General features: G+C 36.1%; 1 protein-coding gene across 1 annotated transcript; it reads right to left on the bottom strand.

Moving 5' to 3' along the window:
- Positions 1-29,966: 29,966 nt before the first annotated feature.
- adra2c (adrenoceptor alpha 2C) lies at positions 29,967-32,679 on the bottom strand. The gene has a single exon (XM_056470916.1). The coding sequence runs from the start codon at positions 32,378-32,380 to the stop codon at positions 31,082-31,084; it is 1,299 nt and encodes a 432-aa protein (XP_056326891.1). The 5' UTR covers positions 32,381-32,679; the 3' UTR covers positions 29,967-31,081.
- Positions 32,680-72,089: the final 39,410 nt, after the last annotated feature.

The following is a 72,089-nucleotide window of genomic DNA, read 5'->3' as shown; positions in this document are numbered from 1 at the left end:
ACAAAAACCTCCAATATATCAAAGAGGCCAAGAGACTATGTCCACGTCAAGCCAGATGGTCACTTTTCTTCTCACGTTTTGATTTCTCCATTTCCTATCGTCCAGGACCCAAGAATCTAAGAGCAGACGCTCTCTCTCGTTTACACGAGCATCACGATCATGAAGAACTCCCAACGAAGATTCTTCCCGAACACATCTCCATTTGTCCGATCACCTGGAACGCTCCTCCAGTCGTTGCCACTCCGGAAGCCCCTGCTCCGCCGGGATGCCCTCCTCATCGGCAGTTCATACCACCTGAACACCGGGTAGATCTGATCCACTCCTTACATACCTCGCTAGGCACTGGACATCCAGGGATCAACAATACTCTCTCGCTAGTATCCCAACGATTCTGGTGGCCAAACATGGCAAGGGATGTGAGGCAATATGTTCAGGGCTGTAAGGACTGTGCCCAATCCAAGAGCCCACGTCATCTACCCGCTGGAAAGCTCCATCCCTTGCCGATTCCGAACCGTCCCTGGTCACACCTAGGAGTGGACTTTATCACTGACCTCCCTTCGTCAGAAGGTAATACCTGTATTCTAGTCATCGTAGATAGATTCTCAAAGTTGTCAAACTAATCCCTCTGAAAGGTCTTCCCACAGCCTTTGAAACAGCCGACAATATCTTTAATCAAGTCTTCAGGTCCTTTGGTATTCCAGAAGATATTGTGTCGGACAGAGGTCCACAGTTCATCTCACGTCTATGGAAAGCCTTCTTCAAGCTCCTAGGTGTGGCCGTCAGCCTCTCTTCTGGATATCATCCCCAAACCAACGGGCAGACAGAGAGGAAGATTCAGGAGGTGGGACGGTTCCTGAGGACCTTCTGCAGTGGTCACCAGAGCTCCTGGAGCCAGTATTTGGGCTGGGCAGAATATGCCCAAAATTCACTGCGGCAACCCTCCACCGGACTCACGCCATTCCAGTGCGTCCTGGGCTTCCAACCACCGCTCTTTCCCTGGGATGGCGAACCATCTGATGTCCCCGCAGTGGATCACTGGTTCCGGGAGAGCGAGAGAGTCTGGGACGAGGCTCATCAACATCTGCAGAGGGCAGTCCGTCGAAGCAAGGTAACCGCCGATAGAAGAAGGTCTGAAGAACCCAGATACACACCCGGACAAAAGGTGTGGCTATCCACCCGGGACATACGCATGCGACTGCCCTCTCGCAAGTTAAGTCCCCGATTTGTTGGTCCCTTCACCATCGTGGAACAGGTTAACCCCGTCACCTACAAACTACAATTACCCTCTCACTACCGTATTCACCCTACATTCCACGTATCACTCCTGAAACCCTATCACGATCCTGTTCTTCCCTCCACAGAGCCTGACCACGAAGAGGAACCCCCTCCTCCACTGCTCCTAGAAGAAGGAGCCGTCTACGCAGTGAAGGAGATCTTGCGTTCCCGACGTCGTGGTGGCCAGTTGGAGTACCTGGTGGACTGGGAAGGGTACGGCCCCGAAGAAAGGACATGGGTTCCCAGAGCTGATATTCTCGATCCTAGTCTCATGGTGGAGTTTCATGAGAGCCACCCTGAGTTCCCAGCGCCTAGAGGCAGAGGGAGACCACCACGGCGTCGGAGGTGTCGGCCCTCAGGAGCGGGCCCTGGGGAGGGGGGGTACTGTCACGGATTGGTCAGGCTCTCACGATCCCCACTCACGAAGATCACCATCACCTGACTTCTAATGAGCACACAGCTGCATCACATTCACGAGCACCAGATAAAAGCACAGCACTCCAGTCGCTCATTGTCCGGGCTCGTCTCGACGAAAGCGGACAACTGAGCGACCACTCAGCGTAGTCATCCTCAGCTAAAACAAACGATTTACTTACCTGTTCTCTTTGTATTCCTCCTAGTCTTCCTGGTCCTCCCGAATCGTCCTGTCTTCCAGTCCTTCCAAGTCTGTGTCATCCTCTGTCAGCTGTATCTGGTGTGTGCTGTCCATCCTCGTGTATTCCTATTACCCAGCCACGGAGGAAAAGACCCCAACATCATTCCTGATCCTCCTGGCTATCCTTCATGTGCTCCTTGTTGTCATTTAATAAACACCCTAACGTTTCCTTACCTCTGTCTCCTGTCCGCTTCATAACAACTGTATGGAAAATGCATATAAAAAAGAAAGTAATGATTTCTAAATGTATTTACAATAGAACACCACGTTATTGAATGTGTTTCTCATGACTTTTATTATTTTAATAAATAAACACATATTCCAATTTTGGTTCTTGAAACACATTTCAAAAAAGTTGGAACAATAAAGCATTTACCACTTTGTAACATTGCCATTGCTTTTTACAACACGTTTATGGCCTGTTTCCACTGAGTGGTACGGTATGGTTTGGTACGCTTTTATGGCTGTTTTTACTGTCAAATGACCCGTTTCCACTAAGTGGTACAGTACGATACTGTAGAAACCGCCGCTTTTAAATACACAGCCGAGACATTACATCATAATAATATATACATATAATAACAAGCCGTTGTCGACCCAAGCTGAAAACAAACCTCGTCGTTGTCTTGATGTACAGCCAAAAAGCCAAGAAGAACAAAATCTGCCGTGTACTGTTTTTGTTTTATGAGGCCGTCTAAAAGTGTGAGCGGGTTCACTTTCTCCAGAGAGCTCGCGTGCAATCACCGCGCGTCTATATTTGAAATAACAAACTTCTTGAGCTGATGATAATAACATACGCATGATTATTGAAGTACTTCTGACACCAGATCCTTTCAGAAATGGACAAACGCAAGTGTGAAGTGCGAAAAAACAAAGGAGAAGCCGGAAAAACAAAGAAGCGAATGATTCTTTCAGCAATCTAAAACATGAGCAAATTGTTTAACTATTATCATCAACTTTTGGACTATTTTGAACTCAGAATGACGGAATTACTTTCTAACAGGAGGTTACATGTGCTGGTGAAGATTAAAGATACAGATGAGAGCTTTGCTCTGTGTGTGTATTATATGTTGCGTGTTTTTGAAGCCATATAAACACTAAATGTATGCTGTGTGTAGTTTTTCTGTAATTGGTAACATATCGGAGACTGTAAGGGACTGTATGTAATTTATAATTGCAGACTTTACTCTAGGCTATTTTTATCACTGATCTGCAGTTATAATCAAATTATGGTCATAGGTTAGTCATGAATAAGTATTTATGTGTATAAAGCCTCTGTTTTGTACCATTGGTGCCCTTTTGGCAGTGGAAACGCAAGCCTGAGAAAGGTGACCCATACCGAACCATACTGTACCAGTCAGTGGAAACGGGCCATTAGAGACTGAAGACACCAAGTGAAATGTTTTAGGTGAAATTTTCTCCCATTCTTCCTACAAACAAGTCTTAAGGTGGGCAACAGTACGGAGTCTTCGTTGTTGCATTTTGCGCTTCAAAATGCGCCACACATTCTCTATTGGAGACTGGTTAGGACTGCAGGCAGGCCAGTCACTCCTGACTCCTGAAATTTGAATGACAGGAAAGGATATTTATATGTATATTTGCAAATGAAATATGTAGTGTTCCTATTGTCTGCAATGAAATACAAGTCGGAGTAAATTTGGAAATCACTAGTTTCTTTTTTTATTTGTGTTTTCCATACTGTCCCAACTTTTTCTGATTTGGGGTTGTGTTATTGTAATATAAACAAATTACCTAATATTGTAGTTTTCTACAATTATAGGGTATATTTTATTACAAAACACCACCGTTTACTCTAGTAAAAGCTAAAGTATACTACATAACTTATCAGTTCACTGTACACTGTAAAAAAATCTGTTATTTAATTTTTTTTTTCCGGCAGCTGGGGTGCCGAAAAAAAACTTAAAATAACGGGCGTTAAATTACAGAAATTTACCATAAAATAACAGACATTAATTGACAGAAAATTACAGGAAATTTAAATTTAAGCAAATTTCTGTAATTTAACATTTATTATTTTACACTAAATTTCTGCAATTTAATGTTGTTATTTCATGTTTTTATTCAGCACCCCAGCTGCCGGAAAAAAAAGTAAATTAACAGATTTTTTTTTACAGTGTAGTTAATATTACAGTTTGCTGTAGCATTTATTAACAAAGAGTTGTATATACTATATAAATATTATTATATTATGGTTCAAAAACAAAAAAGTATTCACTATAGTATTTTTTCATGTTGGATGTCACGGTACATAAGAAAACAATGTCTTTCCACCCATTGTTTGGAGCAAGCTGACAAAAATCTGAGCCATAACATTTGCAATCTCATGCAGCTATATTCAACCACCCGTGGGCAAATCTTTGTGTACAGCTGAAAGCATTTACTGAAGACTCTCTCTGGCTTTGTTTTTACAAGGACACTAATTTACCACCTCCCTTCCTTGCCTCTTCAGTCCGCTCACTCTCGCACACCTCCCTCTTCAGCATGGCCAGCGTCTTGTTCCAAGCCTCTCCTGATCTGACACTTCCTCCTCTTCAGTCATGGAATGAGGTCTTTAAATAACCCTTTCCATTCAGACTTGGCACATACATGTTCTCATATATGTCAGACTGTGTAAACAGAGCTGCTGTTAATATGTGTGCTTGCCCTAGGCGCTGTGATTACAAATATTCAGCTTTGTTGTTCCTGTGATTATTGAAGAAATTAGTATGGAGTGTGCTTGGCATCTGTTTTGTCTCATCTGACTGCCTATGGAAGCAATTGTGGCTTTTTTTTGTTCTTTTGAGTAGCCAACACACTTCTAAGGTTTTCAGGCATTCCCATGGAAGTCTGCATTATAGATATAAACACCTATTTTACAAAAAACATGTTTTGTGAATACTTGAGACGTCTTTCGGTGCTCTAGAACTGCCAGTTTCAGACTGTTGAATGATATTTTCCCAAGCATTGATTGGCGTGATAATGCATTCACAATGGTATGAACCGTTATGTAATGTATATTATACATTTTTAAGTATTAATATTTAAGATATAGATAAGAGATCAGAGAAAGCTATTTCTTACTATTAAAGGGCTGACCACCCCCCTCCCCCATACATCTTGTTTTGATGTCCTTCAAGCAATAATCCCCCCACCCCCTCCCCTGTAATTTGCACCCTGCATGTAGTTAGTAGTTAGGTTTAGGCATTAGCTACACTGAAGAAAATGGTTCATTTGATTTACTAAAATGTTTTAAGGTAAGTGGTTGCAAACAATTAATATGGGCTGAATTTAAACAAACAAATTAAGTTGAACACTACTAAATTTAATTTGTTTGTTTAAAATCAGCCCATATTAATTGTTCGCAACTACTTAACTTTAAAAAATGTTAAATCCAATGGGTATTTTTTTCAGTTCAGGATTAGGGATGTACAATAAAATCCTGCAGAATATGTTCTTTCTAAGTGTAACACCATGGAGTCGGGTGACAGCAGAGTGAGGATCCACGTGCAGCTTTATTTAAAAATGTCAGACAGGCAATGATAAATCACCAGAGCAAACAGGTACATACAGGGAAATCCAGAAGTGTAGTCGAGCTCACAGGCAATTAGGTCAATACAGGCGGCAAACGATGAAAACCAGAAAACAAGGCAAGGGTCAAGGAACAATGAATGACTAGACACAGGAAACGCTTAGAAATGTTACAGGGATAAACCAACAAGACTCAGCAATGTGTGTGTGTGAGATAGGTGAATATATAGTCTATGCAATCAGTGTATGGTTTGTTTTCAACTGTGTGTGTGCAATCAGGGAGAGAACAGGAACTGGTGTGTGTGTGATATGCATGATGGGATTTGAAGTTAAGTTCCCTGACAGATTTGTTATTCTCCAGTGATCTGCAACTGCTAGATTGCTGGTGATTGTGACAATAAGTACTAATAAACAGCTAATATAATTATGATGATGTGGGAATAATCCGCTATAATTATTAGTGAGAATTGTAACTTAAACTAAAGTGTTACCACAGATTCAAGTTCTTCAAATTTTTATATGCACACATTACTTATGCACACATTAATTTTTAACTGCAAAATCATCTTATGGCATAAGTAAAATGTAATAAAAGTTCTTATGGTTTTATTTGCAAAGTATCTAAGTTTTGCTTCCGTATCCATTCTGTGCCCCATGGCGTTTTGCATGATTTATGGGCATTAGTTCTGAGAGACTTTAAACTATTAACTATTGGAAAGAAATGTTTGCTTTTGCATCTGTCACTCATGAGAGTCTCTGAATATTAAATTTCAGTCTTAAAACAATTTTCCCCCCCAGAAACAAACTGAAATCTGAACTGATACACATTTCTAATGTCTTTTTGATGATCTGATCAACATCACTGCACAGAATTTATGTAGTTTTGTTTTTCATGTTTTTTTTAACATTTATTAAATTTTGTAATTTTTCAATATTTTCTACAATTTTAAATAACTGCTTTCTTATTATATGTCATTTCAAATGAAATTATTACTCCAGTTATTATTGCTTTTATTACTATTACCATTAATAATAATATTAATAATGTTAATAATGATCATATTAATTAATATTAGAGTGATTTCTGAAGGATCAGGAGACTTTGAAGACTGGAGTAATGAAGCTCAAGTTCATCATTAAAATCATTGGAATAAATTATTAAATTAAAGTATAAACTACTTTTGAACAGTTATTTTGTAGTGCAATAACATTTCCAAATTTTTACTGTATTTTTGATTAAATAAATGCAGCCTTGGTGAGTAGGATAAGCTTCGTTTAAAACATTTAAAAATCCTACGGACCCCAAACTTTTGACCAGTAGTGTATTTCTTTCCTCTTCAATAAAAGAGATTTGGGTGTAATTCTTGATGCAGCAGCAGACTGTTTTCAGTGACGGTGGTTTTCGAATGCACTCCTGAGTTCATGTGGCTTTATGTAAAGGGATAGTTCATCCAAAAATTAACATTTCCTCACAATTTACTCACACTCAAGTGATTTTAAATTCTGAAATTATATTCTGACATCTGTAATAGGAACAAAAATACTATCGTTGTCAATGGATAAAGTCGAAGAAACTCCAACAGGTTTGGAACAAGTGGTAAATAATGACAGAATTTAACATTTCTGATGATCTATCCCTTTGACTCTACAGTATGACGATTTCTTATGCAGTACCATCTGAGGCCTCAAATGTTAATATGAATTGTTGTTGTGAGAATGCAGTATTTCTTATTGTTGGACAAAAATACAGAGTCACGCTTTATTTTAAGCTACAATTTCCACTATTAACAAACCATTAACTAAGACTTCTGCTTTAATAAACTCTATTTTGCTACTTTTTAATAGTTATTAAGGTAACAATTGGGTTTATTGAGCAGGATTAAGGATGTATAATAAGATCATGCAGAATATGTACTTTATAAGTACAAATAAAAAGCCATTATTTCAATAGTCAGGTAATAAAGCGCTAGTTAATTGTGAAAATGGGTCCTTAAGTAAAAGTGTTACCTAATACTGTTAATGCTAAGTGACTGCTTAATTTTATGCAGTTTGTTTTTAGCCCACACTACAACAGAATGACGTTTTTAAATACTTGCCAGAATGTCTTCAAAAAGCTATTTTCAGAGAATAGAAATGCCAAAACATTGAGAATCTGCTACATTTTCAATGTAGCACATGTTGGAGGCACACAATCAAACCATTTAAAACCCATACCGTATGTTGCTCCCGTTTTTTTTTTAGCTGCTGCTTACAACTTCACAGTCTCTCACACACCTGATATTCTGTTACTCAAAGGTGTTGCTTAACACATTGTGGTATCCCCTTACAAAACACCAAACGTCATGCAGATGTTTTTTTTTTCTGTTTCTCATAGATTGTACTCTGAAAAATCAGATTACATCTTCCTCAGACTGTCTCAGATGACTTCAGTAGCTTGCATAACAAGCTCTCAGATTTGATTAGACCGAATCTAATGCCATCTTCTCAGATTGTCTGTCCAGTGAATGGTCTGCATATGGGACTGAAAACCTCAATACAGTGCTCTTTTTGCTTGGACCTTTGCCCTGTTCCCTGTTTTTCCAGCTCCTCTGGGAATAGCGGAAGTCATTAGTCCACTTTATTTGAATACATGAAATTGATGGGGAAGGATATCATGTTTTGGGGGCGTAATGTCAAATAGGAAATTAAATATGAGCATTTATACAACCTACATGATGAATATCTGTGACAATGAGTGCCTGCGACCAAAGTAATTGATGGTCACAGTATCTTTCCTCTGACGCAGACTTTACTTATGGCACAATGCTAAAAAGTCACTTTATTTATGACTGTGTCTGTGCACTGAAAGTGGCCGGGGCTGATTTAACACAGAAATCCCAAGAAAAGTGCTTGAGTAAATCAAATGTGCCCATTACTGCTGTATGTCGACCTTGTCGTTTGAACTAAGGGATTATGGTTAGCTTTTGCTTTATCTGGTATTCTTCTGCAATGATTATGGCTACAGAGGGAATGTGCTGAGAGATGAGAAAAGATATTTCACATCACACTGAGACTGTGAGGCATATGGGAAAATATAGTTCTATTTTCTAACTTGTTAAACTTAACTCCTGGTATGAGACTGAAGCAATATAATAGAGATTTTGAACGGTGACTGTTTCAAAGCATGTATCTTAATGAGGGAATAGCTGAGTAGATAGATAGATAGATACATGTTTGATATATTTTAACTACACTGTAAAACAAAGCTAGGGTGCTGAAAAAAAACTTAAAATAATGGCCCTTAAACAACAGACATTTACTGTAAAATGAAGGCTGTTAAATAACAGAAATTTACTGTAAAATAATGGCCGTTAAATAGCAGAAATTTACTGTTAAATAACGGCTATTAAATTACAGAAATTTACTGTAAAATAATGGCCGTTAAATAACAGAAATTTACTGTAAAATAATGGCCGTTAAATAGCAGAAATTTTCTGTAAAATAATGGCCGTTAAATAACAGAAATTTACTGTAAAATAACAGACATGAAATAACAGAAATTTACATTAAAATAATGGCCGTTAAATAACAGAAATTTACTGTAAAATAACGGCTGTTAAATAACAGAAATTTACTGTAAAATAATGGCCGTTAAATAACAGAAATTTACTGTAAAATAACGGACATGAAATAACAGAAATTTACTGTAAAATAATGGCCATTAAATAACAGAAATTTACTGTAAAATAACGGCTGTTAAATAACAGAAATTTACTGTAAAATAATGGCCGTTAAATAACAGAAATTTACTGTAAAATAACGGCCATTAAATAACAGAAATTTACAGTAAAATAAAAGACATTAAATAACAAAAATTTACTGTAAAATAACGGCCATTAAATAACAGAAATTTAAAGTAAAATAAAAGACATTAAATAACAGAAATTTACTATAAAATAATGGCCGTTAAATAGCAGAAATTTACTGTAAAATAACAGACATTAAATAACAAAAAATTACTGTAAAATAATGGCCGTTAAATAACAGAAATTTACTGTAAAATAATTGCCGTTCAATAAAAGAAATTTACTGTAAAAAACGGCAGTTAATTAACAGAAATTTACTGTAAAATAATGGCTGTTAAATAACAAAAATTTACTGTAAAATAACGGACATTAAATATAAGAAATTTAGAGTAAAAAATGGCCTTAAAATAACAGACATTTGCTGTAAAATAATGGACAATAAATAACAGAAATTTACAGTAAAATAACACATTAAATAACAGACATTTATTGCAAAATAATGGCCGTTAAATAACAGAAACTTACTGTAAAATAACAGACATTAAATAACAGAAATTTACTGTAAAATAACGACTGTTAAATAACAGAAATTTAATGTAAAATAACGGACATTAAATAACAGAAATTTAATGTAAAATAACCGACATTAAATAACAGAAATTTACTGTAAAATAATGGCTGTTAAATAACAGAAATTTTCTGCTGAATAGAAGTTTAAGTTTTTACCAGCACTCCAGCTGCCGGAAAAAAAAAATGGATTTCTTTTACAATGTAGTAGCTAGATTGTTGTAGCATGTAGCAAATATTTTGCTAACATTGTTGCTATTTTTATAACATTTAACAAGATGCTAACATATTGTTAGCATGACAATAACATGTTTAACAAGTGACCTAATGAGGGAAACTGGATTCAGCTGGAGTAACTGTATCCACTGATAAAAACTGATGTACATAGTTATAGATAGATAGACAGACAGACAGACAGATAGAAAGATAGATAGATAGATAGATAGATAGATAAATAGATAGATAGATAGATAGATAGATAGATAGATAGATAGATAGATAGATAGATAGATAGATAGATAGATAGATAGATAGATAGATAGATAGATAGATAGATAGATAGATAGATAGATAGATAAGATAGCCCTTGTGAATTTTTTTTCTTACCATGTTCTCACCCTGTTATCTACTTGTTTATTTTATTTTTGCCTTTTGTTTTACCTGCTTTCTGGAACCGTTCTACGCCGGACTGGAACCCCATCGTCGTGGTCAACTCCTTTCTGCATCTCAAATCCACTGACGTACTGTACATGGCCAGCTACTGGGCAAACCTTTAACAGCAGAAAAAACGTCTACATGGAGGTAGGCGGTCAGATCAGGGGTGCCCAAACTCAGTCCTGGAGCAGCTAATCAAGCTCCTTCTAGGTATACAGAAACTTTCATGCAGGTGTGCTGAAGCAAGTTTACAGCTAAACAATGCAGTTTAGGCACCCTTGGGTCAGATGGTAGCGCGAAAAAAAACCAGAAGCCATCTGCAGAATCATACCACCCCGTATCGTTCATTTTAATGAGGAAATGCAGCCATAGGTATCTCTGGCTACGTAATTCACACTCTCCAAAAATGTATACGGGGGTACGTTTTTACAATGAGCCTGCGTTGCAACGATAGATAGATAGCATATTACTAAATAGTTTCACCATTTTGTCTGGTTGAAAGTTCTAGAATATTTTTACAAATTGATAACATGCTAAGCATATCATGTTTAGCACATTGTTAGTATATTTTAACTAAAATGTTGTAGCATGTTGCTTACATTTTGCTAACATTTTTGCTAATATTGTTATTATCATTTTTATAAGATGTTTTAACAAGATGCTAAGATATTGTTAGTATGCTCATAATGTGTTTAACAAGTATCTAAATGGATTTGTTAATTAAACCAGAAATGTAAAGTTTTTTTTAAATCACTAGCATAAATTCGGTTTAAAAACTCATTCAAGGTGAAACATTTAATGACATACAGTATACAGCATGAAACACTTGAGATCAGAACTAATCAGAACAAAATGTGACAGGTGAACCTGTGATTATTGCTTGGATTTATCGGTTTTGCTCTCTCTCTTAGCCCCCCCCCCCTCTCTCTCTCTCTCTGTATCTCTCTCTCTCTCTCTCTCTCTCTCTCTCTCTCTCTCTCTCTCTCTCTATATATATATATATATATATATATATATATATATATATATATATATATATGTTCTGTGATGGATCTTAATAGAGAACAGTGGGAGCAATGGCTAAAAATCACACCAGAAATGACGGATGTCTTCTTTGCAGGGTGTGTACGTGTGCACCTTCAGGGATATCTATCATGGATATGATCCCTGAGGCGAGACAGAAATAAAACCGTAGTTGTAAAACATTCCCTTTATTTTGTAGCCACCAACTGCGCAGTGTCACACCATGACATGCATGCGAATCGTGACTAGCACGCATATAAAGACAACCAATTTCCTCAACATTTTAAGCCATTTAGCCTTAATTTAAAATCTTTAATAATCAGTCCTCTTTTTTTTCTCTCTCTCCTCTTTTCATCTGCCGTTCTTTGAGTCATTGAACATGCAGAGAGAGTTCCAGCAATTTAAAACTCAAGCAGCATGTTATGAAGCACTAGAAGTTAACACCCACTCTTACTTCTTACACAATCACCAACAGCGATTTTCTCTCCTGTAGTGTTCGTGAGGCAGTTTCCTGAGAGCTTTTGGGCTTCACGTTGACATGTTACACAGATCAGAGAATCCCACGGCTTACTAATGAGGGCTAAAAATTAGCAGGAGGAGAGGAACGGGTTCAGATTGGACACTGTCATACAGTATGTGCTGAGAGAGAAGACAGACTAAGCTTTTCTCAGTTACAAAGCCTGCTTGAGCTTTCAGAAGATGTTAAGTGCTAGAAAGATTTCTCATGGATGAGCTTGCTAAGATTCTCAGAAAGAATTTTATTTATTTATTTGCTTATTATTTTATTGGTAGTAGTTGCATTATGTAAACAGTGTGTTTTTGGGTTTATTTGGGTGTAATTGAAGCACTGTCAGTTAGGGCTGGGCGATTTGGCCTTAAATCAAAGTCTCGATTAATTGAACATTTTAACTCGATTACAATTAATGAACGATTATTTTATTTATTTATTTATATTTTTATTATTTTATTTTATTTATTTATTAGATTTTTTTGCCCTAATAGTTCACAAACAAGTTTGGTACAGTAAAAATGCCCACTTTGAATGAAGGGTGCATTACTTGATTTAATTGTTTATTGAACATCAACACTGAATAACTGAAAATAAAACACACGTTGCCTAAAACAAACAGTGACTTTTTTTCTTATAAAATTAAAATAAATAGCTTGCACTTTTAGAAACAAAATCAAATATTTTTCATGTTTTTCATATTAAAAGTAGAAAATAAGCTGTGTCTTTTCTAAATACAATAACTCTTGTATATCCTGTACATAACAAATATAGAAATTTTTTTAAGATGCATTTTTTTGCATCTTCTGTAAACAAATAATTTAATGTAATGGAAAATATAACGTCTCAAAGCGTCTCTGGCGACTGGGACTGAACCAGGCTATCCGTGTGGTCTTAAGTCTTAAAATGTCCTAAATTTAAAAAACAAGTTTTAGTTAAATTAAATTCACTGAAATATTGTGTTGTAGGTCTTAAATATTTTTTTTAAAAGGTCTTAATTTTCCTCTGCCCAAGTAAAGCTACACAATCAGGCCGACATCCATCCAATTAGGCGGACTGGCCATAGGGAGCACCGGGACATTTCCCAGTGGCCTGACGGTCAATCTGACCTGCCACCGTGAGTCTGCCCCCAACCATAAAATAAACATTTTGCACTTTAATAAATAATGAAAAGAAAAAAAAAACTGCATTAGAAATAACCAGTTGTTTCATTGATTCAGGGAAAATTTAAATGAGAAATGATGTTAAGTAAAGAAGATACCATTTCATTTGTAGATTTATACTTGACTTAATCTTGCTGAGTTTTTATGTAAACAGTTTTTATTATATAAAATTTGCACAATATTAAACTCAATTGAAATATTTTCTTACTGACTTCAAAGGCAGATTCTGTGGTTGTGATTTAATGTATTTTCACATTCATCAGAATTTCAGTTTTATTCTGGATATTTTTTATTTCATATTGTTTATCCAATTCATTTCATTCATTCATTCATTCATTTTCTTTTCGGCTCAGTCCCTTTATTAATCTGGGGTCGCCACAACGAAGTGAACCGCCAACTTATCCAGCACATGTTTTACGCAGCGGATGCCCTTCCAGCTGCAACCCATCTCTGGGAAACATCCATACACACTCACTCTCACTCAAACACTACGGACAATTTAGCCTTCCCAATTCACCCGTACTGCATGTCTTTGGGCTGTGGGGGAAACCGGAGAACTCAGAGGAAACCCACGCGAACGCAGGGAGAACATGCAAACTCCACACAGAAACTCCAACTGACTCAGCCGAGGCTCGAACCAGCTACCTTCTTGCTGTGAGGTCCAATTCATTTATTCTTAGATTTTGATTCGAGTGATGTGTATAGGATTGTTTGCGATTACTCCAGAGTGTTATAAAGTCCAAAATGTATTGATAAAAAAGTTGTAGTAGTTTCTAATATTAACAACATGATTTTATTTACCCAAATATTCAAAAACCTTTTAAAAAATGGCTGTGAATTTAACGTTAAAGAAAGTTGTAAAATGCTATAATAGAAATCTGTTACCTGGTTAACAGTAATTATATACCGTCAATAACCGTTCACTTTTTATGTTTTTCTTGACATTACAATGGTTCATTTTAGTTTTTTTCATCATTAGTTACAATACTAAGCATAAATGAGTACACCACTTTTTAAAAAATTTATATTTCAATCAATTTCTCAGTGAATATAGCCAATATATTTTGGTGCATTTATGCAAAATATATTTTTATTCAATATAAGAGTTTAGTCAACTAACATCTTTAGGAATAGAAGGATAAAACAGTTATTACAAAAAATTATAATAATTACAAACTAAAATGCATTTTAACTAAATATGTTTTATGTTTCTCTTGATGTTTCCTGTTTATTTAAATTTATTTCATTTTTTACCCTAAATATTGCACTAATTGATTGATCACAAATATTTTTTATAACTCTTTGAAACTGCCCCTTTTAGGCTTTGATCCAAATTGCGCCGTTTTGCTGACTGTCACTTTAAATGCAAATGAGATTGTGCTCTTAGCTCTTTTAAAACGAGGGCGGAGCTATAAACACCTACACATCAGCATGACAGCAGATTCAAAACAGGACTAACTTTATGTCTGTAAAAAGCTGAAAATGTGAAAAAAATTGTCTTAGAAGAACGCAATCTGTGGAGACTCAGGAGCTCATTTGTGCATCCAGATGACTGCTTCTCACTCAGAGCTGTTTTTGCTACTGAGGGAGAAATCATCACTCATGGGCAGGGCTTTCCAATCTGATGACATGTACAAAGTGTTTTTTTATCGAGAGTGATTATGATATATAGAATTAATAATTTTTTACCATTAGAGGCTGGCCAACACAATCTCATGACAATTCGTAACTTTTTGATTTAGTGGCTAATTCGTATGAACTCGTACGATCTAATTCGTACATTTTCGTATGATTTGCTCATCCCCTAATGACGGTTGGGCTTAGGGGTGGGGTTAGGTGCCACGCCTCCTTTTTAAAATCGTACAATTTCGTACGACTAAACTGAATTAGCCACTAAACTGACAAAACGTAAAATACTTACGTTTTCTCGTGAGATCAGGCTGGGCTGGCTATATTCACGCACTGTTGTCACACAGTTTTGCTTAAAGCCCTTTTAAAAGTGAATTTATCATAATAGGTCCACTTTAAAAAAATTAAAAAACATGTCGTTTTTGAATTGTCCACCATTACCTTGACTGTCAATCAATCAGGAAGCTTTTTTCCTTTGACATTTGGAGGAGAAAGAATATGAATAACATTTCATGAAAATACTGTGGGGGGAAAAACACCAGGACTGGTCTTTTTTTCAAATTTTTCTCATATATATTTTAATTTTAAAGCCAGTTGTGTTCTTTGCAGGAACTTTGTGAGCCCTTAAGTAGAAAATGGCAGGGCGATTTCTCTTTTTTTATCCCAATGTCTCAGCAGAATCTCCTCTCCTTTCTTCCTGCAGAGTTGAACTCGGCTAATCAAGTATTCATATAGAATTGAAAATTCCATCAGGTGTTTTGGAACACAGTTAAAACTAAACTCAGGATGGCAGGTTTCTAGGAGCATCAATGTTTTATATTCATCGTACTGCAAATGCACTTTCAAATGCGCCACAAGTGTATGCATGAATGTCTATGCTGAACTCTAGATATTGCCATGTCTTGGATCCTTTTGCAAAGGTTTCTGCTTTCTTTTCAAAGCACTTTTCTGTATTCTGCTTTAGGAGATTGAGATAATACATTAGTGCACCTGCGGTCGAAAAAATAGTTTAAAGTAGTCATCAAGTCTGTCATTATGTCTGCTGAGCCTTTGAGTGCCGCGGAGTGTGAAAGGATGAGTAACTGTTTTTTTTTTTTTCTTTTCTTTTTTTTCCTGTAATCTCTCATGCTCTGAGGTGTTTATGGTAATATTTGGACTGAAAATGGCTTTTTTTAATGACTCACGCTCAAGCACACCTGTGAAGCTCCTGCTCAGAGACACATGAACACAAGCTTTATGGCGTCTATTGTATTTTAGGCTTGATAGGCTGTTTGAAAAAAAGGGGGGAAAATTCACATGGGCCCCCACTTATTCCACACCATGTTCTCTATTTGATTTGATGTGGGTACAAGCTGAAATTATTAACAGGGGCTATAAAAAGCCAAAGCAAGTTGTCTACTAAACAAAAACCAACTGAATCACACTGGAATTGGAGGTGAATAATAAATAACAGCAGTAATCTTGCTCATACTTTTGGCATAAATATTAAACTTTGCCATCTAATGCATCCCACACTATCCACCGAGATGAATGATACTGTATGTCAGCATACCCAGGAAAGATGTTTCTTTTTTACTTATGGTGGATTACATAATGGGTTAAACTAAAAGTTTAAAAAATAATTTTAGTACAAATAAGAACAATTAAAAGTAATAATACTGTTGTTTTATTCTTCAAGGATGAGTTTGTGTATAAGACAGTGTGAACCCAGTGCTGGGTTGCAGCTTGAAGGGCATCCACCGCATGAAAACATATGACAGAGTAATTATGTGTATCTGTCTGCGGACTGCAAGACAGGGAGGTGACATGAAGGGGCGTAATTTGTAGTAAGTTAGAGGGGCGTAACTTGCAGTTATCGAGATCTCATTGAACCATGCCTAATGTCACAACGAGATGTTGTTGTCAAGATGGCGAAAATACTTTCCAGAAAACATATTCACCAAATGTTTTAACCCAGGCTCATTCTGATTACCTACCCCTACATACATTTCCAGTGAAAGCAAAATACTTCCCAGGAGCTACTTTTTTTGCAGTTTTTTTTTTCGTGAATCCGCCAGAGGTCACTGTGAACGCTTTTTCAGATCTCAAATTTCTTTCGTGCGTGCCATTCGCGCCTTCTCTTTTCACATAAATCCGCTTCTCTTCTCATATAAGGTCGCTGTTGACTAACTGACTAACTGACCGACTGACCAATCCCCCCCCCCCTTGTCTAAACCTAACCAATAGTATTTTAAAAAGCACCTAATGACCCGCCCACCACCCTCCCTAAACTCAACCGCAGTGTTTTAAAAAGCAATCCAGAAAAATAAAAGCCTTCGCCTGATTTTTACCACATTTTCAGATTTTACCACATTCTCACCCTCTTATTTACTTGTTTTGTTTAATTTTTTGGCTTCTGTTTTTGTCTTATCTGCTTTCTGGAATCGTTCTTTACCGGTCTTTAACCCAGTTGTCATGGTCAACTCTGCTCTGCATCTCAAGTCTGCCGACATATGTGTCGAGCTACCGGACAAACTGGTAACAGCGGAAAAGCCATCCACACGGAGGTAAGCAGTCAGCTGGTAAGCGAGAAAAGGAATGACATCATACCACCTCATATCGTTCAGTTTAAAGACGAAATGTAGCCATACGTAGCTCTGACTACATAATTCGCGATCTCCAGAAACATATATAGGGCTACGTTTTCAGAATGAGCCTATGTTGAATGTTTTCACGAGTTTTCTCCAAATGTATCCACAACCAATTAATTTGATATATTATTATATTCATTTATATAGCAACTCCACCATGCAACTTGCTGACTTCTTCATCCGTTTTGTCACGACATGTTAGCCTACTCAGCGTCGCCCCCTGTAGTCACAAATAGCAGTACAATTGCGAGCCCGTCAAGTATGAAAGCCTCCGCAACTCATGGCTGCACATTAAAAACTGTGATGGTTGGGTTTAGGGTTGTGGAAGGTGTAGACATTAATAACTGTGATGGTTGGGTTTAGGGTTAGGGAAGGTGTAGACCTTAATAACTGTGATGGTTGGGTTTAGGGTTGGGGAAGGTGTAGACGATTAACTGTGATGGTTGGGTTAAAGGTTGGGGAAGGTGTAGAAGTTGATAACTGTGATGATTGGGTAAGGCCTGGGGAAGGTGTAGACGTTAATAACTGTGATGGGTGAGTTTAGGGTTGGGGAAGGTGTAGACACTAATAACTGTGATGGTTGGGGTTAGGGTTGGGGAAGGTGTAGATGTTAATAACTGTGATGGTTGGGTTTAGCGTTTGGGGAAGGTGTAGACGTTTAACTGTGATGGTTGGGGTTAGGGTTGGGGAAGGTGTAGAAGTTAATAAATGTGATGGTTGGGTTTAGGGTTGGGGACGGTGTAGACATTAATAACGATGATGGTTGGGTTAAGGGTTGGGGAAGGTGTAGATGTTAATAACTGTGATGGTTGGGTTTAGCGTTTGGGGAAGGTGTAGACGATTAACTGTGATGGTTGGGTTAAAGGTTGGGGAAGGTGTAGAAGTTGATAACTGTGATGATTGGGTAAGGCCTGGGGAAGGTGTAGACGTTAATAACTGTGATGGGTGAGTTTAGGGTTGGGGAAGGTGTAGACACTAATAACTGTGATGGTTGGGTTAAGGGTTGGGGAAGGTGTAGATGTTAATAACTGTGATGGTTGGGTTTAGCGTTTGGGGAAGGTGTAGACGATTAACTGTGATGGTTGGGTTAAAGGTTGGGGAAGGTGTAGAAGTTGATAACTGTGATGATTGGGTAAGGCCTGGGGAAGGTGTAGACGTTAATAACTGTGATGGGTGAGTTTAGGGTTGGGGAAGGTGTAGACACTAATAACTGTGATGGTTGGGGTTAGGGTTGGGGAAGGTGTAGATGTTAATAACTGTGATGGTTGGGTTTAGCGTTTGGGGAAGGTGTAGACGTTTAACTGTGATGGTTGGGGTTAGGGTTGGGGAAGGTGTAGAAGTTAATAACTGTGATGGTTGGGTTTAGGGTTGGGGACGGTGTAGACATTAATAACGATGATGGTTGGGTTAAGGGTTGGGGAAGGTGTAGATGTTAATAACTGTGATGGTTGGGTTTAGCGTTTGGGGAAGGTGTAGACGATTAACTGTGATGGTTGGGTTAAAGGTTGGGGAAGGTGTAGAAGTTGATAACTGTGATGATTGGGTAAGGCCTGGGGAAGGTGTAGACGTTAATAACTGTGATGGGTGAGTTTAGGGTTGGGGAAGGTGTAGACACTAATAACTGTGATGGTTGGGGTTAGGGTTGGGGAAGGTGTAGATGTTAATAACTGTGATGGTTGGGTTTAGCGTTTGGGGAAGGTGTAGACGTTTAACTGTGATGGTTGGGGTTAGGGTTGGGGAAGGTGTAGAAGTTAATAACTGTGATGGTTGGGTTTAGGGTTGGGGACGGTGTAGACATTAATAACGATGATGGTTGGGTTAAGGGTTGGGGAAGGTGTAGACGTTAATAACTGTGATGGTTGGGTTTAGGTGTGGAGTAGGTGTAGACATTAATAACTCATGTACACTGTCATCTTTCTCTAATTAAGAAATAATCATAAAAACTGGTTATTGGAGTGATTTCAGGAGGATCATGTGACACTGAAGATTTAAACAATGACTGCTGAAAATTTAAATTTGCCATCGCATGATCAAATTAAATTTTTAAATGTTTTAAATTAGAAAGCAGCCACTTTAAATGGGAGGAAAAACAATTGCGATATTTCTGTACTTTTAAACTAAACAAATGTAGCGTTGGTGAGTAAAAATCTCTTGGTCACACTTTATTTTAAGGTACAATTCTCACTATTAACACCATTAACTATGACTTTTGCCTCAATAAACTCTTAATTTATTAAGGTAGTAGTTGGGTTTAGGTATTGGGGGTATTAGTATATATAAGGACTAATATACAGCCAATGTGTTAATAATAGGCATACTAGTAAGCCACAAGCTATTATTTAAGAATTGGTCTTTAAACTAAAGTGTTTCCAATGTCTTGAACCCAGACTTTTAAACATACTCTATTCTTGCATTTAAAATGGATTTGAATCATGTCAAGGAACCAGAAAAGCAAATCACCACCCGAAAACTGCATAAACATCACACTAAGAACCACCACAGAGCACCACAGACAAGCAAATGCTGTTTTTTTTTATTCAAAAACTATTTGAAAATCAATTCTATTTTCCACAATGCATTTTACTCAATATTCAGTACAAAATGTTTCCCAAATCAACATGTTTGTGTTTTGTTGGAATTGAGAGCATTATTTGTAAGTGACTGTGTATGGGTTCTCAACAGTCTGTAATGACTGTTCATTTTAGAGAGCCTAATCTCTGAAAATCTCATGCCATGAGTCACAGGGTATTTAGGCTTTTGCTTTGCTTTTGAATCCAACGAATCCGTCAAGTTTGGTGACAATGAAATTTATCAAACTGGTCTCTATAGCAACAATCAGACTGAGCTCGCTTGTCATTTTCCGTAGCTGACATGATGTCATGCCTGATTTGATTTAATAACATTACAGTAACTCCACACATACGTTTATGCATTTGCCAGATGCTTTTATTCAAAGAGACACATTACAGTCAACCATATGTATTTCTCCGATCATTAATTCCATGTGAATCAAGCCCATGACCTTGGAGTTACTACAGAGATGATTTACAGTTTGAGCTACAGAAAGGCTCAATGTTAATGTGAAACGACGTTCTACACACCCAGAAAGAGAAATGAAAACACCTATGGTAAAGGTGAGCAAAAAAGTCAGTGGGAAAATATATATTTATTATTTAACATATTAATAAATATTCCATTGACCTTTTACATTGTTTGTACATCTAGGTGACTAGTAATGGATTTTTTTAAACCATGACCTGTTTCAAAGGGCTATACGGACACGGAAACAAGCCAAACTCACTCAGTCATGTATCGCAATGTGCAAGTGGCTTTAAGAAAATAGAAAAAAAACACTGAAACTGCCTATGAGCGTAATAATTCAGAAATTCGACAGAAAGTCTTATGAATCAGCCTGGAAGAGGAAAAATGTTAGAATAGTTTGAGTGGGGAAAAATCTAAAAAGAATTGGTCAACTGAATAATTGTTTAAATTAGAAAGAAAGTCTCCAAAACTACAATCATCACTTTTTTCTTTTCTTTAAAAAAAAAATAAAAATTTAAGTATATTATTTAACCCATTAAAAGGTTGGTTCACCCCCATAAAATGAACTTTTATTGACGATTTATTCATCCCTGAGTGGTTATAAACCTTGTTCTTTATTCTGTTAAACACAAAAGAAGATATTTAGAAAAATGCTTAAAACCTGTAACCATTGACATCCATAGACTATCATATGCATATCATGTATCATTTTCAAGTTTGAACTTGAAAGAAAAATGTGGTGATTGTTGATTTAGGGGTTAAATCAGGAGCCAAAATTTTTGACGGTCTTCTTTACTTCAAAATAAGTGCCAGGGAAATGTAAGCTACAATGTAGCTTTTTTTAGCTTTTTTATCTTGCTGCCACCCCAAGACAGTCCTGTACCTTTCCATGAGTGTATTTAACAGAATGTACAGTTGAAGTCAGAACTATTAGCCCCCCTGTATATTTCCCCCAATTTCTGTTGAACCAAAATACCATTTTTTCAACACATTTCCAAACATAATAGGTTTATTAACTCATTTCTAATAACTGATTTATTTTATCTTTGCCATGACAGTAAATAATATTTGACTAGATATTTTTCAAGATATTGAGCTTAAAATGGTTTAACTAGGTTAATAAGGCAAGTTAGGGTATTTAGGCAAGGCACTGTAAAGGATGGTTTTTCTGTAGACTATCAAAAAATATATAGCTTAAGGGGCCTAATAATTTAGACCTTAAAATGATTTTTAAAAATTAAAACTATTAAAACAAAATAAAATAAACAAGACTTTCTCCAGAAGAAAAAAATATAGGTAATTCTGTGAAAAGTTCCTTGCCCAGTAAAACATAATTTGGGAAATATTTTTAAAAAGAAAAAAAAAATCACACCGCTAATAATTTTGTGCATATATTTAATTACTTACATTTGTGAAAATTACGTGGCAAATATAGGATCACTACGTCACTAAGCGGGAACATTAAATGAAAAACAGGAAACCGTGAAATGGCAGCACTAGAAGTAGAAAGCAGCCTGTTCCTCAGGGAGGTCAGTTTAAGCTGAAAGGCCATAAATGCTCAAGCATCCTTTACTTAACCTGACATGAAGATGCGTATCGCTGAACTTCCAGCAGATTGAACCTCGCAGAATGAGTCCAACAAGAAAAAAACACCATGAAAAGGTCAATTAAAGATAATTTTAAAGATAATGCATTGTAGGAACTGCAGTTTTGCAATATACAGCCAAAATAGCATATTGTAAATGACTCAACAAGTAACGAATGACTGATTTTAAAAAGGCTGACTGTTGCATTTCAGCCTTTTTTATTTATGTTATCAAATTTGATTTATATTTCAATAAACAAATAAATACTGCAGAACCTGTTGTCCACTCTGCCATGTTAAAGGTTTACGGCCTGCCAAACTTAGAAACTCGGATATCTGAATTTATAAATATGGGTCGTTCATATCCAATTTCTGACTTGTAAACTCAAACTAAAGATCATTCATACAGCACATAAAGGCAGCGTAAGTGCAAACTCCTATACAGCTGAAGAAATATTAGCCCTCCAGTGAATTCTTTTTTCTTCTTTAAATATTTCCCAAATTACATTTAAAAGAGCAAAGAATTTTTCACAGTATTTCCTATAATATTTTTTTTTCTGGAAAAAAATGTGTTGTTTGTTTTATTTCAGCTAGAATAAAAGCAGTAAAAAAATTTTTTAAACCATTTTAAGGTCAATATTATTAGCCCCTTTAAGCAATATTTTTTTTCAATTGTCTACAGAACAAACCACTGTTATAAAATGACTTGCCTAATAACCCCAACTTGCCTAGTTAACCTTTAAATTGCGCTTTAAGCTGAATACTAGTAGCTTGAAAAATATGTAGAAAATATTATGTACTGTCATCCTGAGGTGCATTTCCCAAACAACAACGCAACTCGCGGCTGAACTATCATAGTAAGATGCATCGTTTGGGAAAAGACTGATGTAGTGATGAGCGTTTCCCAAAACCGTAGTTGGTTTGTTGCAAATCCATCGTTTGAACTACGTTAGTTATAATGTAAAACGTCCATAATGACACTCTAAATGGGGTGGAGTAACAAGTTCTTTAGAGAAAAACCCTATTTTTTTGTGCAAATGATATTGTTTTACACGCACATGCATTTAAAAAAAAATTCAATATAGTAACGATATAATACCGATGGATTTGGGAAACGCCAAATCAACTAACTATGTTTGTAACGACGGAACTTGCGACCTTTTTTGGCTAACGATTGTTTTCCAAAAACTCACCCCTGGCAAAGATAAAATAAATTAGTTAATAAAACTGACTGAACTATCATAGTACTATGCATCAATTAGGTAAATTAATGGTTTATGGCGTATGGTTTCCCAAAACCATAATTGCTTTGTTCCAGATTCATCATTTGAACCAGTTTAGTTATAGTGAAAAACGTCCATAATGATGCTCTTAACGGGGTGGAGTAACATCTTCTGTAGAGAAAAACCCAATAATTGTTTTGCAAATTATGTTGTTCAACATACACACACATTAAAAAAAAACAATGTTAGTTTTTATAGAAAACTCATTTTCCACTCGTTTTCCATATGAATTGAAATATATGTAAACCATACCTGTCAACGTTGGCATGTGAAAAGAGGAGAGCCCTCCCCCTCTACACAAATTTTTTTTAACAGCCAGTAATATGGTTTTTAAATTTTTATTATTTACAAATGATTAAATAAATAGTATACATGAAAAAGCTGCAAATAAATTAGCAAACAGTTTAACCTATTAAAAATAATAGCTATTATAAAGAAATTGAATTGTTATCAAATCTCATTAACATTTTCTTCACTGTATAATTTAAACATTCTGATTAAAGAGCAGCGAATGAATCCTCATTTAGATTTTTCCTTTTATTGCATTAAATATCAGTGGTGTCACTTTAAAAATGGACAGATCCATAATGAAAGCATACCATTCAAACTTTTTATGCTCATTTAAGACAAAATTTGTTGTGTTTAAAAGAAAACCCACTAAGATTGACATGTTTAGATGTTGTTGTTATTATTATTATCATTATTATTATTATTATTAATATTATGTGTATATGTCTGTTCAAACACGCACCCAAAACATAGTGTCCACTTTCGCTCCACATCAAATCGTGTGTAAAGAATTCGTTTGGAAAACAGCATGTATTTATCAATATGGAGTGTGTCTGACAGTCAAGCACTGCTACATGAACTGACTGTTTTGAGGATTGCATAGGAGGGGCAAAGGCGCCTGCAATGGAAAGGAAGGGAATCCAGTAATTTTTATATTTATTTCCAAGTGTTTTCATGCCTAAATAAAATAAGAGCACAGAACAGATTCACATTTAAGAGCAAGAGGGGGGGGGTCCCCTGGTGGTTCGGTGGTAAGAAGTGTGTATAGGGAGGATCGTCTCTTTATTATTTATCGTTTATTGTCACCCTTCATAGAAAGATTGAAAAAATAGTAGAAATATGTGAAAATACCTTTACGGGATGATAGCGGGTAAGAATTGTATAATACGGTAGAATCCTGGGAAAAACGGGAGGGTTGACAGGTATGATGTAAACGGCACATATAGGGCCTGTGTTTCCTTTACAAATATTATTGAGAATATTCCATATTCTATTCTAAAACATAAAACCACTTAGCTAACACGTATAATCTCTCTCTTCTAATCTCATATATAAATCAAATAAATGCTTAATGGTTGTAATTTACAGTAGGCTATTTATTAAGAAATTAGAAAAAATCCTACTTAATAATAATAATAATTATTATTATTATTTATTATTATTATTATTTTTATTATTATTATTATTATTATGTATATATTTATATTTTCAGTATATATAAATTTCTTAATAAATAACCTATAATTTAAAGCCGTTGCTATATATTTTGTTTTCATAAGCTTTAGAGGCGTAACATAAATTCCGCTTTTTAATAACAGGTCATCTATAGCTTTTGTCATGAGCCATGGCTGTGTTTAAAATGGCATAAATGTTTTCAAAGTGCACTACAAAGGATTGCAATTGTCTATATAAAGATTGCTAAAACTGAACTGTAAAAATATTTTGAAATCAAATTACACAAATTTTTAAATCATTCCAAGATGAATGGTTGGAACGTTAGAAAGTAATAGGGCTGAGGGGGGATAACTGGGAATAGAACACAACCAGGAACTACGCTTCTAACTACAGCTTAAGAGGAGTAGTTGTAAACGTACAAGTTTGCGATGCAGTTTGCGAATGTTCATTGTAACGATGGATTTGGGAAACACCAAATCAACAAACTACTTTGTAACGACAAACGATGGTTTTCGGAAACGGCAAATGGTATTTGGGAAATGCCAAATATACAAATTAGGTTTGTAACAACGGAACTTGCGAGCTTAGTTGGCTAACAATGGTTTTCGGAAATGCACCACTGGCAAAGATAAAATTAATTAGTTATTAAAACTGTTATGTTTAGAAATGTATTGAAAAAATAATTCTTTACGTCAAACAGAAATTGGGGAAAAAATTAACAGGGTGGATAATAATTCATGAGGGCTAATAATTCTCACTTCAACTGTACAGTACATATGAATTTCTCAAACAAAACCCATCAGTACCTAATCTAGATAATTCAGCCTCACATGAAAAGATCCAATGTGCAGTCAAAGTAGTTAAATTGAATGATGAAAAAGGATGATTGAAGTCACCCCGCAGTGAACGAGTCTGTACAGAGTTAATAATTTCAGATCCTCTGACATATGGCACTTCTAATTGGCAGGCAAGAAGGCAGAAGCACTTGGGGCTTCATGTACTCGTTCTCAGCACAGCCACCGGTAAAAGCGGAATCAAATCAGCCACATCGGTCGAAGGCTTTCCCCTCTGATCCTCCAGGAGCATGAGCTGAACTAACAGTAGCACGGCACCAAAGGCAAAGCAGTGATTTATTACATGTTCTGTTCTAGCCATTTAGTTTTTTTTTTTCATTTTGAAAGCAATAGATTCAATACATAATGCATTGGAAAAAGCTGGAAATTATTTTTTTGGATCTAAACTAATTTCAGCCACATAACATTAAGCAACGCATTTGACGCTGGATGTGTTAGTAATCGGTTTGTGGTGGAACATGATGCTTTTTCCTTCTGGCACGCCGAGTTTGAATCAATTACGAGCATTTTCATGAAAGCTTGTTAAGGCGTCAAGGTAATTTAATCTGTTCAGTATGATGGCGAAACAAATTGGCCAACTTTGCTTTGAGATTCGTTTTTATCTACCCCGGCTTTCAAAAAAAAAAATGAAGCATTTCACAGACTTGCAGCCTAAAATATGAAACTTGACAGTTCCATCACTGAAACTTCCTTCCAAGTGGGGTGAATAACGAGTGAATGTATGACATTTTGAATTTGTAAGTATGTCAAACTCAATTTATTTTTTCACATAGCTTTGGTTCAAGTGGCACCCATCATCCAGCTGGATAAAAAAAAATGTAGGAGACTGTTTCAATTGCGGCACTTATTCTCTGACTGACAGAGAAGTTTCTCGCCCTTCTTTTCTCTTGGGCTCGCTCTGAGGTGATGTTAAATCTCACAAAACTTCGATGTGGGTGAAGATAGATTCCTTCTTTCATTGCGTTTACAAGAATCTTTGAATGATTTGAATAGAAGCTCCATTTATACTCTTCAGTTCTGAACCGGCTCTCTGAAGATGAGTGTTTTCATTTCTCCTTTTCACGTTCAATCAGCTTTAGATTCTCACTCACACTTTGTAATGGAATTGGATTGCGTATATATTCCGAGAATATGAAAGCACAAGCGTAACACTTTGAAAACCTTTAATAATAAATATAGGGATGAGGTGTTTTTGTTCGCGAGGGCTTGGTGGTTAGACAATAGTTTAGGAAAATAAACAATTCAAAAGTGCATTCAGTGCTATACAATACAGTCGTCTTCCTTTGGGGCTTATATGTAACCTAGTTTAAAAACAATATTTACAAGCCAGGCCCCTCTATTTTGTTTTGTTCTCTTTTATTTGAATATTATACAAGCAGCCACTGTGAATTCAAAGCTGTGACTTTAAATTATTGAATTTTCTTTGATTATATAGTCTCTATAAACATGATGATCTGAAATATATATTGTTCTCCAACATAATTTCTGACTAATCATGTTGTTGACATACAATTCTCAGCATATATGAGTACCCACATCCCAAATTTATCTTTGAAATTCATATTTTTAATAGGAAGGTATACAATATTATGTTTGTGCATATACATTAGATTAGTCAGTACTGAAGCCAAATCTGGAGCTTATCTAACAAAATGACTTACGTTAACGGTCCAAAAACAGGTACACCCAAATTTATATGTTATAGAAAAATATTAAATACTAATTTTAAAAAGAGGGAAAATCAAGAGAAGCAAAAAAATTAATTTAAAAATGTAGTTGAAATTTTGTAAGTTGCAAATATTTAGCTCAAATTTAATTGTATTATCTTTAAATTTCTAAATATGTTTGGTGACTATAATATTATTTTAATAAATATATCTGTTTAATAAATCTGTTTTGTTTAACTGAACCAAACTACATTGCCTTTATTCAATGAGTAATTGATAAAAATATTCATTTTTCAAAATGGGGTGTAGGGGAACGCGGGAGAGAGTTAACCATGGCATGCTTCCAAGGTTTTCACCACAGTGTTAGCGAACGTCTTCCTGCCAATTATTGAAAAAGTTAATTTGGAATTTGGATGAAAAAAAAAGGAGAAACCATTTTTGCAGCATAAAATTATTTTTTATTATAGTCAATATATAAATATTTAAAAAAAATTTAATCTGTGAAAGTATGAACGTAAAATCTTATATTGCTGTGATTACCATCTTCTAGGCTAAAAGATTAAACCATTTTGAAAGATGTAAAATTCACACAGTGACTGCAAGCCAGTTTTGAGGAAAACATGACACAGGGGTTAGTTGTAACAGCCACACACTGTTGGGCACCAATTAAACCAACAAAATAATTGTAAAATTTTGGGTGTAAAGTTGGGAACGTTTTATATTAAAATGTTTTTCAATAGAATTTTTTAAAATAGAAAAAATTTTATTTTATTGCTAATAATGAAAATAAATCCATTGTATAATAATGGTTAAATGGGTAATCATGCAAATAAATTCAAATGTGTTTATCAAATAAATAAATAAACATGTTGTGCAGTGTAGAATAAAAAAATGAGCCAATTACTGAGGAAATATAGCTACTATTTAAAGTAAACTGACTTTAAATTAATTGTGTGAAATCTGCCTTCTTAAGCATGTGTTACAACTAACCCTCTGTCTGTTACAACTTGCCCCGCAGGTGGGGTAATTAGTAACATTTTTACTCCTGGCACTTTTGGCAGTACTGCCCAGAAACTATAGGTCCGGCGATCATAATTTCAGTGCTCATTTGTAGGAGAGGCTTGTGTTTTGTTGGTAAAAAAAAAATAACCCCATTACTTTGTTCATTATTTGGCCAAAACTAAAAAGTGTTACTTTGTGCCCCGCTTTCCCCTACTCAATTATGCTGAGCACTGTACATAGAGCAGTCCAGTATTTACAGCTATGGATTGTATAACATTTATATAAAATTCAACTTGATAACATATTATGAATATTTTAAGTACCTAATCAACAAATTATTTAATATATTCATTAGTTCATTCATTTTCTTTTTCGGCTTAGTCCCTTTATTAATTTGGGGTCGCCACAGCGGAATGAACTGCCAACTTATCCTGCATATGTTTTACGCAACGAATGCCCTTCCAGCAGCAACCCATCACTGAGAAACACCATACACTCTCATACATTCACACACATACACTACGGACATTTTAGCTCACCCAATTCACCTATAGCCCATGTATTTTGACTGTGGGGGAAACCGGAGCACCCAGAGGAAACCCACGCGAACACGGGGAGAACATGCAAACTCCACACAGAAACGCCAACTGACCCAGCCAAAGCTCAAACCAGCGAGGCGATCGTGTTACCCACTGCGCCACCATGACGCCCTTATTTAATATATAATATATATTAAGATTCTAAATAAGCAGTTCTCAACCTCGTGGAAGGGGCCCACTAGGGGGCCTCAGAAAACTTTGATTTTAAATCATTTAACATAAGACAAATCAAGCATTAAAATAACTCCCCAAAATCATAATAAAATAGTTTGACCAGCTTTTTTTGAGTTTTTTTTTTTTTTTTTTCATTTTAAGAACTAGGAATCTAAGGAATCCTGACAGAATAAAGCATTTGAGGTACTTGGACTTGAATAAATCATGTAAAATATTAGTACACATTTTATTAATCTTAAATCCATTTTATACCCAGTTTTATTAAACTTTAACGAATTATTGGGTAGAATTTGTAAGTAAAAATAGGGCTTTTGAAAATTTGTGTAATGGCCTTGGAGTCAAAATGTGTAAGAACATTTGATCTAGACCTACAGATTTTAATCAAATGTATATGACAATGACAGAAAATTATGTGCTTTAAGAATATTTCTCAAATATTGACTACGTTTACTTCAGTAAATATTGGATATTTTCCCAGTGACGGGTTGCAGCTGCAAGGGGATGCGTTGCGTAAAACATATTCTGGATAAGTTGGCGGTTCATTCCACTGTGGCGACCCCTGATTAATAAAGGAACTAAGCCGAAAAGAATATGAATGAATGAATACTGGATATAAGGTTTTTCCTGCAACACAAGCTATTGCATAGTGTGCTGTTTTTTTTTTTCTTTGACTAACAATACTTTAATAATGTTGAACTAGCGTTCAGTGCAACATTACATAAGCATCTGAGTCATGATGAAGCAAAAATATGAAAATATTTTCAACTGTTGCAAACAGTCTAAGACAATTACATTCCATTAGTTCAGATTCTGTCTTTATTTTTTAATCTTCTGAGCTGAATGTTGTACTGTAATTGCAAAATGACAAAACCTCAAAACAACGTTTAATCACAGCCATTTCAAATGATGACCCAAACCCACTTCAGAGACATAAAGACAAAATGAAGTCACAGTTAAAAGTGAATTCAAGAGAAGTACAATCCATTTATTTGTTCGGTTTTGTTTGATCATCAGCTGTGCTTGTAGTGACCTGTCAGTCATTTTGAGAGATATCACAAGTATATGGAATAGAAAAGGAGAGAAGCCCAACATCCATAAACACAGATGTTTCATAATATGCAAAAACAACAACGAAAAAAGTTGTTTTGCTCTAATAAATTTACAACAGCCTCGTATGTCATACTTTGCATTATATCACTATGATATTTTGAACAAATGGGAGACACTGTACAAGCACAGCCACAAAGCTTAAATAGTTTATAATCTGATAAATAAATCCTGTAGATAAATAACGGTCTCAATGTCATCATTGAAAAACCATGTACACATTCTCTTAAGTCTAGTCCTGTAAATACCTCTTTTATGGCATGTTAGAGAGCAGCAGTGCATTGGTTCGTTTCATTGAAGGACAGTTAGGAACAGTTTGTATCAGAGCTCCGTTCAGGACTTTGCACCCTCCTGCAATACCCAAACACACCAGGGCAAAACTATGCTCCATCTGTCATTCAGTGACAACCTTCTCATACTCTCTATCCAGCAGTGTCCGTTTTGTCTCTCTCAGCTAGAAAGGAACAGCATGCTTTCTGATAAGTCACTTCTTTTTTTTTTTTTGGGTCACCATAAAAAGGAGACAACCTTTCATGTTACATAGCTCTCTAGTCACAATGACAGAAGCCATATGTGCAAACTCATCATAAAAATATCTCTTGATATCTTCAGAGTGCCTGCAGCCATAATAAAGATAAGCCTGTTTCCTCTAATGCAGTACAGTGCTGAGGTTTTTTTTTTTCCAAGCATCTTTTGTACCACCAACATCTGTTGTCCTCACAGACTCATGAAGAGCATTACACAACGAAGTAGGAAAAAATATCAATGTCTTTGTTGTGTACAGATTGTCAATGCAAAGATAGAGGCAGTGGTATTGTTGAAAACGGAACGTCTCTTCCTTGTCAACCACCTGTAAAAATTGCACTGGACGCTGCAAATTGGTGCCTCTAGAAAGATCTTTTCCAGGACTTGCACAGGATCTTTTGAAAAGCTCGCCGGAAGTCCTGGTTGAAGATGGTGTAGATGACAGGGTTGAGGGAGCTGTTGCAGTAACCGATCCAGAAGAAAAACTTGAAAAGGGGGTCGGGGATGGCGCAAGGCTCCCGGCAGATTCCATACAGGCTGTAGCTGAAGAAGAAGGGAAACCAGCATACTACAAAAACACCCATGACCACGGCCAGCACAAAGGTGAAGCGCTTCTCGCGTGCCTGGGATATTTTTTTCCTGGAAATGGTGTTTCTCCTCTTTCTGCGAGATGAAAACAGGTCCAGGGATTTGCTGCTGGCTCTGGACTTTCGGCTGGAGTGCTTGGAGCTGGAGCTGTTCTTGCGGCTGGATCTGCGGTCTTTTTTGGATGGGGCCATTTCGTTTTGCGACCGCTTGGCCTTCTCGTCGGACGAGCTGCTGTCCTCGAGGTCAGCGTCTGGGTTATCCTCGGCTGGTTTGCGTTCGCCTGGTGATGAGGAACAGTGGCCATTTTCCCGTCTAGAATCCTCACGGCTTAAGCCGTTCTCCAAGCGTGGCGTTCCTGATCCGCCATCAGGATCCCGCCGCTTTTCAGACATAGTTCGGGTTCTTGTTTTAGCCACCTGATAGATTCGGATGTAAACGAGGATCATAATGACACATGGGGCAAAGAATGACCCAATGCTGGAGTACAAGATGTACCATGTGTGGTCATTCAGCTGGCACATTGGTCTCCTCTCATCAACTGTATTCCGGTCCATGGAGATGAGCGGTGGAAAGGAGATCACAGCCGAAATCAACCAGACCACCACAATCATCCCCTTAACCCTGCGAGGCGTCCTTTTTAAGTTATACTCGACCGCCTGTGTCACAGACCAGTACCTGTCCAGACTTATGGCACACAGGTGAACAATAGAAGACGTGCAGAAAAGAACATCTAGTGCTAGATAGATATTACACCAAACTTCCCCAAAAAACCAGTAGCCCATTAATTCATTGGCCAGGGAGAAGGGGATAATAAGTGTGGCCACCAGAATGTCCGCGCTGGCCAGAGACACGAGAAAAAGGTTTTGTGGTGGCTTGAGTGCTCTGCTCGTTAAAACGGCGATAACGACCAGCACATTCCCCACTATTGTAAACAAGATGAGGAAGCTCACCAGCCCCGCGAGCCCAATAATGGTGGCCGGAGAATAGCTAGTAGAATTTGTAGAATTCCCAGAGGGTGTAAAATCAGTGTCTGTGTAAGTGTCCACTTCGCTCGCATAGCTTAAGTTATGCATATTGATTTAGAAATATTCTGCTTTTCCAGTCAGTCTCCGCGAGAAATTTCACTACAAGTTAATTGCAGCTTCCACTCTGTTTTCTTCTTACCTTGTGTTCTTATTTAATTCCCGTTCGCGTCTTTTTCTTCTCCGCACAATTCCTCTCACGGCTCATTTGGTTGCGGCTTTGAAAAAGAAAGCCATCCCGTGGTGAGTTTGAAGCATCTCCGTCTCTTACATCCGTGCGACCTGTTCGTTCTCTGGCGGGCGTCTCTCTCAGCATCCTCGCGCTCTCTCTCCACCCGAGCTGAAGACCGCGCGCCCTGCCCGCGCCCGCCCGGGACTCAACTATCCACGTGCTGACAACATTAAACTGATGGAGCGCCGCCCCGCCCCTGGAGACAAGAACCACCACCGACTGACTGCTTAGCGTCATTTTATGTCTTAACACTGTACATTTTAAATCAGCTCATTATAGGGAAGCTCCATGTAAACAATTTCTGCGTATCTATTTATCAGTATGTAAACATATAAATGTAATATCTGGACGTACATGTTTTCGTATTTGTAAGGAATTGAAAGTGCAAAAAAAATGTAATAACGTATTTTATGGTATTCCACTAGGCTTTGACAGGACTTGTACTGATCATGGGTGGGAAAAGCCGTGAACTGAGAAGAAATGATCGCTTTCAGGCATCTGTGCTCGCTTGGTGTCACTGTTGTAACAATTCCATTGTGCCTTTAAAAATGGGAACACCCAAGTCAATTTGAGCATATCATTTCCTTATTAACTTTCTCAGAGCTTCTGTTTTTCAGCATATATAAGTACACCCCTCACAAATCTCTCTTTTAAATTCACATTTTTATTAGGAAGCTATATAATATTGTATTTGTGCATTTACATTAGATTAGTCAGTACTTAAGCCAAATCTGGAGGTTATCTAACAAAATAGCTTACGATAACGGTCCAAAAACTAGTACACACAAATTTATGTGTTAGAGAAAAATATTAAAAACAAATTTAAAAAAGAGAAGCAAAAAAAAAAAAAAAAAAAAAAGAAAAGAAAAACACTAGTTAAAATTTAGTAGGCTGTAATTTATTTTTTGCAATGTTTTGCTTGAATTTAATTGTATTATCTTTCAATTTCTAAATATGTTCGGTGACAAAAATATTATTTCAATCAATATATCTGTTTAATAAATCTGTTTTGTTTAAATGCACCAAAACACAGTGCCTGTATTCACTGAGAAATGGATAAAAATATTAATTTTCAAAATGCAGTCAATTATGCTGAGCACTGTAAATGTTGAATTTGCTTGTACTATCAAAACAGATAATACAAATGCACTATACAGATTTTATACAGATGCTAGTTTTATATTTCATAGACATTTTATTTAATATGTCTTTCATAACTAAATTCATGTTTGAGAGCTTCACTGTCCCCCTAGATTCTGCTAATTTGTGAATCATGTCTTCCATTAGTTTATGTTTCAAACTGCATCTGACCAACTTTTTGATGCTTCAGATCAGAGATGGCCAAACTAAGGCCTGTGGGCCAAAGTTGGCCCATGGTAACCTTTGATTTGGCCCTCCATGCTATTTGAGAAGAAGGGGGAGAATTTTGGGGAGCGTTGGGGTTAATGCCTTTAATACACTTTGTCATTTCTAATTTAGTGGTTTGTTTTATTGTTAAGCTACAAAAAAAAGCGAATGTGTCAATTAAATGTTGTAAACTGTCGCCACTAGCTTGCTTGGTTTGGAACTTGTAGAGCTGCGCATTGATGCATTTGCTCTTCAGTGTTCGGACTTTCAGCAGTGAAATTTAAACCACACTGAACTGAACTAAACTGAACTCTGAAAACTGGACTGACACAGTTTCAATCTACTAGAACTTCTATGTTAAGCTGCTTTGACACAATCTACATTGTTAAAAGCGCTAGAGAAATAAACATGAATGAATGAGAATATATATATATATATATATATATATATATATATATATATATATATATATATATATATATATATATATATATATTTTTTTTTTTTTTTTTTTTTTTTTTTTTTTTATTTATTTTTTTTTTTTTAATGAACATATTGTTGCTAAATGGATAGACCACAATTCAGAAGTACCCCTCAGTGAGCGAATTGAGGCAAAGGCAGCTGCAACTAGTGTATTCGGCATAAAACTCCAATTTCTTTGTTCATTACAGGTTCATTATAAAATGTAAAAAAAAAATAATAATGCATTAGTTAATATGATTAAAGCAATGTTTTCTATTTATTTTGAAATGAATGAGGAAATTATCATATTATAATACAGTTGGATATATTTACCTTCAGCCCATGGCCATCAATCAAGTTTGGTTTTTGACCCTTCACCTTTTTGACGTGTAGAAATTTGAACTGATATTTTATTTGGGTTGGTCATTTTAAAAAAAAAAATTATTTCTGTGTAAATTATTTATTATACAATACGTTGCTTCAGACTACAATAAATGTCATTAAACAATTCCACAACAAAATCAACATTCAAAATCAACATAGAGATCAAACCATGATGCAATTCCAAAGTAAACAAACTCTAAGCATATGTGAAGCACAAAATTTGAAAACTGTTAATTATTAACAATGTTTTTTTTATCTAATTTGGTAAACAGGCTTGTTTATTATAAAATGCTTAGTTTCAGTCTTTAATGCTGACTGATCGTTTGCTGTGTTTTATTCGCAATAAAGCACGGTTATGACCTCCTCACCCAGCGGTTCATCTCTATAATCGCTTTAACCCACGGTCTGAAAAAACAACCTACGGCAACTGTAAATGTAGCACCAATTCTGAGGGAAAACCGCGAAATTAGAAACACAGCAGGTTACACCTCGAAACACTCTCTTGCTGTTTACTGTCACTGTTTTCTAATGGAAGGAAAGCATTTAACAAGTGTACTTAAAATGACATACAGTTGAAGTCAGAATTATTATATAGCCCCTCTGTTTATTTTTTCCCCAATTTCTGTTAAACGGAGAGATTTTTTTTTCAACACATAAACATAATAGTTTTAACTCAATTTTTTAATAACCGATTTATTTTATCTTTGTCATGATGACAGTAAATAATATTTTATTAGATATTTTCAAGACACTTCTATACAGCTTAAAGTGACATTTAAAGGCTTAACTAGGTTAATTAGGCAGGTTAGGATAATTAGGCAAGTTATTGTATAACGATGGTTTGTTCTGTAGACTATCGAAAAAACATATAGCTCAAAGGGGCTAATAATTTTGACCTTAAAAGGGTTTTAAAAAAAAATTAAACAGCTTTATTCTAGCCAAAATAAAACAAATAAGACTTTCTCCAGGAGAAAAAATATTATCAGACATACTGTGAACATTTCCTTGCTCTGTTAAACATCATTTGGGAAATATTTAATAAAGAAAACAAAATTCAAAGGGATACAAACAACTGAATATTTTTGGCTTTAATATTTGTGTGTTAACCATTTATAAAACTGATATTTGAGTCTTAATAAGTGGAGGAAGCTGAAGGAAAACGAATGAATATATGAGTGTTGCTCTTTGATTCATTCCTCACAATGGCCTTCAGCAGAGCGTTAACAATACAGCAGGGTTTCTTATTGCTTACCTGTATACAGTGCAGTCTGTGTGTGTGTGTGTGTGTGTGTGTGTGTGTGTGCGTGCATGCATGTGTGTGTGTGTAAGAGAGAGAGCACTTGCAATTTGTCAACATACTGCAGAGCATGATAGACTGCAACGGAGAGGAACTAATCAATGATTTTGTGAGAGACCCGTCAGAGAGGTCAAAGAGGTGGCCATGGGTCCTGTTAAAGAGGTGGGCATCAGACTGAAGCCAGGACACTTATCTGTGATGTCCAATGAAGTCCAGACCTTCTTGTAAGGGCTGTCATGATAAATGGCAGAGGCTGCTAACTTACAGTAATTCACCCTGATCTTAAAAGATCAATTCATTCAGACTGGAAGAGCATTTTGTCAAGAAATCCAGTACGTTTGAAGGTTACAGTATATGGCTTTACTGTATAGACCATTTCTATGTGGTCACGTCATTGGCCCATGAACATTTCCTGCTTGTTATCAAACAATTTCATAGATGTAAAGAGAGGCAATTCAATGATAACTTCATGTTAAAACAGCTATCGTAACATTATTTATCAATATGTGGCTTTTTTTTTGATTTTCGGAAGCTATAGAAATTAAAAATGTCAAACAGGAAATATGTTGGGACCACTGTTTTTGTTTACATCCCTCAAAATGGTCAGTAGTGTAACGACAGTGCATACAGTATAGCAGTTCAGAAACCACAAGATGATGTCATTTCTTTTTTTTTTTTTGCTTACATTTTTTTTAAGTCAGTACAACAACAACAACAAACACAATCCCTATTTCCGTTTGGTTTTTCTAGTTCACTCAACTTTTGAAATCATCAGATGCACTGACCTACAATTGTTTGTCAGAAATACAAAAAACATTTAGTTGGGTTAACAAAAGTCTTCTGGAGAGGTGAAATACTCTGTAACAAAACTTTTTAAGTTTTTATTTTTTTTTTACTTTTTGTCTGCAGAACTGGAATGCTTGAAGTTGAGTGAACAAAAAAAAACATAATCCTTATTTTCTTACATTTTTTCTCGTGTACTCAACATTTTTTATGTAACTTTTTTCACCTTTAATTGATAGGGCAGTAGAGAGAATAGACAGGAAAGCAGGCGGAGAGAGGAGAAGGATCAGCATAGGACCTTGAGGCAGGAATCAAACTCAGGTCACCTTGAACACCAAGTGCCATGTGTTCACGTACTAACCACTACACCACTGGCGCCGACGTGTACTCAACTTTTAAATACATCAGTTGCACTGACCTAAAATGTCTGAAGTTGAGTGAACAAAAAAACTTGTGGAAATTGGTACTAAGGAATAATACATTATCAGAACAAACAAACATGTTCAATTGAAAAAAACAGGAAGGCATGCTTCACATGTTTTGATCCTTGTCTTGTTTACTGTTATTGTTGTTTTGCCTCCTGTCCTGTTTCTAAATCCTTGAAAAAGATGAGTGAACAAAAAACTCTTTTGGAAATTGGTACTAAGATATAATACATTATCAGAACAAACAAACAGTTCATTCATTCATTTTCGGCTTAGTCCCTTTATTAATCTGGGGTTGCCACAACGGAATGAACCGCCAACTTATCCAGCATGTTTTACACAGCTGATGCCCTTCCAGCTGCAACCCATCACTGGAAAACATCCATGCACCCTGATTCACACACAATTTAGCTTACCCAATTCACATATAACGTATGTTTTTGTATTTACGGGGAAACCGGAGCACCTGGAGGAAACCCATGCAAACACAGGGAGAACATGCAAACTAATTAAAAGAATTAAAAACAGGACAGGTGGCAAAACAAAAATAATATATTCACAAGTTAAACGAGTACCAGTAAAAGAAGGATTGTGTTTGTTTTGTTTTTTTTGGTTCACTCAACTTCAGGCATTCCAGTTCTGCAGACAAAAAATGCTCAGTTGGCACAACTTTCAAAAGTTTCGTTACAGAGTAGTTCACCTCTCCAGAAAAACTAAATGTTTTTTGTATTACTGACAAACAATTTTAGGTCAGTGCAGTTTTCAAAAGTTGAGTGAACTAGAAAAGGCAAAAGGAAAATGATTTTTTGTTGTTGTTGCTGTTGTTGCACAGGGTTAAATTTTTTACAGTGTATTCAAATTAATGGATTAATGGATTTTAGTGTGAAATGTGACTTTTTTAAATGATGACTGAGCAAAAAATACTATAATAATTGTAATCTACCAAGTAAAATATAAACAATGTTAAATTCCTTGAAAGTTAAAATTCATTCATTAATTTTCATTTCAGCTCATTCCCATTATTAATCAGGGGTCGCTACAGCAGAATGGACTTATCCAAATATCCAACATATGTTTACGCAGCGGATGCCCTTCCATCCACAACCCATCACTGGAAAACACCCATACATTCTCATTCACTCACATACACTACGAACAGTTTAGCTTATCCAATTCACCTACCCCATGTCTTTGGACTTGTGGGGGAAACTGGAGCACCCAGAGTAAACCCATGCAAACTTGGGGAGAACATGCAAACTACACAGAAATGCCCAGCTGAGGCTCGCACCAGCGACATTCTTGCTGTGAGGCGACAGCGCTACCCACCGCGCCGCACAAGTCACTTTTCATAATTGCTTTCTGGTTTCTGCATTAAAATTGCCATTGTGTACAATAGACTTTTTCTTTGCTTCTATGAAAAATTGTTTGTGATGTGCCTCATGTGTAAATCTCTTTGTTGAAAAGCATCTGCTAAATGAATAAATGTAAATCATAGCATTTGCATGAAGCACAAGCTGTGTTAGCTTTGCGCCAAGAGTGTTTAATCTGTCATGTGAAAATTCCAAATATTAAACCTAATAACAATAATAAAGAAAAGATCTTAATGATTCTGTGGTCGAGATGATGGATCGGACTTATCAAAGGTCCCCAATGAAATGCGTGACATTTCATTTTTTAAACTTAACATTTATCGCTAGCAGATGCCATTTTTTTCTTTATTACCAAATGAAATATGCTAATGAGGTTGGAGTGTGATGTATTTGCTCAGCTTGAAATTACTGCTGAAAGAAAATGAGTTGAACTCATTCACTGTACATATTGATACGTCAGTCTGAGTCCGAGTCGGATTGTGTCAGGTCTGCAATATTAGGTTGGATATTAACTTACTGACTCCATTGATTTGTGCGTCTCACATGGAATTAAAAATGACACACAGGGACACACAGACTTATATGATATATGAGGGAGAAAAAAAGAGATTGCAAAAGCTAAAGTGATTGATTTAATGCTCACTGAGTGACAGCTGACTTTTAGGTGGAGTAGAAAATAAATAAATTGACTATTTTGAAAAAAAAAAAAAAAGTGCTTCAGTTAGATAAGTCCGTTGGATGCATCCCATTTTTACTTGAAGAACAGATTTGAGTGTGTGAACTAGGACTGCACGAACATTATTGCCAAACTTGCCATAGATTGCAATATGAATACACCATATGGTGAATTTCACCAAATGGCTTAATGTCAACTTTTGGAAAGTATTTATAATGTTAAAGCAATTTGGATCATTCTGCTTTGGGATTGCGTCTCCATAAAATCTAATAATCTATAAAAATGTTGGGGTCCCCCGACACATTTTCGTTGTTGTCTGTGCTACTTGCAGTGCATTTCTGTGTTCGCATATTTTGTGAGTATTTTCATGCACATGTTTAGTCAGAGATTGCGAAATTAATGTTTACTATTTGCATCTCCATCAAATCTAATAAACAATCTATAAACTTTCAGTGCTTCGCACAGGTTTGCAATATATTTGTGGTGGTAGCCGGATTGAAACACGCCCACAAATAAAAGCACATAAATGGTCAACTACATGCGACAGACAAAAAAAAAAAAGTGATTTTTAACTATATTTTTATTTATTCATTTATTTTTTTTTCAGCTTAGTCCCTTTATTAATCTGGGGTTGCCACAGCGGAATGAACCGCCAACTTATCCAGCACATTTTTACGCAGCAGATGCCCTTCCAACCCCAACCCATCTCTGGGAAACATCCACACACTCATTTACTACAGACAATTTAGCCTACCCAATTCACCTGTACCACATGTCTTTGGACTATGGGGGAAACTGGGGCACCCAGAGGAAACCCACGCGAATGCAGGGAGAACATGCAAACTCCACACAGAAACGCCAACTTACCCAGCCGAGGCTCGAATCGGCGACTTTCTTGCTGTGAAACAACAGCACTACCTACTGTGCCACTGTTTCGCCCTTTTATTTATTATGACACTGTTACACACCTTTTCTTTTCAATGGGTTAAACCTATTTAAAAAAAAGGTTGTTGAAATAAAAGAAATCCACTATTTCTCTTACTTTTATGCTACTTGGGAGGCATGTGCACCCACTGACAGATAAAGGTTGCGCTCTCTCTATAAACTTGCTTTATTGGCTTGACATTTTGTACAGTATTACCAAAGCATTTTAGATATATATAAAATACACTGTAAAACCTAAAAAGTTAAGGTAACTCAAACCAGTTGAGGAAACCGATTGCAGCAAACCATTTAAGTTCAAAAACAAATCCTATTGAGTACTGTGAACTTAATCCATTTGAGTAAACAAAGCAGTTTTAGCACAGTAAAACCCAATAAATGAAGAGAACTCAAACCAACTGAGTACTGTAAAACCTAATAAGTTAAGGCAACTCAAACCGTTTGAGGAAATCAATTGCTATAAACCATTTGAGTTTATAGCAACTATATGAAGAGAACTATATGAAGAGAACTATATGAGTACAGTAAACTTACTCCATTTAAGTTGAAGTAATAAGGTATTTAATTAACTCATTGCCTTCAACACTGAGTTCAAAACTCTTTTCAAATTAGTAGAATTAACTTTCAGTCAATTTTGAGTTAACTGCACTTATTTCATTTGATAAAGTTGACTGTTAGGTTTTACAGTGTACTGAATGTTATATAAACATCATTAAATTAATAAATTATACAGCAAATGAGAAATAAATAACAGAAAATATAAATAAAAATAGACAATATTGCTAAAAATGATAATAATTACAAGAATATAATGTGTAGATTATTTAAATGAGGCAAATGAGTTGATTAACCATTTCTAAAGGTGTACAAATATTTAGCAGCCAGTATAGATGTGATTTTGTTCTCTCTGAGTATATAGTAAAGTTTATTTATTAATTAGCTAATCATATCATTTTTCTCACGGCAGAAGAAAACTACGAAAAGGTAATGCAAAAACGCTTACAAATAATGGCAACTATACATTAGACACTAGACATTCAGAAACTATGGCCTTAGTTTTTGGTGCAAAAGGCTCATCTCTGTGGGTCTGAAGAGCTTGTGATTCTCTGTGTGAGTGTTGACAGTTCTCGTGTTCACAGAACCAGCAGTAGTAAAAGATTTTTTATAGAGTCAATCTAGGACCATATATACTTGCAAAATAAAAAAAGTTTTGCAAACAAAAAATAAAGTATTGAGCAAAAATAAATAAATAACTGCAAATCTTCAAACATCGCAAAGTAAAAATAAATTTTTGAGAAATAAAAATTTATTTTGCTAACAAAAATAAAGAACTGCAAAGGGAAAATTTAAATAAAATAAAAATGAAAAAAGATTTGCAAAAAAACCCCGAAAATATTTGCAATTAAAAAAACTATATATATATTTGCTTAACATTTTCTATAGAATTGCCTTTACAAAACCCGTCCAGTATATTGCACTGCTCATTTTGATTAGCATGTTTTCGATGCTGTCTTCATTTTGCACTTCACATTTCTGCGCGTTTCACTTTGTGGGCCTAATTTGACAAGGGGGCAGAGTCAAAGGAACTTGGGCATTTACAGCAGGCCCACGACGTCATCACCTGGAGACACAGTATCACTGAGGTGGTCTAACAGCTAGACATGAGCCGGTGTAAGATTCTGACGGTATGATAACCTTGGATAAAAATATCACGGTTTCTAACAGTATTCAAGTACTGAATGATAAATAATCCAGTTAAGGTTGCAAATGGTACAATTTCTTATACCTGTCAGTTTTTTTTACATTTATACAATCACAGGCATCCAAAACACATGAAAATTATCAATTATAATACAAATTCAACATTACATATCCTGCAATGTGACTTATGTTGATGATCACATTGCAATACCGATGCTGAAACGATATATATTTTGCAGCCCTGGTGTGAACAATTGATTTTCAGATGCACACCTCTCTGGCAGCATGCGTTGGCTCTTCCTCTGCTCTGTTTCTGTTGTTGGTTGTTTGCATGTGTAGGTGGGACGGCAGGTGGGCCTACAATTCAATGACGTTAAGAGCAGCAGAAGCTGACCCTCAGGCTCTGCTCTTCTCAAAGCTGATTTGTATTGAGTCTTCCTGGCTTGTGATCATTAAAGGTTCCCCTTGGGCCACACTTGTGTCTGTTTAATTGAAGCGAGTGTGTGAGTGATCCACATCATTACCTTGAGTTGATCCCCATTCTGTCCTTTCTCCTCTCGCCCTGTGTTTCATTCACACGCAAGTAATGCAAATCTAAAAAATGATGTCAAGCAAATAAATTTGAAGTGCATTTGATGTACATGAAGCGATCTGAGAGTGTTTAGTATTGACCTCATCTGTGTTTGCTGTGTGTATGGGTAATTGTTGTGAATTGCTTGTTATTACCATGATTTATTATTAACAAAGCATTAGTTAAGGGAATTATGAAACTGTAGAATGTAGTGTGCACTGCTTCAGAATGAGCTAATTTGTTACTAACATTTGGTAATTACTTCATGTTAACTAGCCCATTAATATATTAATGTATATCGCATTATATATATATATATATATATATATATATATATATATATATATATATATATATATATATATATATATATATATATATATATACACACACACGTTCACCAGCCACTTTTTTGGTACACCTGTCCAACTGCTTGTTAGTGCAATTTTCTAATCAGCCAATTACATGGCAGCAACTCAATGCAATTAGGCTTGTAGACATGGTCAAGACGATCTGCTGCAGTGGTGATTTAAGTGACTTTGAACGTGGCAGAGTTGTTGGTGCCAAACGGGCTGGTCTGAGTGTTTCAGAAACTGCTGATCTACTGGGATTTTCATGCACAACCATCTATAGGGTTTACAGAGAATGGTCTGAAAAAGAGAAAATCTCCATTAAGCGGCAGTTCTGTGGGCACAAATGCCTTGTTGATGCCAAAGGTCAGAATTTGGTGATAACAACATATAAGCATGGATCCATCCTGCCTTGTATCAACAGTTCAGGCTGGTGGTGGTGATGTAATGGTGTGGGGGATATTTTCTTGGCACACTTTGGGCTCATTAGTACCAATTGAGCATTGTGTCAACGCCACGGCCTACCTGAGTATTGTTGCTGACCATGTCCATCCCTTTATGACCACAGTGCACCCATCTTCTGATGGCTACTTCCAGCAGAATAATGCGCCATGTCATAAAGCATGAATCACCTCAGACTGGTTTCTTGAACATGACAATGAGTTCACTTTACTCAAATGGCCACCACAGCCACCAGATCTCAATTCAATAGAGCACCTTTAGAGATTCACATCATTGGATGTGCAGCCGACAAATCTTCAGCAACTGCGTGCTGCTATCGTGTCAATATGGACCAAAATCCCTGAGGAATATTTCCAGTATCCTGTTGAATCTATGCCACAAAGATTAAGGCAGTTCATAAGGCAAAAGGGGTCCAAATCAGTTCTAGTAAGGTGTACCTAATAAAGTCGCCGGCGAGTGTATGTGTCAGATTTAGTATTGCTGAATAAAGTTTCATTGTTAGGTCATGTTATACATAAGTGCAGAGATGTCCAAACTACGGCACGCGGTCCAAAGTTGGTTCATCAAAAGCTTTGATTTGGCCCACCAACGCATCTGAAAAGAGAATGATGGGGAGCATTGGGGAGAGTCTTTTTAACAGAGATCGTCATTTTGAATCTTTTTGTCTGTTTTTTAGTTTTATAGCAAACTGAACTTAAGCATTTTATTTAAATCTTGTAATTGAATCGGATTTTTAATAATGTAAATACTGTCTCTCGATGAATAGAGGACCATGCACATAACATCGCAGGCAAATCAATGCAAAAGCTTGACTTGTGTTGCTATTTGGCATTAAATTCCATTGTGTAATAAATAGGATTGTTTTTGTTTTTACTGTAATAAGTTCATTATTATTTTTATAATTATGCTGCATTAGTTCATATAAAGCAATATTTTCTAGTTTTTTTAATATTAGGAAAATAAATTAGGAAAATACCCATGGCAACTTTATTGTAATACAGTTTGCTATACCTTCGGCCCACAGCCCTGAATCAAGTTTGGTTTTTGGCCAATTTTTTCTTTAAAGGAAAAGGTTGGGCATCCCTGCATTAGTGTATGTGTAAGTATTAACTACAGTTTGTTAATGTACATAGTTGCATTAGAAGATAATAAGGCTGCACAATAAACACTTTAAGAGTAAAGGTGCTTCAAATACCCTGTTGAGTACTCAAGGAACTTCAAAATGTATTTTAAGTACCTTAAATCTTTTTCTCTAATGAAATGATTTCTGGAGAAACCTCTGACAGTCTTCACAGTACTTGCAGGATCCTTTAAATGGATCTATCAAGCACTTTTTTACAGTACTGAGGTTCTGGAGCCACTGTTTCCTTAAACCAAGACCTTGGAGCACTTTAAAAGCAAGTTAAAGTTTGAGAGTAATGTTTCAGCATCGATATTGCAATATGTGCATCTGCAATAGTCAGATCGCAGGATCTGCAGTGTCAAAGCAGTATATTAATTGACCACATTTCAAAACACTCATGATTTGTGGTGTCATTGCAATGTTTATTCATAAAGTTACCGATATTTTTAGCAATTATGTGTGTTTTTAGAGCCTGTATGGGTATTTCAAGTCAGTTTAAAGTATTCAGGTATAAGAAATTACATTTCTAACTTTAACTGTATTTGTTTTTAAAGGGGTGGTCCACTACGATATCGTATTTTAAACTTTAGTTGATGTGTAATGTAGATGTGTGAACATAAGCAACGTCTCTGAATGTTAGATGCTCAAAGTTCAATGCAAGGGGAGACATTGGCTTTTACAGAGTTAGCTTAGCAAAGCCTACCGCAAACTAAGTTTGGGGAGTACAAAAGAATACATCCGTGCTAGGGAGATCACAACTGCTTCAGGTTACGTGCATTCACCATGCGCATACACCCCGTCATGGGCGTTGCAGTAGGTAGTGCTGTTGCCTCACAGCAAGAAGGTTGGCGGATCGCTGGTTCGAGTCTCGGCTCAGTTGGCGTTTCTGTGTGGAGTTTGCATCTCCCTGCGTTCGCGTGGGTTTGCTCCGGTTTCCCCCACAGTCCAAAGACATGCGGTACAGGTGAATTGGGTAGGCTAAATTGTCCGTAGTGTATGAGTGTATGTGTGAATGAGTGTGTGGATGTTTCCCAGATATGGGTTGCGGCTGGAAGGGCATCCGCTGCATAAAAACGTGCTGGATAAGTTGGTGGTTCATTCCGCTGTGTAATAAAGGGACTAAGCCGTAAAGAAAATGAATGAATGAATGATAATACAGCATCCTATTCTCATTTAGTTAATCTAGATTGACTAAAAATTAAATAAAATTCAAAACCGTGCAGACTAAATGACAATAAAACAATTTCACTTTATATTAATTAGCATTAAAACTAATTTATAAAGTGGGTATTAAATTATAATATATTCTTGCAACCCTGTGATTGTGTCCCTATAACTGAAAGCTACAGAGACACACGTGTCTGTCTACCCAAATCTACAAGTGTGAGTGTGTGTGTGTGTCACATTTACATGCACACAGTCAGACGCCATGAGACACTGTGGCGGGTTTGATTTTAATTCCCCAGCCAACGGGTGCACAGTGTGAATTGTAATGGGCCTAAACAGCAGGATTTGTTACAATTAAATTTCAGTGCAGCAGTCACAGTTATTTATTTAATTGGACTTTTTTTACAGTGTTTTCTGTGTGGTATAGTCAGTGAATTTAATAGAATATTTAGTTTGTGATTTATCCCAATCCATTATACCAATTTAATAATGTTTCAGATAGTCAATAGTTAGTGATTGCAAACAATTTATATGGGCATTATATGGGCATATAGTAATGTCTAACTGAATTAGTTTAAATGCAGCCCATATAAATTGTTTGCAACCACTTACCTTAAAAGATTTTAGTAAATCCAATGATTTTTTTCACTGTATATCTAACATAATTTGTTGCTGTGGTTCACTGTTACTAAATACGTTTAAAGGGATAATTAATTCATATGGGACAGTCCTCATTAGTTCATAATAAGGGATAGTTTATAGTTAATATTTTCTCATACTCAGGTGGTGCCAACGCTTTATGAGTTTCTTTTTTTCTGATGGACACAAAAGAAGATATTCAGAAAAATGTTGTAAACTGTAACCATTGACATCCATACAGGAAAAACCAGCCTGATCTTATGAGAAAATGTAACTATTTTACATTTTGTTAGTTTAGTTGCTAATTCGTACGAATTCCTAGTTCAGTTTAGTCTTATAAAAATGTACGATTTTTAAAAGGAGGCTTGGCACCAAACCCCACACCTAATCCCAACCATTAATGGGGGGTGAGCAAATCATACTAAATTATACGAATGAGAATTTATACGAACTAGCCGCTTAATCAAAAAATTATGAATTGCTGTGGGATAGCATTGGAAAAACACATACTATGGAAGTCAAGTATCTTTTTTTGTGTTTAACCGAAAAAAAAAAAAAAACTAAAACAGGTTTGGAACAAGCGGAGGGAGAGTAAACGATGACAGAATTTTCATTTTGAGGTGAACTGTCCCTTTAAGACAGATGGCTGGTGCGTGTTTGTGTGTGTGCGTGCATTTGAGGTTCATGTCTTGCAGTATAACAGGTCAGAATGTCCTCTTGTTGTTCAGTGACTGAAATGGTTTATTGTGTACTTTTATGGTGAGCTCATGGGTTGTTTCCAAATCCAATAAAACCTGTCTACATGTTCATCCAGCAGCTGCACGTCCCATTGTTGCATGACTTTCATTATTTATAATCTAATTCTAATTGCAAAGATGGAAAAAAAGAATGATGTTTAATTATGTATTATTTCATTTGTTTAATCGAAAAGGGTCATCCTTTTGTTTTAACAGCCCCCTATTGGAATTCTGTTTATTATGATTGAGTTCAATTCAATTCAAGTTTGTTTGTATAGCAATTTTTTACAATAATTATTGTTTTAAAGCAGCTTTACAAAAGGTGCATAATCAAATTAAGTTAAAGTTACAACATCCCAGGCTCATTCTGAAAACATACTTCATATACATTTCTGGAGAGTGCCAAATATGTGCCAGGAGCTACTTTTTTGCAGTTTTTGTTTTTGCGAATCCACCAGAGGCCACTGTGTACGCTTTTTGAGATCTTATATTGATCTCCCGAGTTCCATTCGCACCTGCTGTTCTCGCGTAAATCCACCAGAGGCCGCTGTCGACTGACTCACTGACTGACTGACTGACTGACTGACTGACTGATGGATCAACGACTCACCTTTCTCATTCCCTAAACCCAACCAACAGTGTTTTCAAAAGCAATTCAGATAAAGAAAAACCCTTGGCTGATTTTTACCATGCTGGTTTTCAGATTTTATCACTTTCTCACCCTGTTATTTCCTTGTTTATAAATGTTTTTGCCTTCTGTTTTTATCTTACCTGCTTTCTGGAACTGTTTTTCGCTGGACTCAAACTCCGTCGTCGTTGTGAACTCGTCTTTGGGTCTGCCACCGTTTATGGCGAACCACTAAACAAACTGGTAACAGTGAGAAATGGCATCCATGGTCCATATGGAGGTAATCGGTAAGGTGGTAAGCAAGAAAAAGAATGGCGTCATACGACCTCCTAGCGTTCGTTTTAAAGATGAAATGCTTCTGGCTATGTACTTCTGATCTTCTTCTTAATAGAAAACAAACATATACAGCATATAAGTATTTCTAACAAAATGCCTAGTGCAGTAAGACAGGAGGAGTGTGTCCTAGGTGGTCCACTCACCTGCATGGAGCACACTCATGCATTATACTATTATGTGATGCATTGTGTGTATGCTTTACTAAAAAGATATTAAACTAAAAGTTATTTAACTAAGAGAGTGTGTCAGAGCCAAAGACATTATCAGGCTTTCTATTCCAGAGTTTAGGGGCCATAAATGAGAAGGTTCCACCTCCTTTAGTAGACTTTGCGATTCTGGGTACTACCAGAAGGCCTGAGTTTTGAGATCTTAAAGATCTGAAGAGTCAACTTAGGGTGTTTTCACACCTGCAGTATTTAGTTCGGTTGAATTGCACTAGAGTTCGCTTTCCCTTATGCTGCACTTCGTTTGGACAGGTGTAAATGTAGCGATCGCACTCGAACGAGCACTAAAAGCGGACCAAAAAAAGCGTAACGAGACCTCCTTGAAGAGGTGGTCTCGGCTATACATTCTCGAAATGTATAGTTTGTCTAAAGTGATGTATACAAACCATATAGTATACTATGACCAGAGATACAATCAGCCAGCGCAGTCGTCCCTCCATAGTAAAAAGAGACATTTTGTTTCTGCCGGTTTGTTTACTTGCAGGAGTTCCATTGGCATTTTCCAGCATTGTAAATTCTGACGAATCGAAAAGCAGTTTAGGAAATACGTTCAATAACATCTGGCCAATGAGTGATGAGGATTTTGTCACATGACTGTATTTTGGTTCATTTCCATTGGTTCGGACCAAAGCAATCAGTGTGATGTGAAAAAGACCCAAAAACAGCAAACAAATGCTACAATGTATCATTTGTTGCCCTTAGTCCGGACCAAATGAACCGAACCACAGATGTGAAAGCACTCTTACGGTCATTAGAATACTATAATTTTAGTAGATTAGGGTTGAATAAGCTTATAGTCAATAGAATTATACATTTATCTATTTAATTTTTTTCTTAAAGATTTACTAAAAAAGTTATTTATAAAGTTTTATGCGTCATGATTTCATGATTTGATGTCATGTAGTAATTATAGATGAAACATATATCATTTTAATTTACATTTGATATGTAGATTAAATATACTGTAACAGCATCTTTTCAGACTACATAAGACTTCTCTCCAGTGATTTAACAGAAAGGACCTAAGGAATTTAATTATATGCAATCAGGGTTGTATCTAATAAAGATAGATAAAACTGTTGATAGATACAATTGTTTGAAATATTCCGAGATTTAATACGACATCACCAGCCAAGTTATCATATCTGTTATTATATGTGTATTATTTCATTCAATTTTTGAAATAAACACAAATTCAGTGCTGATAATCTCTAACTGACCACTTCTAGACACTTTGAAAACCTCACTCACCATTGCATTTTGGAAATAACCAACGGCTGCTTCATACCCCACTTTCTCCACCCGTGGTGTACGATCTCATTGCACAACAGGAGATGTTTGGGGTTTTCAAATGCTTGAATTATGGATCCTGGTTCCCTTCACCTTCACAGTCCATTTTTACATTGGCAGTCAGAGATGAAACTCTTCAGGATACACAGCTTGCCTTGAAGTTAATGGATATCCCCCCACTGAGGCTGCTGTCCCTCATTGCTAGTCTGTTATATACTGCACTGAAACCTATATTGGGATGCTCTCTGAGGCGTCTCCGCTGTCATTTTGAACCGCGCGTTATATTTCCAAAATCGCAAGTGTCATATGAATGAGTCAAATGAATATTGTTAGACTGCTGCACAATCCTTAGGGGCAGTAAGAGCGGGCCAAGACGGAAGCAGCTGGAGGTTAGGAGAAAGAAGTATGCGTAGATGTGAATAACCAGTTCATTAGAAAGCTCCAGAGGACTGACAAGGACAATGTGTGAAAAAGTGAGGGCTTTTAATGATGAGGAGAGCAAGTATGGAAGGAGACTCACATGCGAGTTTGTCATCTTTCCTTTTCTTGCACGTTAATGGCTGATGACAGCATAGATGATGAAAGAGAAGAGGTCGAGAAAGGAAGAAATAATGGCACACAATTTAACATGCACTCTGGTGCTGTGGCACATCCATTTCCACAATGGGAACTGTTTATTGTTTTTTTTTTTCTTTCTTTTTTATTCTTGAACTTTTGCGCTGCTTTGAAGATTTTATTTGGTGGTCTCCTGCAGTAGGTGCATCTAAAGACAAAACAGGGTTCAACTTTTTATGAGGTGGTCTTAACTAATACATATTTCCACTATCATGTATTGCTTCTTCCTGTTGAATCGCTAAATGCCTCCTCAATTGTAAGATGCTTTAGAGTCTGCTAAATGTTAATGTAACTACTGTACATTCATAAGGTTGTTTTGCACATCAAGCTGATGTCGAATCTGAAACTGCTATTCTACTATAGGTAATACAGGCACCCATGTACAGCTATTTGCAGCTTACCAAGTCAAAAGTTCTTATTAATGCATCCTTGTCGCTTTTGTGAGTTAGAGCAATACAAATTTATTTCTTTTCTTTATTTATTTGCTTTTGTTTATTATATATTAATTTTAGCATGTATGTTGGAATCCAAACATAGGCTCATTCTGAAAATGTAGCACTGTATACATTTCTGGAGATCATGAATTATGTAGCCAGAAGTATGTATGCCTGCATTTCATCTTTGAAACAAATGCTATGGGGCGGTATTATGCTGATCCTTTTCGGGCTTACCTGCTGACCACTTAACTCCATATGGACGGCTTTCCGGCTGTTACCAGTTTGTCCGGTTAGCTCATCATGTGCACTGGTGGACTTGAGATGCAGAGAGGAGTTGACCACGACGACGGGGTTCGAGTCTGACGAAGAATGGTTCCAGAAAGCGGGAAAGACAAAAACAGAAGCCAAAAAATAACATAAACATGTAAAAACAGGGTGAAAATGCGGTAAAACGTGGTAAAAATTAGACGAGGGGTTTTCTTTTTCTGAACAGCTTTTTAAATTTGTCAGCTGGGATAGGGAACAAGGTGGGCGCTGGTCAATCTGTGCTTTTTAAAATACTATTGGTTGGGTTTAGGGAAGGAGGACGGTGGGTCAGTCAATCGATCAGTCAGTCAGTAATTCAATCAGTCAAATAGTGTCGACAGTGGCCTCTGGTGGATTTGCGAGAGAACAGCAGGTGCAAATGGCAAATTTGAGATCTCAAGAAGCGTACACAGCGGTCTCTCGTGGATTTGAGAAAATAAAAAAATTGCAAAAAACGTAGCTCCTGGGATGTGTTTGACAGTCTCCAGAAATGTATAAAGAGGTACATTTTCAGAATAAGCCTGGGTTGGGGAATCCTGCAGATAATTTTATGCTATAAATATGAGTAGGCCATCCTAATGCCCAGACCAGCATTCACAAATCAAGTATTGCAGAGCTCTAGTACAGACAAGCATTCAAACCAGCAGAGAACTGCAGCACTGAACCTGTGAATCTCTATGTATGAGGCAAAAAAGGGTTAATAAACCAATCGGCAAATCAAATAGTGAATGCATTGTGCCATAGTAATTATTTATTGCGCATTACTTATTTATTCATCCAATTATGCTAAGCCAAAAACCAGCTTAATGTAAACCATCTCAAACCAGCAACCATTCTTCAAAACACATCTAAGCAGAATATTTCTAATAGGGAACTCATCATATGTTGGTGAATAAGCTTAGTTTGTTGGTCTGCTGACTTGAAATGCTTTGTTAATTAGTGGCATAAAAGGGGCATTTCAGCATTTGAAGCTCATGAGACAAAATTAGCTGTTTAACTCTCAAAATGACCTTTTGTTAATGTATTTTTTAAAAATTACTCTTATGTTTAATCACATATCAGATAATGAGCAGTTAATTTACCAATATAATTTAGAATATAATTATAGGAAGTCACGGATGAGAATCAGAGAGACCTTGTCTGGTTATTTTTAATTCCTCTCCATGTGAGCAATGGGAGTTGATTGGAAGGCACCAGCCCCAGTGTGACTTTGCCTCAGGTTTGTGCCTGTTAATTTTAAATAGTTGATTGCAGATCAAGAATGTGCAGCAGGAATATTTTATTGGTGCATTCAGGCTGCTGGACAGTGAGGATCAGAATTCAGTGAGCTTAAAACATTTAATATATATGAGGTAATCAAGGCTAGCTATTTCCAAAACAAATTCTTCTCATGCCCTATACCATAATAACTCACTATCTGAAAATGCATTCAGCTTATTGGAGGAAATACTGGAATAAATCTGTTCTACTCCAACATAAATATTGCTGCACTGCCAAACTAGATAACATAAGGGTTATGATTAATGCTTTAAATAAATTCTCCATCCACATCTTTGTTGAGCTGAAGCCAAGTTCATCTCCAGTAGTTTTATAACATGCATCTAATTGGTCAATCTGAAATAAGGATATCTTGATCTCAGTGGCTGTTTGAGCTGTTTGACTGATATACAGCCAAAGCTACACATTACATGCATGAGCTGTTCTGTGGTGAAGTTCATCATGTCACTCCCAGTTCCTCTCCTCAATGTTCAGATCGATACTCTCAGTTCTTCATCACTCTCAGCTAATACGAACCCTGTTACAACTCCCCAACTTCTTTCATCACGCAAGAAAGAACCAATGTTCACGCTGCATGCTGAAACCGTGATGCTTGAGCACCTACTTCAGTCTGCTTGATCTTTGAGTCGAGTGTTTGTTATCGCTGCATGACAAACCACTTCTTGGAGTGTGTTGTTTTCTTTTCGAAAGGTTAAAGCACGCCAAAGAAGTATGCGCGTGTTGGTGCGTTACGCTTGTAGATGGGATGTTAAAACTGACAAAAGTGTGCAGGCATGCACAGTGTAATCCCACAAAACAAACAGGTGGTGTGACTTAAACATACATGTACTCTCACAGTCCTTCAGATTTACATTCCAGGTGGTGAGAGTGGAGAATTTAAAATACGGAAAAGCAGGTCAAGGATATGCCACTTTACTTTTCCCCTTGCTGTCACGCTTGTCAAAACTAACCAGCCAATCTCAGCATATGCTGTCCTCTCTCTCTCTCTCTTTCTCTGTGTGTATGTGTGTGTTTGCATGCATATGTGCATGAACCGTACAAGCAACCTAAACCTTACGTTCACTTCTGTTTATCCAACCTATATTTACACTCTTAAAATGGAAAGTTCCAACATTGGTTTCACAATGTTGAACTATTTTAGGTTCCTAAAAGAGTCTATCAGAGAAATGGCCTTGGAAGAACTTTTATTAGTGTGAATAACTTTGTATTAGATTAATAAACCTTTTCATAAAGAATCTTCAGTTCAATGTTGTAATTCTGTGGATGTTATGATGTTATTCACCACTGATGCTAAATAAGCCATTGGAACCACTGAATAAAATTTATTTTTGAGAAGATACAATGATGGTAAATATTTATTTATTTAAAGCATATCTGATTTAATTTTTTTAAGACTAGATGCATTAGACTTTAATATTTGTCTAACATTTTTTCCTTTTAAAACAAAGAAACCTATTTTTTTAAAGTGAAATACCATCCGATGTTGGCCCAATCCCAATTCTACCCCTTAGCTCTTCCCCTTACCCCTACCCATTGTTTTGTGCATTCATGTGAAGGGGTAGGGCTGTGCCTATGGGCTCTATGTACAGCTAGAGTTTTAAAGCCAACAGTATACTTCTGGTGAAAGCTTAATGTGACTATTTTTAATTTCACATGGTTGTTTTTACAGCTTTGATGTTGTAATGTAATTACAAAACATTCAGTTAAATAGACTTAAGCATTGATTTAGTTGTTCAAGTGTAAACACGATGAAAGACTGTTGTAATCACTAGCGCCATCTGTAGCAACAGGCTAGCGAAGAAATTCCATTGAAAATACTGCAGTAAAATAAACTGTCATATTTTAAAGACATGGTTGGGGAAATGAAATTTAATGCAGTGCTTCTTGTCCGATCTGAGTATCTGATATCATATATCTAGGGCCAGACGGAATCTGCGGACGTTTTTTGCTATTTCTGCAAAGAATTTTGGTAAAAATTTGCGGATTTCTGCAGAATTATTTTGGGAGTATCATAACTAAAACCTTAATATATGAAATAAAAAATATGATCTTTTTAACTTTTATTTAATGTTTAATATGCAAATCCAATTAGATTAACTTTATTTAAAAAACAAAGCAAGTCTCTGATATAATATCTCTACTAAAAGACAGAAAATATTACTGTACAAACTGCATTGTACATAAATCAGATGAACATTTTCATATTAGTCAATAATATTACTGTAATTAATTTAAAAACTGAATAAATATAGATTTACACACATTTACTCAAGTAAATAAACAGAATTAATGATGGGCTAGAAATCTGCAGAATATCTGCAGAATATCTGCAGAATTCTGCGCACACAGATTCCGTGTGGGCCTACGTATATCTAACAGGCAGTAAAGATCGCTGATTTTTACAGAAATCAGATCTTAAGCGTGACAATTTTGTGGAAAGACTGTTCACCGGAAGCCCTTGGGCTGCCCGGCTAAAAATTAAAACTGAAAATCTTTAGCTTGAAGGCATAGGGCTAAGGGGAAGGGCTAGATACCCCTTCAAACAGAGATTTTTAGGACCACACTCGAAACCAAGGGATAAGAAAATTAGCTAGTTACAACGGCAGCACAAGGAAATCAGGAGATGCCCAAATTAGTATTTTTTGTCATTATTACCAATTTTTACAACAAACAAGCATATGTTTTAATACTTTCATAATGGTGTTTGTGTTTTACCATCATGCTTTTTAAAAAAAAACATAATGATCCTTTTAGAGTGTCTGCTATAATGTTAATGTTGTTTTCTTGTGTTTACATACAGTTACATAGTTACTATCTTATTGCCAAATTAGATCATTATGATAACATGATATAGCCTATGCCTCTAGTGATTTCCTGAAGTAAAATACCAAAAAATAACACAACTGGAATCACTACAGCAGTCGCGATCGTCTGATCTCATATGAAGCAAGAGATCACGATGACATACTGTATGATGACGTGTACAGGTGCTGTAGTGCTGTCCCATTTATTAGGGGTAAATTTTGAAGCCCTTCCCCTTCACACTCTGTATCAAGGGCCAAGGGGAAGGGGAAGTGGTAGGGGTACAAATACAGAATTGGGATTGGGCCTAAGTAAGAGATACTCAATGTATTCCCATGCATTATTTGTTACGATGTACTTATTGTGTAAAAATCTTTTTACATTTGTAATTGCAATGTTGAACTTTGCATACACCTAACCCACCCTTAAACCTATATGTACCTGTAGTGCCAAACCTGTCCCCAACCCTACCTGTCTTAACCCATATCCCCCTCAATAGAACCTGATGTGTTCTGCAATACATTATAAACACATTGAATTACACATTGTATAAAGTACACTGTATTTATATTTTGATGCAAGTACATAGTAGTTAAGACCACTTAATATAATTTGGAACAACAACAAAAAACATATTAAGTTTGTCATAAACACATTGTACCATCACTTTTTTATTGCAGTGTCTGTCAAATGCTTGGTCTGTCTCATGATCTCAAAAGTCCATGTAAGTGCATGTAAATGACATGGGCATATCTAATAACTCATAGTAACGTGTTAGCTACCTCTTGGCGAATGTTTTTGAGCATATTTGCAAGTTGGTTGATCCCCATCAGATTCATTGAGTATCAGCAACTGTTACTGGGTTACTATGGTTAATAACAATGTTTGAGGGTAGCACAATTATTTCAAACTGTAATCAAAAATGACTGCAACTGCCTGTGCGTTAAACTATTTAATTGCACACACAATAGCCAATCAGAATCAAGAATCAACAGACAATGGAATAAATCCAAGTAGGCTCATGCTGAAAACATTGCCCTGCTGTATATACTTTTTTGGAGATCACGAATTATGTAGCCAGAGCTACATATGGCTGCACTTAATTTTTAAACCCATAAGGGGCGATATGACATCGTTCTTTTTCACGCTCACCAGCTGACTGCCAGTTTGTCCAATTAGCTCACTATCAATCGGTGCTTTTGAAAACACTATTGGTTGGGTTTAGAGCAGGCATGGGCAAACTCGATCCTCGAGGGCCGGTGTCCCTGCAGAGTTTTGCTCCAACACTAATCAAGCACACCTGAACACCCTAATTAGTGTTTTCAAGATCACTAGAAAGCTACAAGCAGGTGTGTTTGATTAGGGTTGGTGCAAAACTATGCAGGGACACCGGCCCTCCAGGATCGAGTTTGCCCATCCCTGGTTTAGAGACTGGGGAGGGTGAGTCAGTTGATCGGTCAGTCAGTCATTCAGTCAGTCATACAGTCAGTCAACAGCGGCCTCTAGTGGATTTACGTGAGAACAGCAGACATGAATGGCACGTGACACAGACATGAAAACAAAAACTGCAAAGAAATGTAGCTTCTCTGACGTGTTTCAGAATGAGCCTGGATGAATCACTGTATTATACATGGAAAATTCGGGAATATCAGTTTACAGATAAGCTTAATTTTAACCCCCAAAACTGTATTTCACATTGCATTGTTTCAGCTTGAATTTGGTTAAAATATGGGCAAACCGAACAAAGAAAAATTAACCCAGGATATGGGTTTGTCCATATTTTACCCAAATTTTAATAAGAATAATGCAGCACTTTTAAAGTATATTAAAAGTGTCCATATGTTCCTTTTATTTTATAGTCTTAAAATATTTGTACAGATTTACAGTAAGATATGTGTAGTGATGAAAAAATGGTGTTGGATAAAAAAACGATCACTATAAAAATGTACCTAATTTATGAGTTTAGCCATATGTTGCCCAGGTTTGGGTATTTAACAACCTAGCATTTTTAAAGTGAACATTTTGGTGGGGTCAGTTTTAATGCATGCATTTTTCATCCGTATTATAATTAACTGAAACCATGGGGACAAGGTTACCTCCATGCTTCATGAATTTATATTAATTCTTCATAGGTTCAGTTTGACATACTTGGTTGAGTCAAACAAATTCTCTTGCAGGCTCTTTACTGCTTGCTCTCATGGATCGCTTGCATGAGTGTAAACAGCTGAAAGTCGCTGTCCTTGGTGCTGATATCCATTTATGTGCCAATTTTACCTCTGAATTATACTAAGCATTTACTGCATTTTCAGCAGCAGGAGCTGTTTGACTTCTTGAACTTTCCACCATGTGTTTTGAGATTTGAATATCTGTAAAGATTTCCGACTGTTATTTCTGTCAATTTAGAGCACATATTTAAATGCTTTTTAAACATGGGTTAATGGGTTTAGAACTAAGTATATTGCCCTGTAATGAATCGCTTTCCCTTTGCATATTTTGTGTACATTAAATTATCTATTTATTACTCTGAATACATTGAAGGCATATAAATATACAAACTGATAAAGCTGGTTGCTGATAAGGAAATGGCTTATAGATGTTTATGCAAAGCTAAGGGCATGCAATTTATTAAGTAATATAAATTCAGACATGCCTCTTTACAAATTATTAGTGTTAAGAGGTATAGGATGGATATCCTTTTAATGAATTACATTAAAATGTTTGTGTTTGACTTTGTCACAAAAGGCTCAGACTTGATGCCTTTTAGAATTTAAATGTAAACTTATTACTGAACCAAATGCCATTTATGTTTTGATGAATACTAATGCTAATACTAACCTTCTTATTTAATAACAGCATGGCTTATTCCAGCATATAAAGGGTTAACATTGTGTTTGCACAGGGTTATTGGATCCTGCTGCTTCATATCACTGAGAATTATTTTTTTCCATAGTGGTGCTGCTGATTTAAGTCCAGTAGTACCAACGTAAATCATTGAAAGTCAGCATGCTTATTAAATTATTTTCATATTTTTCATATTATAGCTGGACTGGTGAATTTTTTTAAGCTGCATATTTTGTCTATATATATAAGATCTGGATCTCCTGGAATCCTATGTGTACAATTTTATCTCTGTTATTTTATAAAATCCATCACTTTGAAATGATGCACTATGAACACTGTAAAAAATGCTGGGTTCCACACAATACCTTCATTTTGTCCCAACACAAACCGATTAAGTTAACTTAATTGTTTTTACAAATCTAAGTGAATTGAACATATAACAATACAGTTGGCCCCCAAAAAATCACATGAATTGTGATATTTCAGCTCATTTTAAATACGTTGTCTAAACAAGCAGCAAGAATCGTTTTTGAGTGAATGCTAAATGAGCCTCTAATAAAACTAATAAAGATTATGTACAGTTTTAAATGATATTTGTAACATTATTCGATCGTTAGTAAAAAATTTCTGCCTCTGAATAAAGAAACTGCACTGAAAAAGATAAGTGTTTATAAGGTATAATAATGTGAGGTAATCTGTTTACTAACATGAACAAGCAATAAAAAGTACATTTATTACAGTATTTATTCAGTTTGTTAATGCTAGTTTAATATTAGTCATTTGTTGTTAGTTCTTAACTCACAGTGCAATAACCAATGTTAAAAAGCATACAGTTGGGGAAATAAGTATTCAACTCATCCCCATTTTTCCTCAGAAAACATATTTCTAAAGGTGCTGTTGATTTGAATTTTTCACCAGATGCTGGTAACATCCCAATAAATCCAAAAATTAGTTTAAAAATTAAGTGATGTGTAATAAAATGAAATGACACAGGAAAAAAGTATTGAACACATGAAGAAAGGAAGGTGTAAAAAGGCAGTGAAAGCCCAGACAGCAGCTGAAATCTCTCAGTAGTTATTCAGCAACCCTCTGTCCTGTAAATTAATGTTAGCTGCTTCAGTCCAACATTTACATCACCAGGAAGAGGAAAATGAAACCAGAGTGGACATTTTAGCATGATCTAAAACACAGCCAAGGAAACTCTCAAATGCTTTCAGAGAAAGAAAATCAAGCTGTAGAATGGTCCAGCTAATCCCCTGACTCTAATCCAATATAAAATACAAATTAAAGATCAGATTTAATAGACGAGACCCACAGAATCATCAAGATTTTTACACTCTGTTGAAGTCTGTGAAAAACTCACACCTAAGCAATGCATTTGACTTCATTCTCTATATGAGAGATGTCTTTAAGCTGCCATCACAGTACATTATTGTAGTGTCATTCCATTGTTATTTGACTTAACAAATTTTTTCAGATTTTTGTTGTTTTGTTATATTTTTATGTTCATTTAATTTGGGTTTTTACCAAAATCTGGTTCAACATGTCAGCAGCTCCTTTAGAATACTTTTCCCAGGAAAAAAAAAAACATGATGTTGAAAATTTTTTCCCCCACTGTAACTTATGAACAAATTCTGTATTGTTCTTTCTTAGTTCATGTTAGTAAATAAATACATCAACTAACAGATCCTTATTGTAAAGTATGAAAGTATAAATCGTTCTGTTCACTACTTGTTCAGAGCAACATAGGCCCTTCAGTTCTACTGGGCATAAAGCACACCTCAGGTATACCGCTATAAAGCAGATTCATGGCTGTGGCTCTTCTTCATTTTATTTCTCATGAAATATGAAAGAATATAAAAAGAGTAGGAAAGATACAAAAGAATGTGTGTTAGGGGTTCAAGAGAGAGCTTGTGCGGTTTATTGAGCTCACTTGCACTTTATGATCTTTGACACAGCATAACATCTGAAACGTAAGATCCATTTTCCAGTGGCCAGCGGCAAGCAAAGGTTAATTTGCAAGTCATTTCACCTAGAAGTAATACTTTATATACCTATACAGCACATGCAGAATGCTCTTTTCCAGTAAAATCATTCGATTACTTTACCATCATTTTAAGAATGTGAAACGAATTACTTTTTTATAGCTGAAGTCCTGAAATTAAAATTGATTATTATCACTATTTTAATGGGTTGTTGCAGTATTTATGATGTATTATTTATTTTAATAAACTCATATTAAATCGAAAAAAACTTCCCCTCCACTTGCAACATCTCCTTCTATACATTTGAACTATAACTATTGCAAATTCTGTTTCATGCTGATGTTTTATTAAGTTAAATTTCATTCCTTTTTTTAAAAAAAACCTACTTAAACATTTTCCTAAATGTTTTGATGAATAGAAAATTGAAAATAGTTGCATTTATTAATGTACATGAATGTTATTTACTGTCATTTTGATCTATCTAATGTACTATTGATTAAGAAAAGCATTTTATTAATAAAAGAAAAATAAACAAGAAGAAAATATTTAGAAACTTTGGTACTTTGGTACTTGTTTTCAACAATACAGGCCCGTAGCCTGCCTGGTGAAAGCGCTTCATTTTCTATTTAACTATGAGGTTCAAATACTGCATTTTAGTGATATTTTAAGCACTATTAGCTTGTCGGGTGGTCATCATAACCACACTTTTTGATATATAATCTAAATATAACTTATTTATCCATGTTATTTTTAAAATACAAAATTATCACATCATATATCATTAGGGAAAAAAGGAATCTGTTAATGCCTTAAATTAAAAACTGCCTATTATATATTTGTCATTTATTAGGCAAACAACAAACTGGCCTGGCCAGCACATTCAACTTTCCAGTAAAAATTTGGCGACTTGAATAATAAACATAATTTAATAAAAACATAATAATAATGATGTAGAGCTTCCTGATTTTTCTAGCCTCTCTTGTAAAAAGTACATTTGAAAATTCATGGATAACAACAATAGCCTAATTAGTAATAAAGATAACTTTCATAAGCTTTAAAATTAACGTTTGGTGCTACACACCTTTTTTATTGGTCATTTTTTTGCTTTTAAGAATAAGGTCCAAGATGTAGAATAAAAGTTACTTGTAAAATGTTTTCGCTATTTAACAACGCTACAGTTGGTCAGTATTGAAAGACTTACATCAGATTCTTCTTAAGCCTTCTTCAATTATTTTTACAATTTATGGTGGCATAGCAGTAAAAATAGAACAAATGAGCTCATGTATGGGACAAATTCTGGACATATGTCAGTAAAGGGTGGGTCTTTCGCACCACCCGAAACCATCCCTTGGCTACAGGACTGCAATCAGAAATGTGTCTTAATCATATGATTTCTGAAAGATTGTATGACACTGAAGACTGGAGTAATGATGCTGTACATTCAGATTTGAATGACAAGAATAAATTATATTTTACAATACATTAACAAAGAAAACTATGATTTTAATATAGAATAATAATTTACAATTAGGGGTGCACCGATATGGATTTTTGTGCCGATAATGATAACCGTTAACTCTTTTGATTTGGAGGCCGATAACCAATATATAGGCCGATAAATATAAATATTTCAAATTTTTATGTTTTTGAACAGTGAATAACTGATTTTATTTTTAAAATTTCATAAAAGAAATCTTAGAATAGCCCACTTAAAGCAAAAAAAATTATTGTATTGATTGATGATTACATAGACCTATTCACAATTTCACATACGATAATTAGCATGCCAAAAATAATTAATTTCCTTTTCTTTGCATAGCAAATTAGCATGCAACTTGACTGTTGCATAAAAATAATAGTTCTTTTTTCTGTGCTGTTGGAACTGTAGGTGCATGAAGATGTTCTGTTGTTAATGTTCTGTATGTTGTTGTTTGCATGTTAAAATAAATAATTATTTTAAAATGCAGTACTTAATGTGTCAGACAAACTAGGAACGTCAATTCATTTTTTAGAATTAAATAATAATTTAATATTAATCTTAATGGGTAATATTCGGTTAACAAGCAGTCGCTTTGGAAAATCAACCAAATATTTACACTTGTAATATTTTTGCTGAGGCAATTTAAATGAGCAATATCACATGAGTAGCAGTGCGATATGGCTGTATGCCTTAGTGCCCCCACCAGTGCCGATATACAGCCACATCACACTGCTACGAGTGTGATATTGTTTTTATACAACAGTTTGATGGCATAATCGTGTCTAAAAAAACGAAAATCAAACACAGAGAGTCTAAAAACCCTTTTATATGAGGAACTACTTTCTTCCGCCACTCGTTCACATCTGCAGCTGACGTCAGAGCAGCAGAAACCTTTTCCAGTTCACAAACGTCACTTTAGAGCTAGTATTTGAATGATTCTCTAGCGTAATGTATATAGTGATGACAAAACAGGTGCTATTTGCTCACATTTTAAGATTATAAGGCTGAACGGCATGAAATGCCATCAATCTAAAGAGATTTCCCAGTATTTCTCTGTTGCAATCGGGAGATCACAATAATTTACCCAAAAAAAGCCAAAGCAAAGCAAACACTACCAGTTTCTGTTGCATAAATGCAGCACTACAAAATACAAAAGATAAAGATTGACTTAGAATGTCACTTACCAGGTTTATAATGATTTGTTCAGCTGTAGTTTAAAATGAATGCTTATTATGTAAGGGCTTATTATGCAATCTCTGTCACCATCTTGTGGCAGAATGTCAACTGTCACTTTCTTTGGTCTGCTCAGACAGGCTGATGTGGCCGATGCACTGAATCTGATGCTCCGAAATTATAAACATTTCAAAATAGGCACAATCCTTAAATAAACTGCATAGTTGCAATCTAAACAACTACATTCTCAACTGAAAAAGCCTCTGTTGTCCAACAGCTGCAATATTTGTCAAACTGTAGAATGTCCTCTGCTTGTTGCTGCTTGTAATAGACAAGGGTGAAGAGGCTGTACAAGTGCTGGTATTTGCAGAATATCACACGGCTATCAGCCAATCAGATTCAAGAACCAGACAGAACTGTTGTATAAACCAAACTACACAATGACACTCTATCAACATATCTACAATGATAAGGAATATAGTAATACTGAGATATTAACACAGCCATATCACACAAAAAAAGGATGGACTTTGAAGGAATAAACAATGTGTGGAAAGCTCTGTTATAGTACACCGGCAGGCAGTTCAATATAATAACGTAATCTATCTGCCTAATTTTGATATCGGACCGATAACATTTATTCATTCATTCATTTTCTTTTCGGCTTAGTCCCTTTATTAATCTGGGGTCACCACAGCGGTATGAACTGCCAACTTATCCAGCACATGTTTTACACAGCAATTGTCCTTCCACCTGCAACCCATCACTGGGAAAGGAACGATAACAATAACATTAAAAATAGCATTTATCGGCCGAAATAGATATGGCTGCCGATATATCGTGCATTCCTATTCACATGTTACTGTTTTTATTGCATTAAAATAAAAGACAGCTTTTGTGCCTCTAAGTTATTAGCAAGCTATCCATGTCCAAAATAAAATAAAGTGAATAAACCTGTGATGCCTTTTATTGCGGAGGAAAACAACTTTTAGGCTAGCCAAAAACTACATAAATAGAAATGTTAATTTGCTCTCACGGCAAAAATACAGTTATCAATTTTCATGACCTTTCAACAATAGCCAACGCACCAGGCTACCCTGGAGTTTCTGCTTGTTTTCTTTCTCTGTCTGTTTCGCTTTCTCCATCATTAAGACCGATCTGAAAACACACATAGCTTTAGCCCAGCAGGAGCTGCTATTGAACACCGCCTCTATGTAAATAGTCATTATTATTTGTCTGCGCATTTGCCCGCTTTATAACACATACGGATGTTGTGGTTTATTTTTGTTTTTGGGTTCAGATTAGGCAAAGAACAGACTTTGATAGTGGACACTTTAAAATAATGAAAGGTAAAATGTACTATTTGGATACTTGGATTGTATTTTCTCAGGTCAAATAGTGTCATGTTTGACTTAGTATTGCCTACATGTCTGAACACGCTTGCTTCTGTTTGATGTTTTGGCAACTGCATTTCTCAAAAAAGAAAATTGGTTCTGCCAAGTTTGGGTAATTAGGCGGATTTCATCACTGACTTTCTGCAAACTTTATTTTTGCATATGCTAATATGTGCTGATTTTTTTTTTTGCTAGTTGCATTAAATGGCTTCATGTTTTGGCAGCCAGAATGGAAAGATGATTAGCAGTCAGATAGGGGAACATTTGCATAAGCTCATCGTGTTTGGTGCTAATCAGACAAGTTTTTATCTAAAACTTTTGTGCTTTGTTTAATTACAAGTCAGTGTTATGATTAGGATGTATAAATTCAGCATCTGTGCGCTGATCTTTGTAGTTTACTCAGTTGCAAAGTTAGTTTTGAGATTTACAAGATGTTTGACAATTAAAATGTAGATCTGTCATCCATTATAGACAGTCAGCCTAAACATTCATCAGAAAAGCGCAATCATATTTCAGTTCAAAACAGAATGATTAAAGACTGCCTGTGGTAAAAATGTTCTTGCCAGTTACTTAGTTTGTTTAGTTTGTCTCCTACCATCAAAAGCACATAACCCCAAGTCATGTTATTATTACACTTTCAACTTCCTTTAGGCCGTGTGTCCACCAAAATGTTTTTTATGCCGCTGAAGCAGCGTTCCTCTAAAAAGTGCATAGCTGTGGGTGCTTGAGAGCACTTCTGTAGTGTGTTTTATTGAGAAGCTTTGGTTGCTATGACAGAACATCTGCAGTCGCTGAGATTAAAAGTGGTTCAAAGTGATGGCACAATATGGAGCAGTATCATTTTTATTCATTTTCCCCATTGCTGTACTTGATGTAGTGGCGGTTTTAGTCTTTGTTGTGTTTGTGCTGCCCCTCCTCCTCTGTGATTGGACGGCTGGTTCAAAAGTGACATTAATGAGCACTGAACTTTATCAAAAAAAAAAAAAAATTCAAAGCACCCTTTGTAAACAACTTTGAAATAACAACATTGAAAAAAAATACACTTGGTTTGGGGCCCTAGTGCATAATGCATTTAAAAAAAAATCATTTTCTAACATTTTCTTAAGGTGAATAGTTGCAAACAATTTATATGGTCTGAATTTAAACAAAATAAATTTAGCAATGTTCAACTTATTTGTTTGTTTAAAATCAGCCCTAATTAACTGTTTGCAACTAATTACCTTTAAAAAAATTGTAAATTCAATGAATAATTTTTTTAGTCTTGAGTATGAAAATCATTTTCATAGTTAAAAAGCACAACATTTACTCCAAAAGGAGTACATTTTAGGCGTATCTGTCTGTCTGTTACCTGTCTGTGCTATTTTTGAATACTCTTATTTGTTTAGATTGCATTCATGTGCTTTAAAATGCAGACAAGGTTACAATTAAACAACAATGAAACACCAAAAACATGCGTAAAAGATCTTAGTTTAGTATTCAAGTATGAAAGCAGGCTTTCTTGTTGCGCACCTTATGTATGTGAACTGTCCATCAGGAGTTTAAAATGACAAAGCTTTAAAATGCAGACAGATATTTTTCTTGTTATTACTGAAGTAACCAAGTCACAAACTGAAAGGCACCATCCTCTTTCAAGAAGGAGGTTGGGGCAGGGCATACACCACCTCAGATTCATGTTAAAGGGGACCTTAATGAATAAATGTGCTATTAAGGAAATATAATTTCTCAAATTTATTGTCTTTCTTGAGCGAATGATACGTTAAAATAGCAATATTTCAGTTAAGGACAGTCTGTTAGGAACCCAGCAGGCATAGTACATCAACATGACTTCAGATTGACGTTGTACCCCAGTGTCAGTGGACATAGTTTGGAAATGAAAATCAGGTTGACGTCAGAACCCAGCGTCAATGTACAACGTCCAATCTAAATTCAACCAAATATCAACGTCTAATGATGTAAAAGCTTAACATTATGTGGACGTTACCACTATGATGTCTATCAGGCGATTTTGGATGCCATACCTGATAAATAAATGTCAGTATTTGACGTCAATATGACGTTGGTTTAAGATGTTGGCTCGACGTTGGATGTTGGTCAATTTCCAACACAACCTAAAATCAACCAAATATCTACGTCATTTGACGTCGTTATTGGACGTCAAAATATTGCCTGCTGGGAAGGGTCAGATTCTGATTGGTTCTCCCCCACCCCACTCTAAAAGAGTCTTCACTCATTTTACACTCAATTGCTGCTTACTAATAGTTATTAAGGTAATAGTTGAGTTTCAGGGTTAGGGGTTCACAGAATAAGATCATGCAGAATATGTACTTTATAAGTACTAACAAACAGCTATTATTACAATAATAAGCTGGTAATAAGTCACTAGTTAATGGTGAGAATTTGTCCTTAATCTAAAGGAATACCCACAAAGATATTTGGGCATACCTATATTTTAGACCTTGTACAAAGGGCATAAAAGAACCAATAGGGAGGGACAGGAAAATTCAGGTACATATAGCAATATAGTGGGTGAATTATTTATGATATATGAACTACTTGCCATTCTCCACTGACCTTCTTGTTTGTTCAAAGTGTTTCACCCTAAGGATGTTGATTTTTCAAGGGGAGTCGCTTGACACTGTGAACCAGAATAGGATTGGTGTAATATAATCAACACGTTAGGTGTTTGACAATAAACAGTAGGACTGCTTAAAATCAAGATAACGATTTTCTCATGATTCTGTAGATGTAAAATAAAGATTAATGAGTTGGCTATTACTATTGTTATTTTTCAAACATATGGTAAAATAACAATAATAATATGTGTAGGTCTACTGTTGGTTAAATGCTAAATTTTGTGTAGGCTTTGAATGGTGAACTTGAAGAGACTTTGAATATGTCAAAGTAAAGTGATGACATCATAATATAATTATTCATAATTCAGAAGTTTGTTTGAGAAATATGCTTGTCATTTGTCATTAAGAACATTATTAGACCATTTTTTTCACTGGTAAAACGAAACATTTCGAATAAATCGAATAAATCATTGCATTTAGACAGAAATTAGATTTTTAGAGGTTTGGACATTTAGAGGTGTCCATGTTGCTGAGCCATGTATATAAAGCAATGAGAAGACTTTTGCAACCACCTTTACGCTTTTCTCCTGACCTTGAAAATATAATTGGCTGAATCTCAGAGAAGCAGAATTAAGATCGTGTGTAGGGTTGAATCGAGATCGCAATGTTTTTTTTGATTAATTGTGCAGCCCTAATATAGAGTAATCAAGCCAAAGGCCAATGAAATCAGTGACCATTGCAAATCTGTCATTGCAGAGTGAGTTATACATTCATACAGTCAAATGCAGTGTTGTTCTAATACATCAAATTGTAGCCTTTTTTCGGAATTGGTTTCTGATAGAAACACTCTATATATGACTTAACTGATCCAATATTGTAATTTGCCACTGTGTGACATTTACTACATTTACTGCACAATATGTATGATTTTTTTTTTTCATTAAAATATCCAAAAACCACTAACAGTGTTATGTAAATTGCTGACTTATATACGGACTTATATTCCCAACTATTTCAAAGAATGGTAAAATCCAGAAAAATAAGCAGATTTAACTAGAGACACAGGCCATGTCCTTTATTGCCGTGCTAATGATGTATTTCATCAGCAATTGCTTCAGTGGCCTTGTTTTGCTTCGATGGCTTCCAGCTTTACTCTGCTTGATACTATATCAGAATAAGTGTTGAATACTTTAGCTCATCCATGAAAACAATAAATCTCTTAGGATATAATGAAAACAAAAAAATTCAGTTATTCCACACTCATTCATGACATCATCAAAATCTAAATTTGTTTCAAGAGTTCCCACTTAGATATGCTTGGCGTTAAAAGCAGGTTTGGCATGCTGTCCCGGGAGAGAACCCTGAGCTCGGAGATATTTGAGCCCAGGGCTCCCGCCCGGTCGATAAGCATATCAGGAGATCCGAGATCAGGTAGGTCTCGAGAGCTCCCCCTTTAGAAAATGGAGGAAAAGAAGGAGATGGCGTGGAAGGGGGGATTCTTCCAAACGAAGATAGAGCAGTAGGGAGAAAATGATCCATTTATGGTAAACTAGGATCACTCTGATTGGATTATTACTGATTACAGATGTGCTCCTCTCGAAATTAGTTTATGAAACTTCACTTGTTGTGAATATGCCCACTCCAGTGGTGGAAATTACAAATGTTGTCTTTAAGTTGAGTGAGGGAACGTGGAGCAGGACATCACAGTTGGTTTGACTGCGAGAGTGGAGGTGGGGACTAATTTGCATATTCATGCACACCAGTGGTCTCAAACAAAATCCCTGGAAGGCCGCAGGTCTGCACAGTTTAGCTCCAACCACCACCAACTCACACCAGCGTAATAGTCTCTGGTAGTCTTGAACACCTTGATTAGTTGGATCAGCTGTATTTGATCAGGGTTGGAGCAAAACTGTGCAAACTGTCCTGGAATTGAGCTTGAGACCTATGATGAACACAATACATTACGTGTATGTATACTCTGTGTACACTGCATAAATGCTAAATAAAGTAATGATATGTAGTTATAATTAAGACATTTGTTATATTTGGTATTAAAAAAAATTAATTGAAAAACATTTGGTTTTTTAGGGATACTTGAGTTTCTGCAGATGGACATTTCAAAAGCAGTAAACTCCACACATCAGCAGAATATAACACTGCCTTCATGCCAGTTCCTGAGAGTTCTGGGCTCAGCTGAGTGAGGAGCCTCACACGGCACTCAGCATTAAGTAACTGTCTTTCCACAGAGGGGAGAATTACAGAACAGATCAGATTAAACCGATAGAAAGGGAACTCCATCGTAGCTCTTCACATATCGATCCTGCTGAGCACTACAGAGCGCCTGCTAGCATTCAATCCATGGTTATTAACACAAGAGCTGGAATCTGTATAGGTTCACCTTTTTTATCTCGTACTCTTTGTCTGACTTTGAATTTACATCGTGAATATGGGTTTATTAGTGTTAACAGAAAATTCACCATTTACATTTTTAAAGGGACAGTTCACCTAAAAATGAAAATTCTGTCATCTTTTAGTCAAACTCCAACTGTACCAAACCTTTATGAGCTTCTTTCTTCTGTAGAAAACACAAGAGGATATTTTGAAGGATTTATTTTTCAAATACTATGGATATCGGTGGCAACCAGATTCATCATTCATCAAAATAGCCAGCCCAATCTCACTTATACCTTTCAGTTTCATTTATTTGTAAATGTATGATTTTTAAAAGGATGCGTTTCCTCAAACTCCGCCCCTAAACCTACCCCCAAGCGGGGGATGAGCAAATTGTACTAAAATGTATAAATGAGATCATAAAAATTGCTGCGAGATTGCGTTGAAATGTCTTACTTAGTGTGCAAAACTCATAAATGTTTGGAACCAAGCGAGGGTGAAGAAATTGTAACTTTTTCTGAGTGAGCTATAGCTTTAATGCACTTTGTTGTGGATGATTAATTGTTGTGCATTATTTCAAAGAAAATATGGTTCAAAATCATAATTTAAAGAGTACCTATTATGCATTATAAAAGGTCATATTTTGGTTTTGGGGGTCTCCAACAACAGGCTGATATGCATGCAAGGTCAAAAAACAATTTCATTGTTTTATAATATGCATTTATTTTTACCTTATTATCCCAACAACTCCCATATGATTAGAGTACATTCACTGAGTGGTTCTGTCACTGTGTTTGATCTTGTGGATGAATATGATATAGTTAATGCCACATGCACTGTAACGGGTTTTATATTCATAGTTAATTTTGAAATAAACATAGCGAAATGTTTGTTAAAAGTTACAATAATTTGCTGGAGGAAACAGCTGTGATGAGGAGGGAAGCTCAGAGGAAACAGTAGATGAGAAAACCCTTCTGCCACCGTTTTCATATCAAAATTAAAGGGGACTGAGTAGTAATATTGGGGGGTAAAAGTAACGCCCATGCTTTTTTTTGATAATGTTAACTGAATGTTTTAGTGAGACATCATTCAGTTGACTTTTTGTGGTCTTCGAAAAACTTTCACGAAATGTTCTCACCGCTGCTGCTGTCATCAGGGGCCATGGAATGGGGCAAGTTAAACGAAAATGCACCAATTGCATTAAATTAAGATGCGACTTAAAAAAAAAACATTTGGTTTACAGTTAAAGGGGACGTAAACGCACGTAAATCAGGGAAGTCTAATCAGCAAAACAAGTGAGTATACGCGATTTTTGATCCTCAAAAGTCGTAATACCGAAACAGCTTGTGGAAAAAATTAGGCATACGGATTATAGGTGCGTATAGCCCCAACTACACCACTGGTGAGAGCCCAATGCAGGAATGCATTAAAGCAATGCAGTTAAACACCAGCATATTACTCTACTCTTAACCCTAACCCCAAGTAATAACAACGACACACATTCAGTATTAATCCACACAGTGGCAAAAGTTGAACTATTTTGAAAATTGACCACGCTGTGCGTGTGTAGAAACAGCTAATGGTTGCCATATAGCAAAGACAAACGGCAGAGGATAGTGAATCCAGAAACACATTTAAATCAGTAAAGGAAGAAACACATGATGCGCTTTCAACATGGTTTTGGACGCAATATGCGAATAGCCCATAAAGATTTAACCTGAGAGATACAGAACAAGCACTGATCTGTAATCGATTCAAGAGGTCACACATAATGCTCGACTGTAATAGCAGGTTTGGCATGCTGTCTCAGGAGAGAACCCTGAGCTCGGAGATAGATGAGCCCAAGGTTCCCACCTGGTCAATGAGCATTAGGAGGGATACGAGATCAGGTATTTCTCGAGTGCCCCCATTTATACTTTGGCTAATATGATGGTTTTGATTGATTCAGTATGTATGTGTTAAGTGCTTGTGACTGTTATTACAACTTGTTTATATGCATGTTTTTCATACTGTGGGAGGAAACCAGAGGACCAGGGGAAAACCCACGCGAACACGGGGAGAGCATGCAAACTCCGCGCATGGATTGTCGACTGGCTCAACGTGTCGCCCGATCATAGAATGAGGAGGAGGAAGAAAGGAAGGGCGGGGGGTTCCAAAAACGAAGATAGGGAATGAAGTTTAGGCAGGATATTTATAGTAGTACATAAGATGCAAACTTCGCGCATGGAGTGGCGACTAGCTCACTGTGTCGCCCGATCATAGAATGAAGAGTAGGGAGAAAGGAAGTTGGGGATAGGGGGGTAGGGGGTTTCCAAAAATGAAGATAGGTAATGAAGTTTAGACAGGATATTTATAGTAGTAAATAAGAATCAGCTGTATAATGATCAGCTGTAGTCGATCATATCACGTGCTCCTCTCGAAATTAGTTTGTGAAACTTCACTAAGTGATTACAAACCACAGGGAGCGATTACAAGTTACAACACACAATTAAGTATATATTTAGCAAACTACAGAAAATGAGGCAACAATTTTAATAACACTTATATGTTATTATGCGGAGGAAGAAGAAACTGGTCCATATGAACTGTAACAGTTACTGACAAAGTCAAAATCTGCTCCTTTTTTTAAAAGCAAACGGCCGACGAGTTCCGCATTGAAGAGTAGGTTATTGTATCAAAATCAGAAAAATTACAGGAACAAACACAGCACTCATCTGGCTATACTGTGGTGTTGTTGTGAAAATGAGCTTTAACCCTTTATTCCCATAGCCGAATCTCCATCTGCCAGTGATCAGAATCAGATTCAGAAAGAGCTTTATTGCCAGGTATGTTCACACATACGAGGAATTTGTATCTTCGTCATCTTCGTGTCATGATCAGTCTCGTAATCCCCCGTGCTCCACTAGTGTCTGAAGGGAAAGGCGTGTTCACGTTTTACCAAATCCAGCACTTCATATTTGGCAATGTATCGTATCAACGTCGATGCGTTCAGGCAAAAGATCCGAACACAAAATGAACTCTGAGTCGACTCTTTCCTTAAAGAATCAATCATTTTAAACGCGGTGCATTTTCAGATTTAAACCTCAGCTGGATGTTTTCATTCACTTAGAGCTGTGTAACACACTTTTCAAAAACCCATTATAGGGGCTCTTTAATGACTATGCTTCCTCTGAGATGACGTTTCAGTTCCACTGACGCCACTTTTTCATTGGGTTCTACAGTAACAGCAGCTGTTTTCTGTTCTCTTTTGATCTGAAAGAAATATGACAGTGGCATTAAAAATGTGCAGCGCTTTATCAGTTTAATGGTGCTCTTTCCTGACCGGTTTGGCTTATAGAA

This window comes from Danio aesculapii, chromosome 1 (assembly GCF_903798145.1).
Source record: "Danio aesculapii chromosome 1, fDanAes4.1, whole genome shotgun sequence".
NCBI classification, from domain to species: Eukaryota; Metazoa; Chordata; class Actinopteri; order Cypriniformes; family Danionidae; genus Danio; species Danio aesculapii.
Note: the sequence above shows the minus strand (reverse complement) of the source record. Positions and strands in the feature narration are given on the sequence as shown.

What these genes read in the sequence shown, in the direction of transcription:
- adra2c (XM_056470916.1), bottom strand. Translation starts at nt 32,380, where the DNA reads ATGCATAACTTAAGCTATGCGAGCGAAGTGGACACTTACACAGACACT.